This window comes from Nelumbo nucifera, chromosome 3, assembly GCF_055504915.1.
Source record: "Nelumbo nucifera cultivar China Antique chromosome 3, China Antique-T2T, whole genome shotgun sequence".
Classification (NCBI taxonomy): Eukaryota; Viridiplantae; Streptophyta; class Magnoliopsida; order Proteales; family Nelumbonaceae; genus Nelumbo; species Nelumbo nucifera.
The window spans coordinates 28,780,583-28,835,833 of NC_142651.1; the positions used below are offsets into that span (position 1 = coordinate 28,780,583).

At 35.2% G+C, this 55,251-nt stretch overlaps 3 protein-coding genes, 1 non-coding gene and 1 pseudogene across 5 annotated transcripts; 1 reads left to right on the forward strand and 4 right to left on the reverse strand.

Moving 5' to 3' along the window:
• Positions 1 to 6,804: 6,804 nt before the first annotated feature.
• On the forward strand, positions 6,805 to 6,911 carry LOC148801071 (small nucleolar RNA R71). The gene has a single exon (XR_016084864.1). It is a non-coding gene; the product is annotated as a small nucleolar RNA R71 (small nucleolar RNA).
• Positions 6,912 to 8,515: 1,604 nt separating this feature from the next.
• LOC148801072 (exopolygalacturonase-like) lies at positions 8,516 to 10,237 on the reverse strand. The gene is made up of 4 exons (XM_088901824.1): positions 10,041 to 10,237; positions 9,631 to 9,942; positions 9,000 to 9,512; positions 8,516 to 8,890 (listed from the first exon to the last, which is right to left on the reverse strand). The coding sequence occupies exons 1-4, from the start codon at positions 10,158 to 10,160 to the stop codon at positions 8,651 to 8,653; spliced, it is 1,185 nt and encodes a 394-aa protein (XP_088757950.1). The 5' UTR covers positions 10,161 to 10,237; the 3' UTR covers positions 8,516 to 8,650.
• A 4,385-nt stretch (positions 10,238 to 14,622) lies between these two features.
• LOC148801073 (exopolygalacturonase-like) lies at positions 14,623 to 16,279 on the reverse strand. Its single transcript, XM_088902321.1, has 4 exons — positions 16,095 to 16,279; positions 15,685 to 15,996; positions 15,054 to 15,566; positions 14,623 to 14,945 (listed from the first exon to the last, which is right to left on the reverse strand). Exons 1-4 carry the CDS (start codon positions 16,212 to 16,214, stop codon positions 14,706 to 14,708), a joined length of 1,185 nt encoding a protein of 394 aa, XP_088758447.1. The 5' UTR covers positions 16,215 to 16,279; the 3' UTR covers positions 14,623 to 14,705.
• Positions 16,280 to 20,634: 4,355 nt separating this feature from the next.
• Positions 20,635 to 22,307, reverse strand: LOC148801074 (exopolygalacturonase-like). The gene is made up of 4 exons (XM_088902250.1): positions 22,120 to 22,307; positions 21,710 to 22,021; positions 21,079 to 21,591; positions 20,635 to 20,969 (listed from the first exon to the last, which is right to left on the reverse strand). Exons 1-4 carry the CDS (start codon positions 22,237 to 22,239, stop codon positions 20,730 to 20,732), a joined length of 1,185 nt encoding a protein of 394 aa, XP_088758376.1. The 5' UTR covers positions 22,240 to 22,307; the 3' UTR covers positions 20,635 to 20,729.
• A 7,177-nt stretch (positions 22,308 to 29,484) lies between these two features.
• LOC148801075 (exopolygalacturonase-like) lies at positions 29,485 to 31,159 on the reverse strand (annotated as a pseudogene). Its single transcript, XR_016084605.1, has 4 exons — positions 30,973 to 31,159; positions 30,563 to 30,874; positions 29,932 to 30,444; positions 29,485 to 29,822 (listed from the first exon to the last, which is right to left on the reverse strand). The product of XR_016084605.1 is annotated as an exopolygalacturonase-like (transcript).
• Between the last annotated feature and the right edge of the window lie 24,092 nt (positions 31,160 to 55,251).

Genomic DNA, 55,251 nt, shown 5'->3' on the forward strand with positions numbered 1-55,251 from the left:
ATAACAGAAATAAACAAATAAAAGGAATGAAATAAAAAGTCTGTAATCCGATCATAGGTGGCAGTCTCCGAATTCCAGATCTGTAGAAAAGAAAACAAAAATCAAACTGAATGAAAGTAAATTGCAAAAAGAAAAAAAAAATGGAACTAGAAATGAAAGAACAAAAATTAACTCTAAGACTAATTGTTGGGATTCGAATCTAGAGGTGGCAGTAGTGGCTTAGGCGATCTGCAAATAGGAACCCCTCCTCTTGCCTGGGCATCCTCCTCTTCCTTTACCCTTGAACTTCTCAAGATCAACCTTTCGTCTTACTTGGGGGCAGAATCCAACCCCTTTTCAAGAGCCCTTGGGTCCTTTTTATAGAGAATGATGGACACAACTTGGATTAGAGAGAAAGAGGGGAGCATATGGATTGTGCTTGACTTAATCTCATACTGTAAGGCTTGAGTGTCTGGCAACTGTATGCAAGATGAAGGGTTATATTGGGTTGGAGTGAAGTATTCCTTCAACTTTGTGGGTTGGGCATCTTTTGGTTGCAATGTTGGTGATGGAGGTATCTCTCTATTTTGGGTATGGGTTCTACAGTTTCTCTCCTTAGAGATCTCCTTCCCAACATACAACTCAGAAGTTCCTTTTTCTTCTTGTTGAAATTTGAATTTTAATTTCAAATTTGGATTTTGAAATTTAAACTCAAATTGGAAAAATTTTATATATATATATATATATTTATTTTCTCTTTTTTTGAAATTTAAATTCAAATTCAGATTTTGAAATTTAAATTTCTGAAATTTAAATTCAAATTTGAATTTTTATATTTAAAAAAATGCAAGCAACTCACACATATAACCTATGGGCTGACCTAGGGTTTCCTAAACTAGTGGTTCAACTAATGTGAATCCTCTTAGGTTCACTTGGAATTACACCACTTCCTTTGGTTAGCTAGGTAAGAGGTGGGGGTGTGGGAGGCTCCCCTTGCTCTCGCAAAGAACTAATTAAATAACCACAAAACCCACATAGGTGTAGCCGTTTAACCTCTTTCCTTAGACACCAACCACCGGTTATGGAAAGTAATTACAAGCTTCCCTAAGATTCAGCACACGTTTGAACCAAAAGTGAGGCTTCCTAAAGGGTCTTGCTATCCAAATTTTAAATTAGGGTTTAGGGTGAGCCGCACGTGAAGGGTGGTGATTTTTGGGCCAAGGAAGGGTGATGAAATCCCTACCTTATCTTATTTAAGTTGGAATGCCCTTAAATGGATTAACAAAAAAGAAACAAAATAAACAAAGAAAACGCCACTAATTACAATGCATGAACAATTATTTCTAATATGCATTTCAGCATTTACACATAAAATAATAAAGCAAACTAATTAAGCAAAAGGAACAATTAAAATAATAAAAAGAAAACCTAACACATTCACAACTAACAATGATAATTTCAGCAATTAAATAAAACTATATGATGCATGCTCTAGAATATCACACCCTAAATGCTGGAATGCAAATGCAAAACTTTTAAAATATTAATTAATTAATTAATTAATTTATTTTTTATTATTTTTAATTTTTTTGACATTCGTGATTTGAAATTTAAATTCAAATTAAAATTTAAATTTAAATTCGAATTTGTAATTTAAACTCAAATTCAAAAATTTGAACAATTTCCTATTTAACAATTAATTATTTAATTAAATAACTAAAAAAGGAAATTAAATAAAGCAACAAATAATTATTGCAAAAAAAATAAAAAAATTAATTATGCTAAAAAAGAATTAACAACTACCAAAAATAAATTCTAAAAAGAGAAAAAATAGCTACTCAAAAGGTGAAACCGAAAATAAAATAAAAAAAATGATTATGCGGCAATAAAAAAATAAAATAAAATAAACAATATTTTTTATCTAAAAATAAAAAAAAAACAAACCTACTAAAACAGAAATTCGAACAAGAAATTAAAATAAAGAAGAAATTCGATCTAGAAAGAAAACGAAAGAAAAATAATACTAAAAAATAAATAAACCGGATCTAGAAACAAATTAATTAAAAATTAAAAATCACTATTCTACCAAAAAAGAGTTTAAAAATAAAAATAAAAAAAACCAAAAATAAAATGGGACGACTACACTTGAAATGCAATCCAATTAACATTCTCTTCTCTTCTCTCCCGCAGTCCCGCAATGCTCTAGTACCCCACCTTTTGCTATTTCGTCCTGCAAAATCAAAGAGAAGTAAGAATTAAATGAGATAACGGATCAAGTAATAAAATGAAAATAAAAAAATAATGAAATAGATCCAAATAAAGCAAATAAATTTTTTTCTCCATTGCTTCCCCGACAACAACGCTAAAAACTTGGTGTGTCCGGAAGCGTGTCGTTAACCACTTCAGAACAGCAGTTTTAATATTTATAATTTTTTTTTCTGATTCTCAAACAATTACAAATGCAGTAAATGGTGAGAACGGGTCGTATCCACAAGGAAGCGAGGGAAAATTATTATTTACTTAAATCCGGGAAAGAGAACACAATTAAGAGTTGCAGAAACACGAAATTTAATTAATTAAGCTGAAATTCATTAAAATAAAATTCAAATAGTGATGGAAGTGAAAAGTGCAAAAAAATAAATAAATAACAGAAATAAATAAATAAAAGAACGGAATAAACAGTTTGTAATCCGATCAGAGGTAGTAGTCTCCGAATCTCTCCTTTGACCCTTGAACTTCTCGAGCTAGGCCTTCCGTCTTACCTGGCCGAATTCCAGATCTGCAGAAAAGAAAACAAAAATCAAACTGAATGAAAGTAAATTGCAGAAAGAAAGAAAAAACGGAACTAGAAATGAAAGAACAAATTTTAAATCTAAGACTAATGGTTGGGATCCGAATCTAGAGGTGGCAGTAGTGGCTTAGGCGAACTGCAAGCAGGAACCCCTCCTCTTGCCTGGGCGTTCTCCTCTTCCTCTACCCTTAAACTTCTCAAGATTAGCCTTCCATCTTACCTAGAGGTAGAATCCAACCCCTTCTTAGGAGCCCTTGGGTCCTTTTTATAGAGAAGGATAGACACAATTGGGATTAGAGAGAAAGAGGGGGGCGGTAGCTAGGTTTTAGCAAAGATATAGGCACCCTAGGGTTTCTAATGAAGGGTTAGGATGGTTCTGGGTTGATCCTAAGGCTGAGAAGAGAAGGAGAGGGTGCCCAATATTATGTAGGACTGAGATTTGGGCGCCCAAAAATGAAGGGTGGAGATTAAGGCGCCTAGGGTTGAAAGGTGGAGATTAAAAGGAGTGGGTGGCGCCCTAGAGTGGATGACTGAGATAGAAAATGGAATGGAGGGATGTCTAATGGCAAGGGGCTGAATGGTGAGGATTAGAAGTTAGGTGGTGCCCTAGGGTTAAAAAGCTAAAAAGAGAGTGCCCTAAAATGAATGGTGGAGATTAGAAGAGATGAAGGTGGAGATTGAGCAGCTAGGGGCGGCTAGGGTTTGCTAAGGATGAAAAGAATGAGTTAGAAGGCGCCCTAGGGTTTGCTAATGAAAGGGAGCATGCTAATATAGTAGGAGGGGCGCCATTCTGGGTTTAGCAGATAGGAGACGTCCTCCTATTCTTAGTTTTTCACAAAAATACCCCATCTTTCGGTTGGACTTCACATCAGCTTTCCAAAAACTACATTTTATCCATGTAACTTCCCCAGTTTTCCATAGAAGTTGCACAGAGACCCTCAAAGGTCACAACATTGAATTTAACTAGGAAAAGGGCACACTTTGACTATTCTAAGGCCGAAAATACCCCTAAAATGATGCCCTTAAGGCATTAAAATACAAAGTTGTCACACCCCCAACTTAACCATTGCTAGTCCCTTAGCAATGCAGCCTTAAAGTTACACAGAGTAAAGAGATCATTCCCATTGCAAGATCATCCCTCACAAAATTAGTCAAGTATCCTGATTCCAGAATTCTCAAACTTTGTATAGATCGGTATTGGACTTAGGGGGTAAAACTATCTTGCTTTGAATATTACAGAAACTTGCCTTAAAAATCATATATACCCTTCCATTTGCAGACTGTCTCGATAAGCTGAGATTGATTTTTAAAATTAGGCGGGTATACTTCTTATCATTTTTTATAGTGGATTTCTACCCCTGAACTTGATATGCACACTTATTTTTGTTGCTACCTTCCACTGTTTGATGCGAATCCCGACACTTGCCTTAGGTGAAGAACCCGGTTACTAAGTGTTAGGTAAGTGTCTTTGGCATTCCCTTTTCCGTTTGACGCGAATCTCGACACTTGACTTAGGTGAAGAGACCTGGTTACTAAGTCTAGGGCGTCCATTGACCTTTTATTCTGTTTTTTTTTTTTGCAACATTGTTCAGGGTAGTCCACTATTTCTAACAATTTGAAGAATTTTTGTTTAATTTCTCCATCTTTCTCTTCTTATCTTGGCAGGGGCAAATTTGGGAGTATTTTCTAATTTCTAAACGGTTTCGACAATATTCAAATAAGACCAATTTTTACTCCTATCACTTGCTACCAATTTCTACAAAATTCACTATTATTTTATTAGTTTCCTCAACTTTCTCTGTTTGGGAATCTCTTTTAATGGAAGAAATTTTAATTTTTCTAGTGAAATTTTAATTCTACATATTTAAAGGCTTAGCTTCTCAATTTTTTTTTCAAAATTTCATTTTTTTCTCTTTTCTCACCCCCAACTTATGTACCATTGTCCCTAATGGCATGACTAGGCTGATGCAAAAAGGACTTGGGCCAAAGGGAACAATCAATAGGATTTTCTTGAGGGGTTCAAGGTCTGCCACCTGGTCTCGAATAAAAAAAAAAGAGGAAAAAAACTCAAATCCTAACAACAGAAACACTAAAAACTACGTTGGGTTGCCTCCCAATCAATGCTAAGTTTAACGTCTTCAGCCAGACACATTCATTCACTTTTTTCATCTAGACTCTCAGACTTACTTTCTTCTTCATGCAAATAGGGCTCAGATTGGGCTAACCAAGGGGTAGATAGATCATTTAAAAAGTCATCCACTATATCTACCTTGAACTCATCTTCCCCTAGGTTTGGATACTTAGAGGCACTAAAAACATTTAACTAGACTTTCTGCTCCCCAAATGAGATGTCCATTTCTCCCGATTTACAGTTGATGTTTGCATTGGTCATTGCTAGAAATGGTCATCCTAAGATTATCGGGCTATGGTTCAGTTCCTTGGTTGGGATCATGTCTAGGACAACAAAATCTACTGGGAAATAACAATCTTCTATCCTGCGTCCTCGATAATACCTCGAGGAGTCTTGGCTGACTGATCGACGGGTTGTAGAATTACTAGGGTAGGTTTTAACTCGCTGATCCTGAACCTTTCATAAATGACGGATGGAAGAAGATTTACATTGGCCCCAAGATCCAATAGGGCCCGATCGAAGGTGATTCCAGAGATGACACATCTTATGAAAGGAGCACCCAGTCTTTCATTTTCTGGGGAAGTTGGTTTAGGAGGACCGCACTAACGTCTGCCGAGAGCATCACTTTTTGTGGGGCCGATCGTGGCTCCCTCTTTTGAGTGCACAACTCTTTCAGAAACTTGGCGTAGGTTGAGACATGTTGGATTGCATCGAGGAGAGGGATGTTAATATTGACTTATTTGAATAATTCCCTGATCTCCTCGTTGCGCATCTCTTTCTTCTTTCACAACAGCCCGACTGTGAGTACGGTTGGAAAGGGGACCACAAGTTGATTCGCTAAAGGTTATTCTTCTAAAGTTTCCTTTTCTTTTTCTTCTCCCCCCAACTTAGGATCTTCCTGCTCCTTTTTTTCTTTTCAATTTTCTTTTCCTCATATGGGTCTTCTAAAATTCTCTCATTCCTTAAGGTTGTAACAGCTTTGGCATTTTTGAACTGAGGGTTCTTAGGAGGTGGTTGAATTTGTTGTGGAGGACCCGGTAGCTAATTCCTAGGGTTTGCAACCGGTTGACTCGGTAATTGCCCTACTTCTCTCCTCGCATTAGCTTCGACTAGCTGTCCTATTTGGCTTTCTAATCTGGTAAAGTACAACTGCTGATTTAGGATTAGCTGCTGAAGCTGAATGAATTAGTCATCTACTGTATGGGTCTGAAGCGGTTAAGGGTAAGCCTGATACGGTTGGGTCTCGGTTGGTTCCGAGGGTACATCTGCTGGAATTGGTTCTGTACTTGTGGCCTCTGAAATTGTTGGGCCATGGAGTTAGATGGATGATGATACTGTTGGGACTGTGAATTGGGTTAATGTGTCCTCCAAGAAAAGTTAGGGTGATTTCTCCACCCAGGGTTTTAAGTATTTGAGAATGGATCATTGTTGGACCTTGAGAAACTCTGGGCTGCCTAAACCTATTTTTGGATAAAAGGCGGAAACTGGGCCGCCGTAGGATAATCATCAACCTGGTGGGCTAGGCTAGAACAAATGGAGCAACTTCAGGATAGGGTGTAGATGGGCCCGATTGTTGGTTATAGGTGAAAAACTGATCAAGCTTCTAGGTTAGAAGATCTACACTGTCCAATTTTCGTGAGATGACATTCAAGTCCATTCTTGCCTCAGGCTCTGTATAATTCCTGACTTCATAGAGCCCTGCCGTTTTTGTGGGTTCCACCGATCTTTCATAGGAATACAAGGATGCATTATTGATGGAGTTTTCATTCAAGGTCTTGAAAAGCGTATATGCTTCATTCTCACTTTTGCTCACAAATGCCCCCCCCCACAGGATGCATCTACCATTCGCCTATATTGATCTGTCAAACCTTCATAGAAGGCTTAGACAATTTGCCACTGGGACAGGCCATGGTGTGGGCATTTTCTCATTAATTCCTTCATTCTCTCCCAAGCCTCATGAATTTGTTCACCCGGTGTTTGGGTGAATCCAGTGATGGCTCTTCTCATGGTATTAGTTCATCCGATAGGGTAGAACTATCTAAGGAATTCTTGTTGCATTTCTGCCCAAGTTCTAATAGGTCTCCCTATAGTCCCCAACCAGTGTTTGGCCTTATCTTTCAAGGAGAAGGCGAAAAGAGTCAATCTAAGGGCATCATCATTGAAGTTCTGGATCCTTACAATGAACAAATTTCCAGAAACTCGTCTATGTGTTTGTATGGGTACTCACTTGGTTCCCAAGGCAAAATGGTTCGACCATTCCGTATAGTCCGGTTTTTAATGTAGTGGCGGAAATACACATTTTGGAATTTAGTCTCAATTTAATTGTAAGGTTTAAATTATAAATTGAACTACTACTTTTTGCCACATTCACTCTATTTAAATCTTACTTTTATTTTGATAAATGAAAAAAGTAAAAAAAAAAAGATATAATACTACCAAAGGAAGAGTTTAGCAAAGCAGGTAGGCAAGTCAATGATACTTGAAAGTTCACAAGTCGATCTGACTATCACGTATTTGGACGAGGTGTTTATGTAATCAGATTTGAAATTTGCAATCTACTTCTGATTAATAATAAAAAACAAGAAAAAATATAAAAACAAAAAATACAAAATACATAAAGATTATAGAAAATTTTGGATATATTATTACTATAATTATCATCATCTAGAATCACCACGTGCAAAGCACATGCACACTTACTACTTATACAAAAATGGGAAAAATAAATTCAACACTATAACCTAAAAAAAAATGGGTTAATCATTATCAATTTGTGTCTTCACAAAGTAGCCTTGAATGTTGACTTTTTTAACTTTTTGTGACTTAGAAAAATGAGTATGACTACTCCGGGAACTTGTATAATCTCCTTGCTGATAAGAGGCATTGATCATTCTCTCCACATTCCACACACATCTCCTTAAAGCTAGAAAATGATTTGGTGGATGGTAGCTTTTGTCATGCCAATTGAGATTGTTCGAACTTGCTAGAAATTCTTAACCAACCGGTACAAAAGGTTGTTTGTAAATGAGGTACTTTCTTGTCGGATACGACCGCCATTGTTACTATTGCCAGAAAGCTTGGAGTCATCATGAATAATAAATAAACGCTTTAAATAGTCAATTAGACATTTTTCTTGTGGAGATAAGTATCTCCTAAAAGAGGATGCCCTTTTGAAAATATAGAAGAAGAAAGAGGATGACTTTCAACACTATGCGTTTTGATAATAACAAACTCATTGAGAACTTAACAAGTTTTCTCAATGTGCAAGTATATCCATTAACTTAAGAATGATTAATACAGCAACAATCTTGCTGGCACGCAGGAAGTCTAGCGGTGTGCCAGGGAGAGGAAGTAGGACGACTTTGGCCGAACCTTTATAAAGCTTATTTGTGTTGTGATTCCCTTGTTCTTTGAATTTATTACATACATTATTTCTCTTGTCACACAACTTTTTCAATTACCGATCTCCACAACGTTCGATTAGCACTCAAGCTTTTGAAAAGGAGATTAGTTGGGAAAGAAGTGTGTAGAACCCAATTCACCTTCCCTCTTGGGTTATGCTACCTAGGCAAACAGTAAGACCAATAGTGGGAGTGTTAGAATACACTCTGATATTTCATTGAATGAATTCGATGATCTTAATAAGCTCTAAAATAGAAAAATAGCTTTGCATAAATATCAAAATTTCAGTTGTTTCATTGAAACATGTAGAGAATACATAAGTAATTAATTATCCTTCACATAGTTGTTCATGCTTGGGGTGGGGCACAAACAGGTGGGACTTGATGGCCAGTAAAGGTTGGCTTGACGTTTAAACATGTAGAATTTCCAGGTCCTAGTGGTCCATTATAAACCAAGTTGATTTCTCCAATCTCCACATTCTCACAAGGCACAGCCGGGCTGCATGAAAGTATTACACATTGTTGTGTTGCCGAAGTGCCCTTAATGTTATCAAATTTAACTCCACTCACCTTAACACGTGATGGTTGCTGCAAAGAAGAAAAAAAAGAAAGAAATATATCATTAAACTCCCTAAAGCTTTATGATTTACTAAATTTCCCGGATATATGTATATACTAAGAAAGAAAAATTACGTACCGTGTCACAGATTGCGTGTGGACAGTAGTTTTGATCTAAGATAATTGGATTGGAGACATTGTTCATAGTTATACCAGTAAAAGAGATATCGGAGGCACTTCCAGGCTTAGAGTTGGGCCAAGTTTTAATCCTTACACCATTATCTGTGTTTGTCAAGGTGCAGTCGCTTACATGCACTCCAGCCACAGGTCCTTCGTTGTCATATTTACCCAAACTACCAATGCTAATTCCATGCCCTGGTCCACATGTTACCTTGCTGACGGTTAAATCTTTAGTACCATCTCCAACTGAGACACAATCATCACCTGTTCCAATTGTTGTATCCAAAATTTTCACTCCGGTTGATCTTCCAATGTGAATGCCATCGGTGTTAAGACTGTTCGCCGGTGCCGTGACGGTAATATGTTGGAAAGTCACATTGTTTCCACCCAATAGAAAGAGGTTAAACATCTTGCTATTCAACGAGGTTATGTCATGGATGAAACCATTAGTGATAAAGTTGAATCTTACATTCTGTTAATTGTACCAAAGCAAAAGTTTAATAGATTTTGATGACATGTCAATAATAACATTAATAATAACCAACATACAACTTGGATTAATTGTACTTAATTCATTGGAAAAAACTCACTGTTGGTAGTATCCGGCAGGTGTCAAAATGCATGCTACAGTCGTTCACAGTCCATGCCTTTTGTCCTTGGCCATCAAAGGTTCCACCTCCAAACACTGTGAGGCCGGTGATGGTTTCAAAAACAACCCAGGCATCGGATTTAATGGCAGCTGGATCGGGTGGAGCCTGTACCAAACCTTCAACCCGAAAGATTATTTCTCCTTTGCAGGGTCCTAGAAACTTTACTTCATTCAATGTATATGTCCCTTTTGGAATAATAACTTGAGCTGTCCCTGTTGCTGCACATGCATCTTTCCAAGCATTCAACAGAGCCTGATTGTGTTTGTGTTTATACATACAAAACAAAACTTATAATGAATTTGACATTCTATAGATTGAGTAGATATCATTAAAGTCTGTCAAACTCTAACCTGGGTAATGTCTGCACCGGCTGCTCCACCATACTTTGTCACGTCAAAATCTTGGGCTTGTACCACATACAACGTAAAGAACAATAGAAATATGATATGAAGATTCAATTTCGAACCCATTTTCTATTCTTTCCCTATAATTTCTTCTTCTTCTTCTTCTTCTTCTTCTTCTTCTTCTTCTTAGGATCTATTCCCAATTACTGCCTTAATTCATATGTTAATATATATAATAGAAGGTGTTCATCGTCTTCCACTTTCTTAGAGTTACAAAGGCCAAAAACCTTGCAAACCTAACCACATGTCAACAGCTTACCAAAACCAAAAGGTTTCACTAAATATAGATCCAGATCTGCAAGTCATCTGTTTCCCCTTTCATTGTCATTGTTGTTCCCCTATTAAGGAGAGACCCCAGTTAACGAGCACCTCATTCTGCATGTTAAAATAGGCATTTTCCCATCCTTTCGCCTACCCTCTCTCGTTCTTGGTCCCTTTCCACCCCAGCTAGGTTCTACCTCTCTCTCTCTCTCTCAAACTTTGTCTACAGCTTTCATATATCATGTATATGCTAAAACCAATGTTTTAAAAACTTATCTGAAGCCAGAACAGCTTTGGCCACTAGTTTCCATGTCAGTTGTTCGACCATCCGGTTTGAATGGATGACCCATTCTATTTTGAAGTAAAAAAATTGAACAATAATTAAAATATAAGATGACCAAAACTACTATCCCGACCAAATAGGTTGATGGTTCGACTGCTTGCGTCAGCGGGTAGCTGACCACATCAACGGTTTTTTACCAACGTACCTATTAAAAGTGAAATGGCACCAGTTGGTAAATGATTGCTGGGTCCAACTGTGTCCTAGCATCCAGGTCAACGATGGCTGATAGAAATGGGTAAGATAGCTATAAATTTCCCTATCTATTATTTTTTTCCATTTTCTCCATTTTGTATTTTTGTAAAGATCTATATTCACCTATGTTCTTAATTTCTCCACATAATCACTTCATTTCCTCTTTAATTTATCCTTTTCTTAGAACTCTCCCCTTAAATCTTTCCCACCTCTCCCACATCCCTACAATCTCTCCTCTCTAACTTCCCTTCACTTTTCTAATATAAGGCATCGATTAATGAAAGATCAATCACTAATATATCCTTGGAAAATAATGAAAAAGAGTTGTTCTTTTATTGAACAAAAGGAGAAAAAGAATTGGAGTGACTACACTTATTTATTTAACTTGATAACTTAAACTAAAAATAATTAATTAAAAACATAATAAGTTCATTAATTAATTAAGTCCATAATTTAATACAATTAATATAAAACTATAAAAAAACTAAAAGTTTTATTTATAAAATTATTTTCTACCAATTTTAAAAATAAAAAAGATAATAAGAATATATAAAAATAATACATAATTAATACCACAAATCCTGAAATCAGCCCATACTTAAGTAAAGAGACAATTTATGAAAGCCTTATGTGATTACATTCTAGACACGTAAGAGGGTTAATAGTTAATCTATCGAAGTAAATCGGTCAAAGACTAAGTTTGGTTATTACTCTCTAGCTTGAAAATGTTTGGGCATGGACCTAGGAGCAATATTTCAAGTGTAGACCACAATCTATTATGTATATATATGAATTATATACCAATTTATACATATTTTATATCATATCATATTATGTATATAGATATTATAAAATGATACAAATAATACATATTATATATAATGTTTCATATTATATAAATTCTATTATATATTTTAGGGTAAAATACTCAAAAAGACCCCTAGGTTACTGAAATATTGGACATCATTATTTCATGACGAGAGGGTACAATGTTTGTTTTGCCCTCTTTTTTTCAAGTTTTCAAAGCGTGGAAACCGTGGTTGTCCTGCCAATGCTATGATCTTTTAACGCTAATAGACAACACAAATCTTTGTAGATCCATCCACCTAACAACAAGTAACACTCCCTCTCTGTCTTAACACAAGTTAAAACAAAAGATAAGCACACTTCATTTCTATACTATATATAAAAGTGTGAATGTTATGTAAATCTCCTTTTGGACTAAAATTAGCCTCTATTTTCTTGTTTGGGAAAGAGTAGAAAAGTTATTTATTATAGTTTTAATGCTCCTTTTATGGCTTCTTTAATGGCAATATTTGTTTATTTAATCCATCTCTATTTGTAAGGGTTAAAAATGTAACTTCAATTATTACCTTCCACCCCATTTAATCCCGTCTCGCTAAGTTGTATAGTTAAGGTATTAAATCCCATTTATATTTTAAAACTGACTCAAAAACAAAACCATTCTTTATCCAAGTGGTGGCTAAGCAATTCAACCATCCAAATCAAAATTTTCAACCAATGAATTCATATTTAGGTAACAAATTTTTTTAAAATAGAAACAAAGATTGAAATTTACAAAAATGTAGAAAACATTAGACACATTTATGATATTTTTATTAATCAAATTAGAAAAATTAGTGTTATAAACAATAATCTTTTTATTTATAATGAAAATGCAAAACATAATTTAGAATTTGTCGAAAATGAAATATAAATATTAATAATAAAAAGTTCAATTTTGGGTCAAATGTATTAACCTTTATTGTCATGAATAAATAATAAAAATTAATAAAATTTATAAATACAAAAATGAAAAAAATGCATAAATTTGGATGTTGCCACTCCATTGAAAAAGATTTGCTTCAATGGTGATTTGGTGTATCTTAGATTTTAATATAAGACTAGTATTTAATCAATGATCTCTAACACCAATTTTTTTTTTTATTTATTCATTGTCGGGGTTGCATTTTTTTTTTGTTACAACTTAAAAAGAATCATAGAAACGAGAAAACGCAAAATCAAAATAGAAAAACCAAAAGTCCTAACTAATTTTGAGTAGCATATATAATTGAACAAGATTATGAAATATGATTTTTTTTAATTATTTTATTTTAGAAATTCTATTTTAAAATAAATAAAAAAAATAAGAATTGGTTTGAAATCAACATGGAAGCCATTAATTGTGTCAGACATTTTAACAGTTAAACCATTCCGATTAATAGTTCTCTAACCATTTCAACGGCTCCTGTAAATAACAGTTGAGGGCAAATGACAACCGAGGACTTGATCGGTTACCAGGCCAAAATGGTTTGTCCATTCCATATAGTCCGGTTTTTAATGCAGTGGCTAAAATACACATTTTGGAATTTAGTCTCAATTTAATTGTAAGGTTTAAATTATAAATTGAACTACTACTTTTTGCCACATTCACTCTATTTAAATCTTACATTTTTATTTTGATAAATGAAAAAAGTAAAAAAAAAAAAGATATAATACTACCAAAGGAAGAGTTTAGCAAAGCAGGTAGGCAAGTCAATGATACTTGAAAGTTCACAAGTCGATCTGACTATCACGTATTTGGACGAGGTGTTTATGTAATCAGATTTGAAATTTGCAATCTACTTCTGATTAATAATAAAAAACAAGAAAAAATATAAAAACAAAAAATACAAAATACATAAAGATTATAGAAAATTTTGGATATATTATTACTATAATTATCATCATCTAGAATCACCACGTGCAAAGCACATGCACACTTACTACTTATACAAAAATGGGTAAAATAAATTCAACACAATAACCTAAAAAAAAATGGGTTAATCATTATGAATTTTTATCTTCACAAAGTATTCTTGAATGTTGACTTTTTTAACTTTTTGTGACATACAAAAATGAGTATGACTACTCCGGGAACTTGTATAATCTCCTTGCTGATAAGAGGCATTGATCATTCTCTCCACATTCCACACTCATCTCCTTAAAGCTATAATATGATTTGGTTGATGGTAGTTTTTGTCATGCCAATTGAGATTGTTCGCACTTGCTAGAAATTCTTAACCAACCAGTCCTAAAGGTTGTTTGTAAATGAGGTACTCTCTTGTTGGACACGACCACCATTGTTATTATTGCCAGAAAACTTGGAGTCATCATGAATAATAAATAAACGCTTTAAATAGTCAATTGGACATTTTTCTTGTGGAGATAAGTATCTCCTAAAAGATGATGACTTTTTGAAAATATAGAAGAAGAAAGAGGATGACTTTCAACACTATGCGTTCTGATAATAACAAACTCATTAAGAACATTATGAGTTTTCTAAATGTGCAAGTGCATACATTAACTTAAGAATGATTAACACTACAACAGTCTTGCTGGCACGCAGGAAGTCTAGCGGTGTGCCAAGGAGAGGATGTAGGACAACTTTGGCCGAATCATTATAAAACTTATTTGTGTTGTGATTCCATTGTTCTTTGAATTTATTACATACATTATTTCTCTTGTCACACAACTTTTTCAATTACTGATCTCCACAACGTTCGATTAGCACTCAAGCTTTTGAAAAGGAGATTAGTTGGGAAAGAAGTGTGTAGAACCCAATTCACCTTCCCTCTTGGGTTATGCTTCCTTGGCAAACAGTAAGACCAATAGTGGGTGCGTTACAGTATCCTCTGATATTTCATTGAATGAATTCGATGATCTTAATAAGCTCTAAAATAGAAAAATAGCTTTACATAAATATCAAAATTTCAGTTGTTTCATTGAAACATGTGGAGAATACATAAGTAATTAATTATCCTTCACATAGTTGTTCATGCTTGGGGTGGAGTACAAACAGGTGGGACTTGATGGCCAGTAAAGGTTGGCTTGACGTTTAAACATGTAGAATTTCCAGGTCCTAGTGGTCCATTATAAACCAAGTTGATTTCTCCAATCTCCACATTCTCACAAGGCACAGCCGGGCTGCATGAAAGTATTACACATTGTTGTGTTGCCGAAGTGCCCTTAATGTTATCAAATTTAACTCCACTCACCTTAACACGTGATGGTTGCTGCAAAGAAGAACAAAAGAAAGAAATATATCATTAAACTCCCTAAATCTTTATGATTTACTAAATTTCCCTTATATATGTATATACTAAGAAAGAAAAATTACGTACCGTGTCACAGATTGCGTGTGGACAGTAGTTTTGATCTAAGATAATTGGATTGGAGACATTGTTCATAGTTATACCAGTAAAAGAGATATCGGAGGCACTTCCAGGCTTAGAGTTGGGCCAAGTTTTAATCCTTACACCATTATCTGTGTTTGTCAAGGTGCAGTCGCTTACATGCACTCCAGCCACAGGTCCTTCGTTGTCATATTTACCCAAACTACCAATGCTAATTCCATGCCCTGGTCCACATGTTACCTTGCTGACGGTTAAATCTTTAGTACCATCTCCAACTGAGACACAATCATCACCTGTTCCAATTGTTGTATCCAAAATTTTCACTCCGGTTGATCTTCCAATGTGAATGCCATCGGTGTTAAGACTGTTTGCCGGTGCCGTGATGGTAATATGTTGGAAAGTCACATTGTTTCCACCCAATAGAAAGAGGTTAAACATCTTGCTATTCAACGAGGTTATGTCATGGATGAAACCATTAGTGATAAAGTTGAATCTTACATTCTGTTAATTGTACCAAAGCAAAAGTTTAATAGATTTTGATGACATGTCAATAATAACATTAATAATAACCAACATACAACTTGGATTAATTGTACTTAATTCATCGAAAAAAACTCACTGTTGGTAGTATCCGACAGGTGTCAAAATGCATGCTACAGTCATTCATAGTCCATGCCTTTTGTCCTTGGCCATCAAAGGTTCCACCTCCAAACACTGTGAGGCCGGTGATGGTTTCAAAAACAACCCAGGCATCGGATTTAATGGCAGCTGGATCGGGTGGAGCCTGTACCAAACCTTCAACCCGAAAGATTATTTCTCCTTTGCAGGGTCCTAGAAACTTTACTTCATTCAATGTATATGTCCCTTTTGGAATAATAACTTGAGCTGTCCCTGTTGCTGCGCATGCATCTTTCCAAGCATTCAACAGAGCCTGATTGTGTTTGTGTTTATACATACAAAAAAAAACTTATAATGGATTTGACATTCTATATATTGAGTAGATATCATTAAAGTCTGTCAAACTCTAACCTGGGTGATGTCTGCACCGGCTGCTCCACCATACTTTGTCACGTCAAAATCTTGGGCTTCTACCACATACAACGTAAAGAACAATAGAAATATGATATGAAGATTCAATTTCCAACCCATTTTCTATTCTTGCTGTATAATTTCTTCTTCTATTCTTCTTCTTCTTCTTCTTAGGACCTATTCCCAAATACTGCCTTAATTCATATGTTAATATATATAATAGAAGGTGTTCATCGTCTTCCACTTTCTTAGAGTTACAAAGGCCAAAAACCATGCAAACCTAAACACATGTCAATAGCTTACCAAAACCAAAAGGTTTCACTAAATATAGATCCAGATCTGCAAGTCATCTGTTTCCTCTTTCATTGTCCTTGTTGTTCCCCTATTAAGGAGAGACCCCAGTTAACGAGCACCTCATTCTGCATGTTAAAATAGGCATCTTCCCCTCCTTTCGCCTACCCTCTCTCGTTCTCCGTCCCTTTCCACCCCAGCTAGGTTCTACCTCTCTCTCTCTCAAACATTGTCTATAGCTTTCATATATCATGTATATGCTAAGACCAATATTTTAAAAACTGATCTGAAGCCAAAACTGCTTTGGCCACTAGTTTCCATGTCAGTTGTTCGACCATCCGGTTTGAATGGATGACCCATTCTATTTTGAAGTAAAAAAATTGAACAATAATTAAAATATAAGATGACCAAAACTACTATCCCGACCAAATAGGTTGATGGTTCGACTGCTTGCGTCAGCGGGTAGCTGACCACGTCAACGGTTTTTTACCAACGTACCTATTAAAAGTGAAATGGCACCAGTTGGTAAATGATTGCTGGGTCCAACTGTGTCCTAGCATCCAGGTCAACGATGGCTGATAGAAATGGGTAAGATAGCTATAAATTTCCCTATCTATTATTTTTTTCCATTTTCTCCATTTTGCATTTTTGTAAAGATCTATATTCACCTATGTTCTTAATTTCTCCACATAATCACTTCATTTCCTCTTTACCTTTTCTTAGAATTCTCCCCTTAAATCTTTCCCCCCTCTCCCACATCCCAACAATCTCTCCTCTCTAACTTCTCTTCACTTTTCTAATATAAGGCATCCATTAATGAAAGATCAATCACTAATATATCCTTGGAAAAAAATGAAAAAGAGTTGTTCTTTTATTGAACAAAAGGAGAAAAAAAATTGGAGTGACTACACTTATTTATTTAAATTGATAACTTAAACTAAAAATAATTAATTAAAAACATAATAAGTTCATTAATTAATTAAGTCCATAATTTAATACAATTAATATAAAACTATAAAAAAACTAAAAGTCTTTTATTTATAAAATTATTTTCTACCAATTTTAAAAATAAAAAAGATAATAAGAATATATAAAAATAATACATAATTAATACCACAAATCCTGAAATCAGCCCATACTTAAGTAAAGAGACAATTTATGAAAGCCTTATGTGATTACATTCTAGACACGTAAGAGGGTTAATAGTTAATCTGTCGAAGTAAATCGGTCAAAGACTAAGTTTGGTTATTACTCTCTAGCTTGAAAATGTTTGGGCATGGACCTAGGAGCAATATTTCAAGTGTAGACCACAATCTATTATGTATATATATGAATTATATACCAATTTATACATATTTTATATCATATCATATTATGTATATAGATATTATAAAATGATACAAATAATACATATTATATATAATGTTTCATATTATATAAATTCTATTATATATTTTAGGGTAAAATACTCAAAAAGACCCCAAGGTTACTGAAATATTGGACATCATTATTTCTTGAGAGAGGGTACAATGTTTGTTTTGCCCTCTTTTTTTCAAGTTTTCAAAGCGTGGAAACCGTGGTTGTCCTGCCAATGCTATGATCTTTTAACGCTAATAGACAACACAAATCTATGTAGATCCATCCACCTAACAACAAGTAACACTCCCTCTCTGTCTTAACACAAGTTAAAACAAAAGATAAGCACACTTCATTTCTATACTATATATAAAAGTGTGAATGTTATGTAAAGCTCCTTTTGGACTAAAATTAGCCTTTATTTTCTTGTTTGAGAAAGAGTAGAAAAGTCATTTATTATAGTTTTATTGCCTCCTTTTATCGCTTCTATAATGGCAATATTTGTTTATTTAATCCATCTCTATTTGTACGGGATAAAAATGTAACTTCAATTATTACCTTCCACCCCATTTAATCCCGTCTCGCTAAGTTTTATATTTAAGGTATTAAATCCCATTTATATTTTAAAACCGACTCAAAAACAAAACCATTCTTTATCCAAGTGGTGGCTAAGCAATTCAACCATCTAAATCAAAATTTTCAACCTATGAATTCATATTTAGGTAACAATTTTTTTAAAATAGAAATAAAGATTGAAATTTACAAAAATGTAGAAAACATTAGACACATTTATGATATTTTTATTAATCAAATTAGAAAAATAAGTGTTATAAACAATAATCTTTTTATTTATAATGAAAATGCAAAACATAATTTAGAATTTGTCGAAAATGAAATATAAATATTAATAATAAAAAGTTCATTTTTGGGTCAAATGTATTAACCTTTATTGTCATGAATAAATAATAAAAATTAATAAAATTTATAAATACAAAAATGAAAAAAATGCATAAATTTGGATGTTGCCACTCCATTGAAAAAGATTTGCTTCAATGGTGATTTGGTGTATCTTAGATTTTAATATAAGACTAGTATTTAATCTATCATCTCTAGCACCGATTTTTTTTATTTATTCATTGTTGGGGTTGCATTTTTTTTTGTTACAACTTAAAAAGAATCATAGAAACGAGAAAACTCAAAATCAAAATAGAAAAACCAAACGTCCTAACTAATTTTGAGTAGCATATATAATTGAAAAGATTATGACATATGATTTTTTTAATTATTTTATTTTATAAATTCTATTTTAAAATAAATAAAATAAATAAGAATTGGTTTGAAATCAACATGAAAGCCATTAATTGTGTCAGACATTTTAACAGTTAAACCATTCCGATTAATATTCTCTAACCATTTCAACGGCTCCTGTAAATAACAGTTGAGGGCAAATGACAACCGAGGACTTGATCAGTTACTAGGCCAAAATGGTTTGTCCATTCCATATAGTCCGGTTTTTAATGCAGTGGCTAAAATACACATTTTGGAATTTAGTCTCAATTTAATTGTAAGGTTTAAATTTTAAATTGAACTACTACTTTTTGCCACATTCACTCTATTTAAATCTTACTTTTATTTTGATAAATGAAAAAAGTAAAAAAAAAAAGATATAATACTACCAAAGGAAGAGTTTAGCAAAGCAGGTAGGCAAGTCAATGATACTTGAAAGTTCACAAGTCGATCTGACTATCACGTATTTGGACGAGGTGTTTATGGAATCAGATTTGAAATTTGCAATCTACTTCTGATTAATAATAAAAAACAAGAAAAAATATAAAAACAAAAAATACAAAATACATAAAGATTATAGAAAATTTTGGATATATTATTACTATAATTATCATCATCTAGAATCACCACGTGCAAAGCACATGCACACTTACTACTTATACAAAAATGGGAAAAATAAATTCAACACTATAACCTAAAAAAAATGGGTTAATCATTATCAATTTGTGTCTTCACAAAGTAGCCTTGAATGTTGACTTTTTTAACTTTTTGTGACTTAGAAAAATGAGTATGACTACTCCGGGAACTTGTATAATCTCCTTGCTGATAAGAGGCATTGATCATTCTCTCCACATTCCACACACATCTCCTTAAAGCTAGAAAATGATTTGGTGGATGGTAGCTTTTGTCATGCCAATTGAGATTGTTCGAACTTGCTAGAAATTCTTAACCAACCGGTACAAAAGGTTGTTTGTAAATGAGGTACTTTCTTGTCGGATACGACCGCCATTGTTACTATTGCCAGAAAGCTTGGAGTCATCATGAATAATAAATAAACGCTTTAAATAGTCAATTAGACATTTTTCTTGTGGAGATAAGTATCTCCTAAAAGAGGATGCCCTTTTGAAAATATAGAAGAAGAAAGAGGATGACTTTCAACACTATGCGTTTTGATAATAACAAACTCATTGAGAACTTAACAAGTTTTCTCAATGTGCAAGTATATCCATTAACTTAAGAATGATTAATACAGCAACAATCTTGCTGGCACGCAGGAAGTCTAGCGGTGTGCCAGGGAGAGGAAGTAGGACGACTTTGGCCGAACCTTTATAAAGCTTATTTGTGTTGTGATTCCCTTGTTCTTTGAATTTATTACATACATTATTTCTCTTGTCACACAACTTTTTCAATTACCGATCTCCACAACGTTCGATTAGCACTCAAGCTTTTGAAAAGGAGATTAGTTGGGAAAGAAGTGTGTAGAACCCAATTCACCTTCCCTCTTGGGTTATGCTACCTAGGCAAACAGTAAGACCAATAGTGGGAGTGTTAGAATACACTCTGATATTTCATTGAATGAATTCGATGATCTTAATAAGCTCTAAAATAGAAAAATAGCTTTGCATAAATATCAAAATTTCAGTTGTTTCATTGAAACATGTAGAGAATACATAAGTAATTAATTATCCTTCACATAGTTGTTCATGCTTGGGGTGGGGCACAAACAGGTGGGACTTGATGGCCAGTAAAGGTTGGCTTGACGTTTAAACATGTAGAATTTCCAGGTCCTAGTGGTCCATTATAAACCAAGTTGATTTCTCCAATCTCCACATTCTCACAAGGCACAGCCGGGCTGCATGAAAGTATTACACATTGTTGTGTTGCCGAAGTGCCCTTAATGTTATCAAATTTAACTCCACTCACCTTAACACGTGATGGTTGCTGCAAAGAAGAAAAAAAAGAAAGAAATATATCATTAAACTCCCTAAAGCTTTATGATTTACTAAATTTCCCGGATATATGTATATACTAAGAAAGAAAAATTACGTACCGTGTCACAGATTGCGTGTGGACAGTAGTTTTGATCTAAGATAATTGGATTGGAGACATTGTTCATAGTTATACCAGTAAAAGAGATATCGGAGGCACTTCCAGGCTTAGAGTTGGGCCAAGTTTTAATCCTTACACCATTATCTGTGTTTGTCAAGGTGCAGTCGCTTACATGCACTCCAGCCACAGGTCCTTCGTTGTCATATTTACCCAAACTACCAATGCTAATTCCATGCCCTGGTCCACATGTTACCTTGCTGACGGTTAAATCTTTAGTACCATCTCCAACTGAGACACAATCATCACCTGTTCCAATTGTTGTATCCAAAATTTTCACTCCGGTTGATCTTCCAATGTGAATGCCATCGGTGTTAAGACTGTTCGCCGGTGCCGTGACGGTAATATGTTGGAAAGTCACATTGTTTCCACCCAATAGAAAGAGGTTAAACATCTTGCTATTCAACGAGGTTATGTCATGGATGAAACCATTAGTGATAAAGTTGAATCTTACATTCTGTTAATTGTACCAAAGCAAAAGTTTAATAGATTTTGATGACATGTCAATAATAACATTAATAATAACCAACATACAACTTGGATTAATTGTACTTAATTCATTGGAAAAAACTCACTGTTGGTAGTATCCGGCAGGTGTCAAAATGCATGCTACAGTCGTTCACAGTCCATGCCTTTTGTCCTTGGCCATCAAAGGTTCCACCTCCAAACACTGTGAGGCCGGTGATGGTTTCAAAAACAACCCAGGCATCGGATTTAATGGCAGCTGGATCGGGTGGAGCCTGTACCAAACCTTCAACCCGAAAGATTATTTCTCCTTTGCAGGGTCCTAGAAACTTTACTTCATTCAATGTATATGTCCCTTTTGGAATAATAACTTGAGCTGTCCCTGTTGCTGCACATGCATCTTTCCAAGCATTCAACAGAGCCTGATTGTGTTTGTGTTTATACGTACAAAACAAAACTTATAATGAATTTGACATTCTATATATTGAGTAGATATCATTAAAGTCTGTCAAACTCTAACCTGGGTAATGTCTGCACCGGCTGCTCCACCATACTTTGTCACGTCAAAATCTTGGGCTTGTACCACATACAACGTAAAGAACAATAGAAATATGATATGAAGATTCAATTTCGAACCCATTTTCTATTCTTTCCCTATAATTTCTTCTTCTTCTTCTTCTTCTTCTTCTTCTTAGGACCTATTCCCAATTACTGCCTTAATTCATATGTTAATATATATAATAGAAGGTGTTCATCGTCTTCCACTTTCTTAGAGTTACAAAGGCCAAAAACCTTGCAAACCTAACCACATGTCAACAGCTTACCAAAACCAAAAGGTTTCACTAAATATAGATCCAGATCTGCAAGTCATCTGTTTCCCCTTTCATTGTCATTGTTGTTCCCCTATTAAGGAGAGACCCCAATTAACGAGCACCTCATTCTGCATGTTAAAATAGGCATTTTCCCATCCTTTCGCCTACCCTCTCTCGTTCTCGGTCCCTTTCCACCCCAGCTAGGTTCTACCTCTCTCTCTCTCTCTCAAACTTTGTCTACAGCTTTCATATATCTGTATATGCTAAGACCAATGTTTTAAAAACTTATCTGAAGCCAGAACAGCTTTGGCCACTAGTTTCCATGTCAGTTGTTCGACCATCCGGTTTGAATGGATGACCCATTCTATTTTGAAGTAAAAAAATTGAACAATAATTAAAATATAAGATGACCAAAACTACTATCCCGACCAAATAGGTTGATGGTTCGACTGCTTGCGTCAGCGGGTAGCTGACCACGTCAACGGTTTTTTACCAACGTACCTATTAAAAGTGAAATGGCACCAGTTGGTAAATGATTGCTGGGTCCAACTGTGTCCTAGCATCCAGGTCAACGATGGCTGATAGAAATGGGTAAGATAGCTATAAATTTCCCTATCTATTATTTTTTTCCATTTTCTCCATTTTGTATTTTTGTAAAGATCTATATTCACCTATGTTCTTAATTTCTCCACATAATCACTTCATTTCCTCTTTAATTTATCCTTTTCTTAGAACTGTCCCCTTAAATCTTTCCCACCTCTCCCACATCCCTACAATCTCTCCTCTCTAACTTCCCTTCACTTTTCTAATATAAGGCATCGATTAATGAAAGATCAATCACTAATATATCCTTGGAAAATAATGAAAAAGAGTTGTTCTTTTATTGAACAAAAGGAGAAAAAAAATTGGAGTGACTACACTTATTTATTTAACTTGATAACTTAAACTAAAAATAATTAATTAAAAACATAATAAGTTCATTAATTAATTAAGTCCATAATTTAATACAATTAATATAAAACTATAAAAAAACTAAAAGTCTTTTATTTATAAAATTATTTTCTACCAATTTAAAAAATAAAAAAGATAATAAGAATATATAAAAATAATACATAATTAATACCACAAATCCTGAAATCAGCCCATACTTAAGTAAAGAGACAATTTATGAAAGCCTTATGTGATTACATTCTAGACACGTAAGAGGGTTAATAGTTAATCTATCGAAGTAAATTGGTCAAAGACTAAGTTTGGTTATTACTCTCTAGCTTGAAAATGTTTGGGCATGGACCTAGGAGCAATATTTCAAGTGTAGACCACAATCTATTATGTATATATATGAATTATATACCAATTTATACATATTTTATATCATATCATATTATGTATATAGATATTATAAAATGATACAAATAATACATATTATATATAATGTTTCATATTATATAAATTCTTTTGTTTATATTATATAAATTCTATTATATGTTTTTGGGTAAAATACTCAAAAATACCCCTAGGTTACTGAAATATTGGACATCATTAATACTTGACGAGAGGGTACAATGTTTGTTTTGCCCCTCTTTTTTTCAAGTTTTCAAAGCGTGGAAACCATGGTTGTCCTACCAATGCTATGATCTTTTAACGCTAATAGACAATACAAATCTATGTAGATCCATCCACCTAACAACAACTAACACTCCCTCTCTATCTTAACACAAGTTAAAACAAAAGATAAGCACACTTCATTTCTATACTATATATAAAAGTGTGAATGTTATGTAAATCTCCTTTTGGATTAAAATTAGCCTCTATTTTCTTGTTTGAGAAAGAGTAGAAAAGTCATTTATTATAGTTTTAATTCCTCCTTTTATGGCTTCTATAATGGCAATATTTGTTTATTTTATCAATCTCTAATTATAAGGGTTAAAAATATAACTTCAATTATTACCTTCCACCCCATTTAATCCCCTCTCGCTAAGTTTTATAGTTAAGGTATTAAATCTAATTTATATTTTAAAACTGACTCAAAAACAAAACCATTCTTTATCCAAGTGGTGGCTAAGCAATTCAACCATCCAAATCAAAATTTTCACCTATGAATTGAAATTTAGGTAATAATTTTTTTAAAATAGAAATAAACATTGAAATTTACAAAAATGTAGAAAACATTAGACACATTTATGATATTTTTATTAATCAAATTAGAAAAATAAGTGTTATAAACAATAATACTTTTATTTATAACAAAAATGAAAAACATAATTTAGAATTGTCAAAATTGAATAATAAAAAGTTCATTTTTGGGTCAAATGTATTAACCTTTACTGTCATGAATAAAGAATAAAAATTAATAAAATTTATAAATAAAAAAATGAAAAAAATACATAAATTTGGATGTTGCCACTCCACTGAAAAAGATTTGCTTCAATGGTGACTTGGTGTATCTTAGATTTCAATATAAGAATGGTATTTAATCTATCATCTCTAGCACCAATTTTTATTTTATTTCTTCATTGTTGGGGTTGCATTTTTTTTTGTTACAACTTAAAAAGAATCATAGAAACAAGAAAACTCAAAATCAAAATAGAAAAACCAAAAGTCCTAACTAATTTTGAGTAGCATATATAATTGAACAAGATTATGAGATATGAATTTTTTTTATTTATTTTATTTTATAAATTCTATTGTCAAATAAATAAAAAAATAAGAATTGGTTTGAAATCAACATGAAAGCCATTAATTTTGTCAAACATTAACAGTTAAATCATTCCGATTAATAGTTCTCTAACCATTTCAACGGCTATTTTGTAAAATAGCGGTTCAGGGCAAAAGGGAACTGAAGACTTGATCGGTTCCCAGGCCAAAATGGTTCAACCATTCCATATAGTCTGGTTTTTAATGCAGTGGCTAAAAATTCTTAACCAAAATGGTTCCCAGGCCAAAATGGTGGATGGTAGTTTTTCTCATGCCAATTGAGATTGTTCATACTTGCTAGAAATTCCTAACCAACAGGTTCTAAAGGTTGTTTATAAACGAGGTACTCTCTTGTCGGACACGGCCACCATTGTTATTATTGCCAGAAAACTTTGAGTCATTATGAATAATAAGTAAGCGCTTTAAATAGTCAATTGGACATTTTTCTTGGGGAGATAACTATCTCCTAAAAGAGGATGACTTTTTGAAAATATAGAAGAAGAAAGAGGATGACTTTCAACACTATGCATTTTTATAATAACAAACTCATTCAGAACTTAATGAGTTTTCTAAATGTGAAAGTGTATCCATTAACTTAAGAATGATTAACAAATGCTAAGAGAACCAAAGCATGAATGGAAATCTGGGTAGCGTCAATCATTTTGAATCATTTTAATGAAGATGATAGTTCAAAAGATAAAACAAGAAATAAGTTTGCCACCATGTGGAAGCCTATTAAGAGGCATTGTGTTATTCCTATGTTTATAGTATAATATCATGTTTGCAATTGTATAGCTAGTGGTTAGCATGTTGCCTTCTAAGGTCCAAGGAATTTCTATCCCAGATGGTGGCGAGCAAGCTCAAGTTTTGTTGATATCCAAGTTGTTAGATGATTGCACCAACTACTAAGCAGAACGATCCCTTCATTAAAGGAAGTGGAATTAATTTAAGACTTTGGAGCTATCCTATATTAGATGTTGGGATCGGAACAATGCAGATTTAGGGAGGGTTTTGTAAATTGTAAACTTGCATCCAATTTGAAGCAACATATAAGCTCTAATATAGAAAAATAGCATTGCACAAATATCAAAGTTTCAGTTGATTCATTGAAACATGTAGACAATACATAAGTTATTAATTATCCTTCACATATTTGTTCATGCTTGGGGTGGAGCACAAACAGGTGGGACTTGATGGCTAGTAAAAGTTGGCTTGACGTTTAAACATGTTGAATTTCCAGGCCCTAATGGTCCATTATAAACCAAGTTGATTTCTCCAATCTCCACATTCTCACAAGGCACGGCCGGGCTGCATGAAAGTATTACACATTGTTGTGTTGCCGAAGTGCCCTTAATGTTATCAAATTTAACTCCACTCACCTTAATACGTGATGGTTGCTGCAACGAAGAAAAAAAAAGAAAGAAATATATCATTAAATTCACTAAATCTTTATGGTTTACTAAACTTCCCTTATATATGTATATACTAAGTAGGAAAAATTATGTACCGTGTCACAGATTTAACATAATTAGTTCCTTAATTAATTAAGTTCATAATTTAATACAGTTAATGTAAAACTATAAAAAAACTAAAACTCTATTAGTTATAAAATTATTTACTACGAATTTAAAAAATAAAAGGATAATAAGAATATATAAAAATAATAAATAATAAATACCACAAATCCTAAAATCAGCCCATACTTAAGTAAAGAGACAATTTATGAAAGCCTAATGTGATTACCTTCTACACATGTAAGGGGGTTAATAGTAAATCTATCGAAGTAAATCGGTCAAAGACTAAGGTTGGTTATTTCTCTCTAGCTTGAAAATGTTTGGGCATGGACCTAGGAGCAATATTTCAAGTGTAGACCACAATCTATTATGTATATATATGAAATATATACCAATATATACATATTTTATATCATATCAAATTATGTATATAGATATTATAAAATGATACAAATAATACAAATTATATATAATGTTTCATTTTATATAAATTCATTTTTTTATATTATTTAAATTCTATTATGTATTTTAGGGTAAAATACTCAAAAAGACCCCTAGGTTACTGAAATATTGGACATCATTATTTCTTGACAAAAGGGTACAATGTTTGTTTTGCCCCTCTTTTTTTTCAAGTTTTAAAAGTGTGGAAACCGTGGTTGTCCTGCCAATGCTATGATCTTTTAAAGCTAATAGACAACACAAATCTATGTAGATCCATCCACCTAACAACAACTAAAATGAAAAACATAATTTAGAATTTGTCGAAAATGAAATATAAATATTAATAATAAAAAGTTCATTTTGGGGTCAAATGTGTTAACCTTTACTGCCATGAATAAATAATAAAAATAAATAAAATTTATAAATACAAAAATGAAAAAAAATACATAAATTTGGATGTTTCCACTCCATTGAAAAAGATTTGTTTCAATGGTGATTTGGTGTATCTTAGATTTTAATACAAGAATGGTATTTAATCTATCATCTCTAGCACCAATTTTTTTTTTTATTTCTTCATTGTTGGGGTTGCATTTTTGTTTTTTGTTACACCTTAAAAAGAATTGTAGAAACGAAAAAACTCAAAAACAAAATAGAAAAACCAAAAATCCTAACTAATTTTGAGTAGCATATATAATTGAACAAGATTATGAGATATGAAATTTTTTAATTATTTTATTTTTTAAATTCTATTTTAAAATAAATAAAAAATAGGAATTGGTTTCAAAGCAACATGAAAGCCATTAATTGTGTCGAACATTTTAACAGTTAAACCATTCGGATTAATAGTTCTCTTACTATTTCAACGGCTCTTTTGTAAAATAGCAGTTCAAGGCAAAAGGAAATCGATGACTTGATCGATTCCCAGGCCAAAATGGTTCGACCATTCAAAATAGTCTGGTTTTTAATGCCGTGGCTAAAATACACATTTTGGAATTTAGTCTCAATTTAATTGTAAGGTTTAAATTATAAATTGAACTATTACTTTTTGCCTCGTACAATGTATTTAAATCTTACATTTTTATTTTGATAAATGAAAAAAGAAAAAAAAGATATAATACTACAAAAGGAAGAGTTTAGAAAAGCAGGTAGGCAAGTCAATGATACTTGAAACTTCACAAGTTGATCTGATTATCACGTATTTGGATGAGGTATCTAATCAGATTTGAAATTTCCAATCTACTATTGATTAATAATAAAAAACAAGAAAAAATATAAAAACAAAAAATACAAAATACATAAAGATTATAGAAAATTTTGGATACATTATTACTATAATTATCATCATCTAGAATCACCACGTGCAAAGCACGTGCACACTTACTACTTATACAAAAATGCGTAAAATAAATTCAACACTATAACCTAAGCAAAATGGGTTAATCATTATGAATTTGTGTCTTCACAATGTAGTCTTGAATGTTGACTTTTTTAACTTTTTGTGACATAGAAAAAGGAGTATGACTACTCCGGGAACTTGTATAATCTCCTTGCTGATAAGAGGCATTGATCGTTCTCTCCACATTCCACACACATCTCCTTAAAGCTAGAATATGATTTGGTGGATGGTAGTTTTTGTCATGCCAATTGAGATTGTTCGTACTTGCTGAAAATTCTTAACCAACCGGTCCTAAAGGTTGTTTGTAAACGAGGTACTCTCTTGTCGGACACGGTCACCATTGTTATTATTGCCAGAAAACTTGGAGTCATCATGAATGATAAATAAACGCTTTAAATAGTCAATTGGACATTTTTCTTCTGGAGATAAGTATCTCCTAAAAGAGGATGACATTTTGAAAATATAGAAGAAGAAAGAGGATGACTTTCAACACTATGCATTTTTATAATAACAAACTCATTGAGAACTTAATTAGTTTTCTAAATGTGCAAGTGTATCCATTAACTTAAGAATGATTAACAAATGCTACGAGAACCAAAGCATGAATGGAAATCTGGGTAACATCAATCATTTTGAATCATTTTAATGAAGATGATAGTTCAAAAGATAAACCAAGAAAGAAGTTTGCACCATGTGGAAGCCTATTAAGAGGCATTGTGTTATTCCTATGTTTATAGTATAATATCATGTTTGCAATTGTATAGCTAGTGGTTAGCATGTTGCCTTTTAAGGACCAATGAATTTCTATCCCAGATGGTGGCGAGCAAGCTCAAGTTTTGTTGAGATCCAAGTTGTTAGATGATTGCACCAACTACTAAGCAGAACGATCCCTTCATTAAAGGAAGTGGAATTAATTTAAGACTTTGGAGATATCCTATATTAGATGTAGGGATCAGAACAATGCAGATTTAGGGAGGGTTTTGTAAATTGTAAACTTGCATCTAATTTGAAGCAACATATAATCTCTAATATAGAAAAATAGCATTGCACAAATATCAAAGTTTCAGTTGATTCATTGAAACATGTAGATAATACATAAGTTACTAATTATCCTTCACATAGTTGTTCATGCTTGGGGTGGAGCGCAAACAGGTGGGACTTGATGGCCAGTAAAGGTTGGCTTGACGTTTAAACATGTTGAATTTCCGGGTCCTAGTGGTCCATTATAAACCAAGTTGATTTCTCCAATCTCCACATTCTCACAAGGCACGGCCGGGCTGCATGAAAGTATTACACATTGTTGTGTTGCCGAAGTGCCCTTAATGTTATCAAATTTGACTCCACTCACCTTAACACGTGATGGTTGCTGCAAAGAAGAAAAGAAAGAAAGAAATATATCATTAAATTCACTAAATCTTTATGGTTTACTAAACTTCCCTTATATATGTATATAATAAGTAGGAAAAATTATGTACCGTGTCACAGATTGCATGTGGACAGTAGTTTTGGTCTAACATAATTGGATTGGAGACATTGTTCCTAACAATACCAGTAAAAGAGATATCGGAGGCACTTCCAGGCTTAGAGTTGGGCCATGTTTTAATCCTTACACCATTATCTGTGTTTGTCAAAGTGCAGTCGCTTACATGCACTCCAGCCACAGGTTCTTCGTTGTCATATTTACCCAAACTGCCAATGCTAATGCCATGCCCTGGTCCACATGTTACCTTGCTGACGGTTAAATCTTTAGTACCATCTCCAACTGAGACACAATCATCACCTGTTCCAATTGTTGTATCCAAAATTTTCACTCCGGTTGATCTTCCAATGTGGATGCCATCGGCGTTAAGACTGTTCACTGGTGCGGTGACGTTAATATGTTGGAAAGTCACATTGTTTCCACCCAATAGAAAGAGGTTAAACATCTTGCTATTTAACGAGGTTATGTCATGGATGAGACCATTAGTGATAAAGTTGAATCTTACATTCTGTTAATTGTACCAAAGAAAGAGTTTAATAAATTTTGATGGCATGTCATTAATAACATTAATAATAAGACAAATACAACTTGGATTAATTGTACTTAATTCATCAGAAAAAACTCACTGTTGGCAGTATCCGACAGGTGTCAAAATGCATGCTGCAGTCATTCTCAGTCCAAGCCTTTTGTCCTTGGCCATCAAAGGTATCACCTCCAAACACTGTGAGGCCGGTGATGGTTTCAAAAACAACCCAGGCATCGGATTTAATGGCAGCTGGATCGGGTGGAGCCTATAACACACCTTCAATCCGAAAGTTTATTTCTCCTTTGCAGGGTCCTAGAAACTTCACCTCATTCAATGTATATGTCCCTTTTGGAATAATAACTTGTGCCGTCCCTGTTGCTGCGCATGCATCTTTCCAAGCGTTCAATAGAGCCTGATTGTGTTTGTGTTTATACATACAAAACAAAACTTATAATGAATTTGACATTCTATATATTGAGTAGATATCATTAAAGTCTGTGAAACTCTAACCTGGGTGATGTCTGCACTGGCTGCTCCACCATACTTTGTCACATCAAAATCTTGGGCCTCTACAACATACAATGAAAAGAATAATAGAAATATGATTTGAAGACTCAATTTCGTACCCATTTGCTATTCTTGCCCTATAATTTCTTCTTCTTCTTCTTCTTATGACCAACTCCCAATTACTGCCATAATTTATATGTTAATATATATATATATATATATTAGAAGGTGTTCATCGTCTTCCACTTTCTCAAAGTTATAAAGGCCGGAAACCTTGCAAACCCAACCACATGTCAATAGGTTACCAAAAACAAAAGATTTCACTAAATATAGATCAAGATCTACAAGTCATTTGTTTCCCCTTTCATTGTCCTTGTTCTTCTCCTATTAACGAGCACTTGACTCTACATGTTAGAATAGGCATTTTCCCCTCCTTTCACCTACCCTCTCTCGTTCTCTGTCCCCTTCCTCCCCATCTAGGTTCTACCTCTCTCTCTCTCACACACACACTCACAAATTTTGTCTACAGCTTTCATATATTAAGTATATGCTAAGATCAATGTTTTTAAAAACAATCTAAAACCGAAACCACTTTGGCCACTGGTTTCCATGTCAGTTGTTCGACCATCTAGTTTGAATGGATGATACATTCTATTTTGAAGTAAAAAAATTGAAAAAGACCCCTAGGTTATTGAAATACTGGACATCATTATTTCTTGACAAAAGTGTACAATGTTTCTTTTGCCCCTTCTTTTTTCAAGTTTTCAAAGCGTGAAAACCGTGGTTGTCCTGCCAATGCTTTGATCTTTTAAAGCTAATACACAACACAAATCTATGTAGATCCACCAAACAACAACTAACAATCCCTCTCTATCTTAACACAAGTTAAAACAAAAGATAAGCACACTTCATTTCTATACTATATATAAAAGTGTGAATGTTGTGTGAAACTCTTTTTGGACTAAAATTAGCCTCTATTTCTTTGTTTGAGAAAGAGTAGAAAAGTCATTTATTATAGTTTTAATGCCATCTCTAATTGTAAGGGTTCAAAATGTAACTTCGATTGTTACCTTCCACCTCATTTAATCTCCTCTGATTAAGTTTTATAGTTAAGGTATTAAATCCCATTTTCTCTTATTAAATCTTATATTTAAGTTATTTTTCACTAATTAGATTTATGCCAATATTTTTAACAATATAAGCTCATATATTTTAAAACCGGCCCAAAAACAAAAGCATTCTTTATCCAAGTGGTGGCTATGCTATTCAATCATCCAAATGAAATTGATCAACCTATGAAATCATATTTTGGTAATAATTTTTTTAAAATAGAAATAGATATTAAAATTTACAGAAATGTAGAAAACATTAGACACATTTATGATATTTTTATTAATCAAATTAGAAAAATAAGTGTTATAAACAAAAATCTTTTTATTCATAATGAAAATGAAAAACATAATTTATAATTTGTTGAAAATGAAATATAAAACTTAATAATAAACAGTTCAACTTTTGGGTCAAATGTATTAACCTTTAATGTCATGAATGAATAATAAATTTTATAAATACAAAAATGATAAAATATATAAATTGGGATGTTGCCACTCCATTGAATAAGATTTTCTTCAGTGGTGATTTGGTGTATCTTAGATTTTAATATAAGCTTGGTATTTAATCTCTCATCTCTAGCATCGATTTTTTTTTTATTATTTCTTCATGGTTGAGGTTGCATTTTTGTTGTTGTTACAACTTAAAAAGAATCATAAAAATGAGAAAACTCAAAATTAAAATAGAAAAACTGAAAAGCCCAACTAATTTTGAGTAGCATATATAATTTAACAAGATTATGAGATATGAAAGTTTTTTTCAATTATTTTATTTTTTAAATTCTATTTTAAAATAAATAAATAAATAATTCCAATTGGTTTGAAAGAAACATGAAAGCCATTAATTGTGTCGAACATTTTAATGGTTAAACCATTTGGGTTAACAGTTCTCTAACCATTTCAATGGCTCTTTTGTAAAATAGCGGTTTAGGGCAAAAGCGAACTGATGACTCGATCGGTTCCCAAGCCAAAATGGTTTGACCATTCCATATAGTCTGGTTTTTAATGCAGTGGCTAAAATACACATTTTGGAATTTAGTATCAATTTAATTGTAAGGTTTAAATTATAAATTGAACTACTACTTTTTGCTTCATTCACTCTATTTAAATCTTACATTTTTATTTTGATAAATGAAAAAAGAAAAAAAACCGATACAACAAAAAGATATAATGAGGAGAATGAAAATTATCATATTTTTATCCCTTAATATTTAGTATTTTATACTTATTTAGTGCCTAAATGGACTCATTATTCTTATATTTTGATTTAGGACACGAAAGGAGGCGTTAAGTGAAAAACAAGGCTAATCGGGTAATTCTGGACAATTTCGGCACCGCATCATAATTTGGGCATAACTCTCTCATCCGGACTACGATTGAGATGATTCAAGATGCATTGGAAAGATAAGGAAAAGTTATACAACTTTCATGTTTTGAGTTTTGATAGATACAGAATGTATCGAGAAAATGGATGCTTTTCGGTTTATCGCAAAGGTGGTGGTGTACCACGTTGGTCAACCGCGGGTTTATCGTGGTTTTGCTTAATGTTTTGTGGGTTCATCGCAAAGGTGGTGGTGTACCGCAAGTTCATCGCGACGTGGGGTTGATTGCAAGGTGCTTGTAAGTGCTTTTGTTGTGTTACTCTTGGTGTTTGAGTGTTCCTTGAGGGTCTAAGTGAGTTGTACATACCTACAATAACTTAATAAGTTCATTAATTAATTAAGTTAATAATTTAATAAAATTAATATAAAACTAAAATTCTATTAGTTATAAAATTGTTTTCTATCAATTCAAAAAATAAAAAAATAATAGGAATATATAAAAATAATAAATAATTAATACCACAAATCCTAAAAGCAACCCATACTTAAGTAAAGAGACAATTTATAAAAGCCGAATGTGATAACCTTCTAGACATGTAAGAGGGTTAATAGTTAATCTATCAAAGTAAATCGGTCATAGACTAAGGTTGGTTATTTTATCTCTAGCTTGAAAATGTTTGGGCATGGACCTAGGAGCAATATTTCAAGTGTAGCCCACAATCTATTTATATATATATATATATATATATATATATATATATATATATATACATATTTTATATCATATCATATTATGTATATAGATATTATAAAATGATACATATAATACATATTATATATAATATTTCATATTATATAAATTTTATTCTATATTTTAGGGTAAAATACTCAAAAAGACCACTAGGTTATTGAATTATTGGACATCATTATTTCTTGACAAAAGGGTACAATTTTTATTTTGCCCCTCTTTTTTTTCAAGTTTTCAAAGCGTGGAAACCGTGGTTGTCCTGCCAATTTTATGATCTTTTTATGCTAGGAGGGGTAAGGCTTGGGTGTAGGTGGTCTCTTTGAAAGACAGAGAGGAGCCTATGAGTAGGGGATGAGATCTCCGGATTAAGGATGTAAAAATGAGGGAATTGGAAAGAGAGAGAACTCAGGGGTGCTGGGTGACAAAATGCTAAGGATTGGATGCCTTTCAACACGAGGACCTTTATTTATAGGGGAGATCCCGAGAACCTAAAAGGTAGGGGATAAGGGCGTTTGACAACATATCAGGAAAGGAAATATTTGATTCGCTGTCAATTATTGGGTGTGCTATTGGGGTTTCCCATGTGTCTCATGAGGATCTTCTCGATGATTGGCTTTCCTTATCCTTAAGGTCCCTCATTACTCACGTGTGCTACTCTCTTTTTGCGCATCATAACTAATCTCGTGTGGCATTGGTAAAGTCACCGTTTGATAGGCGGCGCCTAGCTAGCTCCCTGTGAAGGCTCACAACGTATTTACCTGTCATGGGTTCTATATGTCTCTGGGCATACGCGGGCCTGGATTCGTCTTGACCTGGGTCACAGGCGAGTTTGACGGCTGTGAGTTCATCGCACGCCTTAGCGGGCGTAGCTTCATCACATGTTCAGGTAGGCTTGGGGCTCTCGGAAAGGTTCGGCTATGGTTTCTTTGGATTCTAATGCTGACTTGACTCAGTGAATCGTGGGGGTTCTAATGGTTTCTTTGGTTTCTTTGCGATACGTATTGTGATTTCATCGCAAGGATGCTAGTGTGTTATGCATTCATTGCAGCATGGGGGTTGGTTGTGAGCTGCTCACATGCACTTTTGTTGTGTTAATCTTGATGCTTGGTGATTTTTGAGGGTCTGAGTGAGCGCTACATACCTACATTAGCCTCCCTGCTTACCGGTAAGTGGGAACGTATCAGTAAGCACCTTGTTCTTTCGTAACGCAGGTTGTGCAACGTTGGGTCTGGGAATTTTCCTGTTATGTAGCTTTGCATTTGCAATGGTGCCCTGGTAACCTCGGGCACAGATAAGCCCTAACAACCCCAGGAACAAACAAAGCCCTGGTAATCCCAAGCACAGACAAGCCCTGGCAGCCCTAGGCGAACACAAAGCTTTGGTAACCCCAGGCATAGACAAAGCCCTAGTAGCCCCCAACACAAACAAGCCCTGGAAAACCTTGGCACAGACGAAGCCCTAGTAACCTCAGGCACAGACAGGCCCTGGTAACCCCAGGCAAAGACACACATCCATGAAACCATTGGGGGTACCCGCTGAACTCAACAGACTTCTTGACTAACTTCATTAGTGGCAGCGCTGCATGTGCAAGACCGGGGATGAATCTCCTTAGGTATGAGACTTTTCCTAGGAATGTTTTTAGCTGGGACTCATTGACCAGCGGCGGGAGGTCTAGGATGGCTTTGACTTTGCTTTCGTCTGGATGTATCCCTATCTGATCTACCTGGTAGCCTAAAAATTAACCTGACTACACCCTGAATACACATTTTAGTGGATTTAACCTCAACTTAAATTCTCTACACCGAGTGAAGACTTTTCTCAAGATTGTAGAATGATCATCTTTCTTCCGTGCTTTGATGACTATGCCATCCACATAACATTCAATTTATTTATGCATCATATCATGGAAGACGCTAGTCATGGCTCTCTGGTATGTTGCCCCTGCATTCTTTAGTTCAAAGCGTATCATCTTGTAGTAAAAGTTTCCTATCAGTGTCCTGAAGGCTGTGTGGGTTGCGTTTGCGGGATCCATGAAGATCTAGTTGTACCCGCTGTAAGCATCTAGGAAGGAGAAGAGTTCGTGTCCTATGGTGGAGTCTATCAATACTTCCATGTTGGGTAAAGGGAATTCATCCTTCGTGCAAACCTTGTTTAGGTCCCTAAAGTTGACACAACACCTTAGATGTCTGTTCTTTTTCTTTACCGGAACTACGTTGGCTAGCCACTGAGGGTGTGCTATAGGTTTGATAAAACCCACTCTCAAAAGCCTTTATATTTCCTCTTTGATCTTCAGAGTTACCTTTGGCTTGAAAGTCCTCTATGATTGCTTTACTGGCTGGAATTTAGGGTCTATACATAGGGAGTGTCTAACGAGATCCAAATCTAAACCTAGCATCTGGTCGTATAACTAAGCGAATACATCTTGAAGTTCTGCGAGAGAATGCGGGTTAGGTCGGTTTTAGGTTCTAAGTTTTTTTTTTGTTTTTTTTGCGATAAGGTTACTTCCTTACCTACTAGGAGTGCGATGAGTTTTCCTCTGTCTTCAGCCGCTAACTTGGCGGGTATGAATAGAGGCAATTTGTTTGTCCCGTTGGTTGCAAAGTTGATTTCTTCTAGTGGCTCCTCTACTGTGTCAATGGAATACGTCATGCACCTGGGAGGTGCTCTGACTTCATCGCAATATTCCAAGACATCGTCTCTGTTAGATAGTATATGCCCTTAGCTCCAATCAGATTGATGTACTTTTGACATTTATTGTAAATGAATAATAGTACATAATTGATTCGTGTTATTATGGTGTGTTTCTGTGTAATACCCTTAAACTGGACACTTATGAGACTCGTGTTAGTTTAGAATCTTCACAGCCGTTGGATAGACATGGGGAGGTTTATCCTACCAAGGCTGACACAAATGTGCTACCAATTCGGTTGGAGTGGCTTGTCTCAGCTGCCAAGGTGAGACCTGAAGAACATGTAGTGTGGGTTTGTTTGAAACTTTAAATAGGACCATTTTCCAGTTATGCCCTGGACCTTATAGCCGAGGGAGAGGTCATCTCTTGTCGGGCAAGCCTTGTTTAGGTCCCTAAAGTTGACACAACACCTTAGATGTCTGTTCTTTTTCTTTACCGGAACTACGTTGGCTAGCCACTGAGGGAGTGCTATAGGTTTGATAAAACCCACTCTCAAAAGCCTTTATATTTCCTCTTTGATCTTCAGAGTTACCTTTGGCTTGAAAGTCCTCTATGATTGCTTTACTGGCCGGAATTTAGGGTCTATACATAGGGAGTGTCTGACGAGATCCAAATCTAAACCTAGCATCTGGTCGTATAACTAAGCGAATACATCTTGAAGTTCTGTGAAAGAATGCGGGTTAGGTCGGTTTTAGGTTCTAAGGTTTTTTTTTTTTTTTGCGATAAGGTTACTTCCTTACCTACTAGGAGTGCGATGAGTTTTCCTCTGTCTTCAGCCGCTAACTTGGCGGGTATGAATAGAGGCAATTTGTCTGTCCCGTTGGTTGCTAAGTTGATTTCTTCTAGTGGCTCCTCTACTGTGTCAATGGAATATGTCATGCACCTGGGAGGTGCTCTGACTTCATCGCAATATTCCAAGACATCGTCTCTGTTAGATAGTATATGCCCTTAGCTCCAATCAGATTGATGTACTTTTGACATTTATTGTAAATGAATAATAGTACATAATTGATTCGTGTTATTATGGTGTGTTTCTGTGTAATACCCTTAAACTGGACACTTATGAGACTCGTGTTAGTTTAGAATCTTCACAGCCGTTGGATAGACATGGGGAGGTTTATCCTACCAAGGATGACACAAATGTGCTACCAATTCGGTTGGAGTGGCTTGTCTCAGCTGCCAAGGTGAGACCTGAAGAACATGTAGTGTGGGTTTGTTTGAAACTTTAAATAGGACCATTTTCCAGTTATGCCCTGGACCTTATAGCCGAGGGAGAGGTCATCTCTTGTTGGGCATTGTTTGATCATTATGGGTTAAGAGGTAAGTGTAAGACCGTTTAGGGCTTTTACCTAATGTGATAATCTCACTTAAGTCCATAGTCCTTGGGCCTTCATAAGGTGGATGGACCTTGGAGATAGATGGGAAAAACTGGAAAGTTACACCTAACCCCTAGACTCGATTATGTTAATGCACTAGGTGTTGGATTGGCCTGTCTTTGATATGCCAATCAGTGAGATCCTTAGCGGGGGTCAAAACCTGGGCATGTTGGGGCAATCTGAGAATTCACCTAAGTGGGTGATCATAGTGACAGAATCAGCCCCTTTGTCGGACAAAGTGAATGATCGGGGAATGCACTCTCTCTGATGAAAACCTATACTTATATATTATGGTTTCACAAAATATTTACAAAAGGTTTTAATTCCCAGGATCCATGTGAGTAGAGAGTGCAACATTGCACCTTATAACCGAGAGAGAGGTCCTCTCTTGTCGGGCAGTGTTTGATCATTATGGGTTAAGAGGTTAAGTGTAAGACCATTTAGGGATTTTACCTAGTGGGCTAATCTCACTTAAGTCCATAGTCCTTGGGCCTTCATAAGGTGGCTGGACCCAAGGACCATTTAGTGTAAATGTTAGGCCTACTAAGAGCCCATACTGATGGGCTCAAGGGTTCATTGTCTTCAGCAGTGAATTCAGCTAGGCCTTGTAATAGAGGCTAGGCTGAACCCAAATGGCTTTTGTTGATATCAATGTTAGGGTTCCATTTCATACAAAGAGAGCCAAGCTAACCAACAAATTAAAGGGGAAGTAAGCCTGATAACTTAATGGGCCTAAAGCCCAATTCGAATTAGGTTAATTAGATTAATTAAATTAGGGTGAATTTGAGTTTAGATCTGCTTTTGGATCAGCAAGAGGATAAGATAAGTTTTATCCCAAAATATTCTATCTTTCATATTTAATTAGTACTTAATTGGACTCATATTTGTTGTATTTCGGTTCAGGGCATGGAAGAAGGCATCATAAGCAAAGAAAGGCAAATCGGATGATTTTTCACAGTTTCGGCATCATTTAGTAATTTGGGCCTAACTCGCGTACCCGAACTCTGATTGGGCTGATTCAAGACCCACTGGAAAGATAAAAGAAAAGGCCACAACTTTTGTGTTTTGGGATTTCACACATTCGGCCTGAATAGAAGTCAAATCTGGGCCCGAAGTTAGGGAAAATTTGTAGGAAGGCCCAATCCGCAGCTGAAGCCCAACTTGCAGAAAAGCCTGGCAGCAGCCCAATTCGCAGAGGAGGTCTAATACGAATCCAAGAACAAGAAACTGAGAAGAGTCCTTCTAGATCTAAATTCTTGATGTAATCTTAGAAAGATAAAGGGATTGAGTTCACTAGATAAAGAGATAAGAGTAGAATTAGACTAGGACTTTCTATTCTTGCAAGATAAACTTCAAGAGGAAGTAGGAGACCACCCCCTCCCCCTTAAGTTATATAAAAGGGGGGGGGGACCAGCTTTAGGCATCACTCAATCTCTGGATTGAATCAAGAAGCAAAGGAGCAATCAATCAAGAAAGGAGAAAACAAATCAAGAAACTTGGGGAAGGGGATCAAGAATTCAAGAAACCTCAAGAAGAAGGTGGCGGAAAGAAGAGGAGATCTCAGCACCATGGCGAATTCATGAGTTCATTCTTTCCCTTTGTTTGCTTTAATTCTTTTATCATGAACCGATTTGTTTTTAGCTAGGGTTGTGGAAAGTCTAATCCTGTTAATGAATATATTTTTATCTTTATGATTTATCCAAGATTGTGATTTCCATATAGTCTATGAATTATTGTGCTTAATGCAATTAAGAGCTTTGCCACCTCTTAATTGATTTGGGTTATGTGAATGAATCGAGAGAGGAATTCACATAATCGACTGAATAGTTCATAGTGTGAATTGAATGGTATATATATATACATGATTCATCTGAATTTAATGGTTTTCCTTGGATTTAATGCACTTCCATCTTGAGAGCTCTACTCGAGAAATCGAAGGGTTACTTGATGGGCGTAGTTTTAGTATATCTCGAGAGAGAATATTAAATAAAATTAGAAAGACCTCAGCTTATGGGAATGACAAGTAATATTGGTTAATCGAATCCATTAATATTCATTACATTGGTTAGGTGGACCAAAAGCCCTAGCGATTTCATCCATTGCATATTCGGTTAGTGATCACCCTTGCTTCTATTTTCTTTTTCCAGTTTTTATTTTCAGTAGTTCTTGCTCAAATCTGAATTTCGATTGTCCACATAATTAGGTAAAACTATGGTTCTAATACTTATTTTGTTAAATCCCTATGGGAACGATATTTTTATACTACTTGATAACTAGTACACTTGCTAGGGTTATATTTATAACTATCAAGTTTTTGGCGTCGTTGTCAAGGATTTAATTCTAAAATAATATTAGAACTTGTTAACCTTGATTAATTTGGACTTTTTATTTCTATTTTTATTACTTTGTTATTATTTTATTTTACTTGTTCGAATTCTTGCTGGTTCAGATTTACTAGTGCATGACACGCACTAGAAGAGAGGGACTAGCTGAATTCGATCTAAAAATTGAGAGGACACTTCGCTTGTTGCAAAGGGCCAACAAAGGTAAAGTGAGAGAAGAGGTTGTTATTGACGAACCAGCAATAGAGATTGAAGGAGAGAGGGCAGAAGGAAATCGCACCCTCTTGGACTATGCTTGTCCAAACATTGATGGGGCGACTTCCAACATTTGCAAGCCCACCATTCATGCCAACAATTTCGAAATCAATCCTGCAATAATTCAGATGATCCAGACAAGTATTCAGTTTAGTGGGTTACCAAGTGATGACCCTAATGCACACATTGTTAACTTCTTAGAAATATGTGATGCATTTAAACATAATGGAGTTAGTGATGATGCTATTGTCTTAGATTATTTCCTTTTTCATTGTGTGATAGAGCTAAAGATTGGCTTAACTCACTCCCTGCAGGAAGTACCACCACTTGGAATGATTGTCAATTAAATAGTCCTTTTATTTCCCATGAGAATGTTAATTTTATCTCTCATGCTGACAGGCCGAATTTCAATCCCTACTCAAATACATACAACCCATGGTGGAGGAATCATCCAAACTTTTCATTGAGCAACAATCAGCAAAAGGCACCCATGGGATTCCAACCACAGCCGCCCCCACAAGAAAAAAAGAATAATCTGGAGGAGATGATTTCTAAGTTCATCAATACTGCTGAAGCAAAATTCCAAAGCCATGAAGCATCGATTAGAAACTTAGAAGTTCAAGTGGGGCAGATTGTAAATCTGTTGTCGGAAAAAAAAAAAGGAACGGCTACCCAGCAACACGGAGAAGAATCCCAGAGAGCAAGTAAACACCATAACCTTAAGAAGTGGGAAGACAGTTGGCGAAATCCAGAAAGATGATAAGAAAGTTGATGTGGCCGATTTGCAAAAGGAGGATGAGGGAAATACACCTAAACTGAATTTAGATGCAATTAAACTCCCTATCCCCTAACCTAGAAGAATTTTGAAGGCTAACTTAGATAGACAATTTGAGAAATTTTTAGAAGTTTTCAAAAAAATACATATTAACCTCCCCCTTCTTGATGTATTGTCACAGATGCCGAAATATGCCAAATTCCTGAAGGAGGTGATGTCGAAAAAAAGGAAATGGGAGGACGGTGAGATGGTGAAGTTAAACAAAGAGTGCTTAGCCATTCTTCAAAAGAAATTGCCCCAAAAGCTTAAGAATCCAGAGAGTTTTTCTATACCTTGCACCATAGGGAATACTGAATTTGAAAAAACTTTATGTGATTTAGGTGCCAGTATAAATTTAATGCCTTATTTTATTTTTGAAAAACTTGGACTGCATGAACTAACATCTACAACTATTATCCTGCAATTAGCTGATCGAAGCATTAAATATCCTAGGGGAATAGTAGAAGATGTTTTAGTCAAAGTGGGTAATTTCATCATTCTTGTTGATTTCATTGTGTTGGATATGGAGGAAGATAAGACAATGCCGTTGATTCTAAGGAGACCCTTTCTTGCTACAGGTAATGCTTTAATTGATGTGAAATAAGGTCTAATTACTCTTAGAATCAATGGTGAAGAAGTGGTGTTTAATGTATTTAAAACCATGAAATGTCCCAACACAATTGAGCATGAAATATATGCAATTGATTGCATTGATGTTTGGGCAGCTGAAGTAGATAAATCCAAATCAGAAGACACGCTGAAAGTTGCACTTAACAATAGTCCTAATCAATTGCAACAAGCAGAGTAGAAGTTTGCACTGAAATCAGAACTACGAAATTTGACTTCTGAGCTAGACTCTTTTGAAATTGCAACTCATAATGCATCTTTTATTAGTTTACCTCCATCTCACACAAAACTCCACCCATCTATTGTGCAGTCCCCTATTCTAGGTTTAAACCCACCCATGAAGGTTGAGAGGGGTAAACATCGGAAATTAAAAACCAGGTGGAGCAGACCCTTTAAAGTGGCTAGGGTATTCCCACATGGAGCAATTGAACTGCATAATGATGATGGGAGTACATTCAAGGTAAATGGACAACGGTTGAAGCATTATATTGAAGGAGAGCAACCCATCCACCATGGGTCCATTCTCTCCTTGAAACCGCCATGAAAGAAAGTTGAAAGTCAAGCTCATGACTTAAAAAGAGCGCTTGTGGGAGGCAACCCATTAAGTTTAGTTATTTGTTTTGTTCAGTTTTTTTTCTCTCTCTTATGAGTGTGTTTTTTTTCGTATCTCACATCTGCAGGATCTCAACGAGGCATTCAGGAAAGTCCTCTTAAATCTTTCTCTCCTTGTTCTTGTTATGCATATTTCATACATTAAGGACAATGTATATCTTAAGTGTGGGGGAGGATTAAGGGGTTGATAATTTTTTTTTCGGACTCTAGCATGCTTTGATTGTCACTCGCAAACCTTTCCTTTTGAAATTTCTGCTCCTTAGAGATTTGTTTTTGAATGATTGCAAATCACCTTGAATCATGTGCTTAGGTGGGATAGACAAGAAAGGATTCAAGAAAATCTAGCTGAAATTTTTGGCTACGAAAGGTACCTCAGTAGTGGGAATGATCAATGGGCAAGATGCAATACAGATTTGACCCTTGTGAGCATTTGGTTTTTGACAGACAAACATTGTTTGATTATTCTAGAACTTGTCTTATTAGACATGTTGAGATCATGATAATGAATTCATGGATTGGAACATGATTTATTCAAAAAAAAATTCTTCTATTTCCTGAATAAGTGTGAGATGGAGCACAAAATGCACTCACACTAAAAGCAATAAAAAAAAAGAAAAGGGGGTGAGAGGGAGCATAAGATGCACTCATTCCTAGATCTCAAACCCTAATTCACCTTTTGATGCATTGAACTCATGATAAGTGGCGGAGATGTGATACATAAGCAAGCTTATGGTAATAACATTCCTGATTTTGTCTTGAAAAATCATGAGAGGGTATTTTTGAATCTTGCTACATGTGATTGTGAAAACAAAGAGGGCTTACTCTAGTCCTAAATTATTCATGCGAAGAGATGCTTGTTTCCCTTGATTGTCAATTTCACTTAGGGACATGAGGATTGGCAATTTAAGATTATTCTTTGACAAGTTAAAGAGGAAAAGAAGTGGATGAATGGAAGGACCATTAATACTGGATCAAGGCATGCGGGAGAACAAATACCCTGTTGAGAAAACTCCAAAACAATCTTTTAGTTAGTTGGTTCCTGGTTTAGTTTTGTTTTGAGTTTTGTCTTGCTCGAGGACGGGCACTCCCTTCCCTTCAGTGGTACCAGAGCTAGGTTCAAGTCTTGAACCAAATTTAGACTAGATCTAAACCTGCGCAAATGGGCAAAAACTATTCTACCTGATTTGCGCAAGTTTGCAGTTTTTCTAAGAAATCGGTTCTCATTTTTGGGCGTGTGATTTGAAATTTAATTCTTTATTTATCTGGAATAATTTTAGAATTGTTCTATTATTGTTTCTTGGATTCTTGGGCTATTTGTGTGATGGAAATTGAAATCTTGATTAGCGCCAAGATCTGTGCACCCTACTGATTTTATGGAGTTTGATGTGTGCGCATGCTATACATTATTTTTATTGTTTTATACATGGTTTTGATGATGATTTTCATGATTTTTACCCTAATTAAGAAAGATTTCAGGAAACCAAGAGCTTGGGACAGCTTAGGGTGAAGATAGTGTGAAGACATGCTGATAGGGCGAATAGGGAAGCATTTTGGCCCATCTAGAAAAAAGACCCAGCTAAGAATCAAAAGGAGAGCACTTTGGCCCATAAAGAAGCAAAGCCCAATTCGAAACCCTATGGGAGACACCAAGGAGAGAGCCCATCCGAAACCCTCCAAGGGAAGCATTTCGGCCCACCAAAGAGGGAGGCCCAACTGCATCCCAATTCGCAGCCCTAGGGAGACCCCAAAAAGGCAGCTACCTTTAGAGAAGAAAAAGAAGGTTGAAGGGGAGAGTATAAAAGAAAAGAAAAAGAACAAATTAGGGTTTGAACCCCTGAAAGCAAATTGAAGAAGAGAAGTGCTAGAGAAGGAAGGAGGTTGCTAAATGCGAATTGAAGAAGAATCACATCAAGGAGATCGAAGATTGATGCAAGAATCATAGGTTGTCTTCTTCTTTGGTTCTGCGCATTTGGTAACCTAGATTCAGCTATGGTTTAATGGATTTCGTCATTGAATCTTTCTTTCTTGCTAATATTCGAACTATGTTGGGTGTTGATTCAAATCTATAATTAATTCCTTTATGTTATTCGATTGATTAGATTCATTCTTGGGATTTCTTGATTAGGGTTTCCAATTGATAGAACAATCTTGGCTGAATTGTTCTTATTTCTTGGATTGCTTGAATTGCTTGAGAAAGAGTTTAGGTAATCAGATCAACTGATCAAGAAAACGGATCTAATGCATCTTAGAGATAAAATGCATGGTTCATTTGGTATTCATTCATACCTGAATTGATGCCCTTCGAATTCTTTGTTCTTAACGCATCTATGGGGATTAAATTCTTGATAGAGATATAGAAATTGTCACCCATAGATAGGGTGGACTGTGCTCGAGAGAGGCTGCTCGCCAACCCATGACTGAATTCCACTTCAATTGAATAGCTTAATGGTTTAATTGTTGAACCGATTCTGCTAGTGTTCACATACAACTTTTCTTCTCATTGCATGAAGGTGGTTTGATCCGAAATTGTTTATGGTAGCTTGCTAATTAGGAATTAGGGTTTTTATTTGTTTAAAATTTCGGTTTATCAGATAACAAAAGGCTGATTCGGTACTAGTGGTTGTTGGATCAATCCTCGTGGGAATGATACTCTACTCATCATTGTATTACTTGATCGGCTAGTGCACTTGCTAGTCTAATCTATACGCATCACTATTCAATTTGGTTTGTAAATAATTTTTTTATATTTTTTAGACAGAATGTATAGGATTTATTTTGATGTAATTAATAGAAAATTAAGTTTTTCTATTTTTTTACATTGGAAGAAGTGTTGGTTTTCACGGAGGAGAATAAGAAGTTTTGTAGATACAAGACCTGCGATCTGCGATTTGCAGAAATCGTTTTTGCTATCTACAATTAATCCTTTTGCAGGTTTGTAGGTTGTCCAAGATCATCACACTTACAGCCCTTTGATTATGTTTTCTTGTTGATCTTGATTGTCTTTTTCAGTTGTAATTAATTTCAGATCACTTTTTTGAATTGGACACCAAGCCCTAGGCTGAATTTGACCTACTTTGGTCCAAACTGGTTAGACCGAACCCATGGTTTGATGGGGTTAGTTCTCTGACCCAAATTTGGTTATGGGCCAAGGGTTTGATGGCCCATTACAAGATGTAATTCGGCCCACCCTTGTAAAACCCAATTTTGACAAGTTAAAGCAGAATCAACACACTTTCAGCATTACAACTATATGGGCCGAACTACCTTTTGCAGTTTATCCCATATACCTTGATAATATTATGGACCTTAATGGGTTAATGATGTGTTAACTTTAATTAATTAGGGTTTTATAGTTTATGTGATGTGTGATGTGCTACGCACATGGGCTATAAGCACTTGGCCCATGTCCATCATTAGTGGCTCTCTACACACACCATGGCTGAATGCACATCATTGCCATGGTTCCTTAAAGATCATTGGATGATCTCCCTTTTCAATGGGCTCCAGATCAGCTTCCTCCTAAAGAGGAACCATGCGGAACCCTAGCCGTTTTGGGCTCATTTGAATCTGACTTTAAGAAAGTCAGTGGGAGCCACTTTGGTTTGACCTAAATCAGATCTAGGGTCATAACAACTTGTTCCCTCCAGATATATAAGTCCATGTGGTAGGGAGATTCATATGATGAACTCTCTAAAGGCCTTTCATCATTAGCATGAAGATGGGTTTATCAGTAATGAGGAGATGCACCATAAAATTGGGCTATCCATTTGCTGGTAAGTCTGTTTGATTGCTTCATAAGATGATAGGGGTGTCATAGACCGATGTGGGAGGGGCCTATCCTAAAATGGAAGACTCTCTCATAGTACCTTGGTGTTTACGAATATGATGGGTCGGCACTTACTAGGCAGAAAGGTTTAACCTAAAATGGCAATGAACTTTGTTTGACAGAGGCCAAAGGGAAAGCTCATAAGATGAGTGGATATGATACTTCACAGAAAGTAGTGGGGTTATACAGCTGAAACAATTGGCTCTATGCACCATATGTGATTTCCCACATTTCCAGAGGCATAACCATGTCTCCGTCACTGAGATGGGAGGGAAATATCAAAGATGAAGAAATGGAAATGGAACATAGATTAAAAGCCTTTTTTATGTAAATAACATGAATCAATTTAGGTTGTAGACTAATAATTTGCATTGCCTTTTATCGGAAGTGGCAAATGGATAATTTGTCAAATTATTGGACGATAACAAGCTTAAGGGCCCAAATTATGCTGACTGAGAAATTGGACAAGTTTGCTAAAAACCCTACTCTGAAACGTCCGGATGATAGGGCTTCTGAGGCCCATAAGAAGGAATATCAAGAATGGGAGGAGATGAACTCTCTTGCCCGGGGTTATATCATATCCTCCTTAGACAATCCGCTATAGAGACAAATCAATACGATCGAAGTGTCCAAGGATATCATGGATAGTCTAAAGACCATGTATGAAGAGCAGAATCATTCTACTCGATAAAAGGTCCTAAAACTGTTTATGACCACACAAATGACTGAAAACCAATAGGTTCATGACCATTGTCTAAAGATGATGGGCTATATCAATGAACTGGAGGCTCTCAGTTCTAGGATAGATGATAACACCAAAATTGATGTCGTCCTAAACTCTTTGCCTCCCTCCTTTAATCAGTTTATCTTGAACTATAACATGAATAAGTTAAGGTTAGCCTTCAGGAACTCAGTAATATGTTGCAGAGGGCTGAAGAACTAATTAAGAAGGACAAGCCAATTGCCATGCTTGTTAAAGGTGGCAAATCGGGCAAGAAAAAGCAGAAGACAAAGAAAAAGCCTCAGAAAAAGGTTAGCAAACCTAGAAAGCAGAAAAAGGACAAAACATCAGATGTCTATCATTTCTGCAAGCAAACCAGCCACTGGAAGAGAAATTGTCCTCAATATCTAGAAACCAAGAAGCAAGGTAATTTTGAATCCTTTTTCATAGAAACCAATTTGTTGGTTACTTTTGCATCCTGGTGTATTGACTCTGGGCTTCTACTCATGCATGTAATACATTGCAGGGGTTCAAGACAAGCAGAAGGCTGAGTGACGAAGAAATAACACTTTACTTGGGGACTTCTGCAATGGTTGCAACTACAGTTATAGGAACTATAGATTTGTATTTCAGAGAAGGAATCATTACTCTTAAAGATTGTCTTTATGTACCTAATTTGAGAAGAAATTTGATTTTTGAGTTATAAGGTATTGACTATTGGGTTAAGAAAAACTTCTGAGTTATAAGGTATTAACATTTCATTTTCCCATAGTTATGTTCCATGATTGATTCTTTTACATTATGGTAGATCTTTGAAAATCAGCCTGGATTATTAATCCTAGACTCCTAGAATAAAATTAATTTCTAACATTTTAGTACTTCTTTTGTTAGTCCTATCTATTTCTACATTTAATTTTCCATGGCATATTTTTCCAAATCAAATTGAGTTATCGGTAATGTCTTTGTACTGTTGTAAACATGCAGAGCATAAACTTCTATAAAACAAAGAGATTATTCTGGTTGAATTTTATTTATATTTTTCACTTTTCATCTTAGTCTACTACTTCTTAAGCGTGGCCTGCTCTTGGCTTTGCTTTTTCAGATTTGATAATGTCCCACATCCCAAGGCAGGTGTTACTACTAGAAATGTTGCATACTTGGACTTGGCAAATGCCATCCATGAAGTCACAAAATAAATTTATGAGTTCTGAGTTCTGACTAAAATCATTGATGTCACATTGAGGGGTAGGTGTTGTATAACATTGAGGCTGAGGCATAAATTGATGTCATGAGCTACTTTTTTTTCCTTTATTTTTTTACTGAGGATAGGGAATAAAATAAAAACTTTGTTAAGCTTAACATGAGCAGTTTTTGCAATTTTTGGTTTTAATAAAAAAAATGAATTAACCGAAAAAATTATGTTTGGTTTAAACTAAATTCGGTTTTGGTTCGGTTGCCACTTTTCATAGTTCGATTTCCGAAAATTTGGTTTATTCGGTTTGGTTTTAAACTGAATAAACCATTTGCTCACTCCTAGATAGATTCTCACAATTTGTCTAGATCAGATTCGGACCATCACACTATCAACCCTAGTTATTTAATTTTATTATCTTCTTGTTGATTATTTTTGTTATTTTGATTATGAATCATGCTTGAGAATTTTCAGGTCATAATTTTTGAATCGATGCATGTTTTGGACACCAAATCTTAAGGCAATTTGACTTAGTTTTGGTCCACCATACATGGGCTGAACCTAGGGTTCTTTAGGGATTGTTAACAACCCCATAGATCATTGATTAAGTGATAATTTTCAGACCTAGGCCAAGAGTTTGATGGGCCATTATATGGACCATTTCCGCCTAAACTTGTAAAACCTATTTGGGTCTAGATTAAAGTAAGATGAACCCATTTCAACATGGACCCCTATATGGGTTGAACCGCTTTTTGTAATTGGGTTCATATACCAAGTTGAATTTTATTGGACAAATGGGTCCAATAATGGGTTGATAATGTGTTAATCTAAATGGATCTAGGTTTTATTAGCTTTAAGTTAATTTTTCATCAATTATGTATAATGTGCTATGTGAATGTGATTCGTACATGGGCCATAAGTGTTTGGCCCATGTGAAGATGTTATGTGGCTCTCTGCGCCCACCATGGCTGAGTGCACATCATTACCATGATGTCCTTAGATCATTGAATGATCTCCCACTTAATGGGCTCTTCTCTTTTTTCTTCTCCAAAGGGAGAACCCCGCAAGAACCCTAGCCCATTTGGGCCCATTTAATCTGACTTTATGAAAGTCAGTGGGAGCCACTATGGTAAGACCTAAACTGACTTAAGGACTAATAATATTTTTCTGTCATCAATAATATAAGAGCTAGATTAAAGGCCTTCTGCCATTAGCATGAAAACATGTTAAATTGGTGGGCAGAGGTGCACCATAAAATTGGGCTATTTGTTTCACTGAAACAGTTAGTTGAATTGCTTCAATAGACAATAAGGGCATTATACAGTAGTGGGAGAGACCTATCCTAAAATGGAAGACTTTCTCAAAGTACCTTGGGCCTTTAGATATGATGGGTCAATACTTACAGATTATAAAAGTTTAACCTAAAATGGCTATGAACCTTATCTAATGGATGCCAAAGGGGAAGCTCATGAAACATTGGTGGATTCATGGTCTTTCGTAGAAAGTGATTGGAAGTAGCTGAAACAGTTGGCCCCATGCACCTATGTGATTCTCCACATTTCCAAAGACATGAATAATGTCTCCATCCCTGAGATAAAGGAAAATCTCATAAACAAACAAATGAAAATTGATCTAGGTAAAAAGTCATTATACGGTATATAACATGAAACAATAATTAGGTCATAGACTAATTATTTGTGTAATTTATCAAAAATGGCATACGGACCATTCTCCAATCTATTAGATGATAACAAGCTCAAAGAACCCAACTATGCAAATTGGATTCGCAACTTGAACCTAGTGCTCACGTCTGAGAAATTAGACAAGATTGTCAACAAAAAAGCACCAAAATGTTTTGGTGAAAGTCTTTGAAGCTAGAAGAAAGGAATATCAAGAATGGGAAGAGAAGAACTCTCTTGCCCATTATTCCATCATCGCCTCACTAGACAACTCTATCTAAAAACAATTCTATAAAATAATATCTATTAAAGAAATTCTAGATAGTTTAAAGGCCATGTTGAGGGGATGAGATATCCATCGTATGGACGCCCAAAGATTGCGGAATAAGGGGGCAAATTTCAAAAATTTTTCTCTTCCTTCAACTGGGAATCGCATTCCCTATTTAGAAAATCATATTTTCAAGGATCATTCTTGAACCATAAATTGAACCAGATCTGAACCAAAAGGAGTAGAAGAGGATTATACCTGATACGGAGAAACAGTATCCCCCAACGAAGGTGTTCATGCCCAAGGAAAGATCCAAAGACTGCTCCCACTGAAGATGGCGCAGTGCAAGATGGAGCAGAATCAGTAGCGTTCTTCTCCAAGAACTCTGTCCTTCGCAAGAAACAATAGGATGGCACGTGAGCACAGCTTCCTATCAATTCTTCCTCTAAGAACTGATGTCAAGATCGAATCTTGACTTCTCCCACAACTAGAGATCGAACTGGCAAACAGGGCGGCAGGAAAGAATTCTACAGGGTTGCTTAATTCTTTCTTCTATATTTCTCAGCACTAAAGAGGATGTGAATCTGTGTCTAAGGCTGCCGCCCCCTCCTTCTTTCGTTAACCCAAAGGAGCAGCTCCTAATCCAATTAGGAGCTGCTTATCCAAATCATATTTGGATCAGCCCTCTCTTTAGGTGATAAGGATAAACCCTTATCTTATCTACAGATTAGATTAGCTTTCTCCTAATCTCATTAGGAGGTTTCTAGATCTGAATCACATTCAGATCTGGACTCTCTGAGTGGATAGGGTCAAGACCCTATCCTATCTGCTAATCCATCTCAGAATTCGCCCCATAATTAACTAATTAAATAGCCCAGTTCGAAATGGGCTTTAGGCCCATTAAGCTTATGTGCTCACCTAACCTTCCTAACTGCTGCCCAGTTGGGCTTCCTTGTATGGCGTGGGACCCAAGCATTGATCTACACATCAGCCACATGGGTTCGGCCCAACCTTTGTTACAAGGCCTGGCCGAATACACTGTTATGGACAGTGCACCCCCTGAAACCCATCAAATGGGCTCTATGGGCCCAACACTTACCCTAAGTGGTCCCTAGGCCAAGCCACCTTGTAACACCCAGGGACTGTGGGCAGATGCAAGATTAGCCCATCATGTATTATCCTCAATGGTCTTATACTTAACCTCTCAGCCCATAATGATCATACACTGCCCAACAAGAGATGACTTCTCCCTCGGTTGCAAGGAACAGTGTTGCATTCTCTACTTATATGGATCCCGGGAATTAAAACCTTCTTGCAAACATTTTAGAAACCATAATATATATACTTTTATATCTCATATAAAATATACTTTGCAAAACAAATCTCAATGGTTGAAATCGGCTGCCGGCAGTCTTGGTTTCCATCAGTGAGAGTGCATGCCCGATCATTACTTTTGTCCGACAAAGGGGCTGATCATGTCACTATGATCACCCACTCAGATGAATTCTCAGACTGTCCCAACATACCCAGGTTTTGACCCCCGCTAAGGATCTCACTAATTGGTACATCAAAGATAGCCCAATCTGACACCTAGTGCAGTATCATAATCGAGTCTAGGGGTCGGGTGTAACTTTCCAGTTTTGCCCATCAATCTCCAAGGTCCAAGGCAATACTGGAAATCTGATCCAGTTCAAAAATTCAATCAATCCTACACTGTATGTGCCTAGGGTCTCACCCTGGCAGCTGAGACAGGCCACCCTAACCGACTTGGTGGCACCACAATGTCAACCTTATCAGGATAGGTCTCCCTAGACCGACCCACTGGCTGTGAACATTCTAAACTAACACGAGTCTCATTAAGTGTCCAGTTTAAGGGTATTACACAGAAACATACCAAGGGAACATGAATCAAATATGCACTTTTATTCATTTACAATAAACTCATAAAGTACATCATACTGATTGAAGCTAAGGGCATACAAAACTGTCTAACACATGTATGAAGAATAGAATTGTTCTACATGACAAAAAGTCCTATAATTGTTGATAACTACTAGGATGTCCGAGAACTAACTAGTTCATGAATATGAAAATGATAGGGTTAATAAATGAATTGGAGTCTCTTGGCTCCAAGTTAGATGATGATACAAAAATGGATGCCATCCTAAACTCTTTAGCCACATCCTTTAATTAGTTTGTCCTCAACTACAATATGAACAAGTTAAAAACTATTTTGCAGAATGCTGGCAATATATTGCAATGGGCCAAGGAATTGATTAGAAAGGACAAGAGAGTAATCGTGCTTATTGAAGGAGGCAAGTCTAGTAAGAAAAAATGAAAGGTCAAGAAGAAACCTTAGAAGAGGATTGGCAAGTTAAAGAGATAAAAGAGAGACAAGTTATTAGATGAGTGTCACTTCTACAAGCAAACGGGGCACTAGAAGAGGAACTGTCTTCAGTACCTGGAATCTCTCAAGAAGATGAAAGAAGGTGATTTCGAAACTCAAATTATAGAGACCAACATTTTGGTTACTTTTTTCTCCAAGTGTATTGAAAGTGAAGCTTCTACTCATGCATGTAACACTCTATAGGGGTTCAAGGAGAGAAAAAGTTTGAGTGGTGACGATATTATGCTCTACATGGATACATCTTCAACCATTATAGTTGTTGCCATAGGATTAGTAGATTTAGTTTCAAGAGAAGGGATTATTACCCTTAAAGATTGTCTTTATGTTCTACAACTTGGGAGAAATTTGATTTAGTTTTCATGTTATATAAGGATGGTTATTTCATTTTGTTTACTTCTTTCTCCATGTGTATTGACTCTGAAACTTCTACTCATGTATGTAACACTCTACAGGGTTCAAAGAAAGTAGAAGGTTGAGTGATGACGAGATTATGCTCTACATGTATACATCTACAACCATTACAGTTACTACTATAGGATTAGAAGATTTAGTTTCAAGATAAGGAATTATTACCCTTGAAGATTGTCTTTATGTTATATAATTTAGGAGAAATTTGATTTTAGTTTCCAAGTTATGTAAAAGTGGTTATTCCATTTTATTTACTAATACAATTACAATTAAATTGAATAACAATATTCTTATCTATGGAAAGCTTGAGAATGATTTTTATATACTCCACTTTTCTCTAAAAACAAATGTGACTAAAATCCATGGACAGTGAGGAACTATAATGGTTGAAGATAACATAGCTTTCGTATGTCAAGGACTCTTCCTCATCGACATGCCTATGGCATTACCAACTTAGTCACATAAACATAGAACAAATTACAAGATTAGTAAATGATGATCTTTTAATTTTTTTTCACAGTAGAAGATCTACTAACTTATGAACATTGCCTTTAAGGCAAGATAACTAAAGGGCCATTTATAGGTAAACCTACAAGAAGTATAGGCACACTTAACCCCATACATATTGTATGTGATCTCCTGAATGTTAGGACATGTAACCAACATTCATATTTTATAACATTTACCAATGACTATTCTTGGTACGGGTACATGTGCTTAATGAGACATAAGTTTGAATATTTTGAAAATTTCAAAGAATTTAGATATGGAATGAAGAAATAGTTAGAGACATAAATTAAAGCCCTTCGATCAAATCGATGAGGTGAATATTTCCGTAACAAATTCAAGGAATATTTAAAAGACAATATGATTATATAACAATTGTCTCCTCCTGCTATACTACAATTAAATAGTGTATCAGAGAGAAGAAATCAAACTTTATTAGATATGGTCTAATAATTCTTCATCCACTCAAAGTTACTCGTATCCTTTTGGGGGAACACATTAGAGACTACAATCTACGTGTTGAAGTAGGTTCCGACCAATTCAGTTCCTAAGACTCCATATGAGCTTTGGGTTGGCAAGAAACCAAGTGTTAGACACTTTAAAGTGTGGGGTTTTTCAACACACGTCAAAAATACAAGTGTAGACAAATTGGAATCTAAAACCAGACGTTGCCTATTTGTAGGCTTTCATCGGGCATCTCTTCTATGATCTGATAGGATAAAAGGTCTTTGTTAGTCAAAATGCCTACTTCGTAGAAAGAACTACATCCTAAGTAATCATCATCAGGAAGTTATTCTTGACAATGAGGTCTTAGGGGTAATAGGAGATAACCCACAAATTCCAAATATCAATACTCAGTCTAGAAGTTCGACTCAGGTATCTAAGCTTCCTATACATTTTGGCTATGATCAAAAAAGTTACTTAATGGAAGCCATGGACAGTAAGGAAGATCCCTTGACTTATACGAAAGCTATGTTAGGCATAGACTCATTCAAGTGGATAGATACCATGAAAGCTGAGATAGATTCAATGGATACCAACAGAATTTGCACTTTGGTAAACTCGCCCCTTATGGTAAAAGCAATTAATTGTAAGTGGATTTACAAGTAGAAGAAGGGCCCTGATGGAAAGGTTAAAACCTATAAAACTTAACTTATGGAAAAATGTTATACTTAAAAAGGAGTTGATTATGAGGAAACCTTTTAACCCATGGCCATCCTGAAATCTATTAAGATACAATTGGTTATATCTGCACACTTAGAAAGGAGTCAAAACTATGTTCCTGAATGAAAATCTTATTGAAGATATCTACATAAACAACATGAAGGCTTTGCTGCTAAGGGTTAGGAACACATGGTGTGTGAGCTCAACAGATCTATA

Bases quoted from the DNA above. Each gene is read 5' to 3' on its own strand.
- LOC148801072 (XM_088901824.1), bottom strand. From the start codon at position 10,160: ATGGGTTCGAAATTGAATCTTCATATCATATTTCTATTGTTCTTTACG. The intron at 9,943-10,040 runs GTTAGAGTTTGA...AAACACAATCAG, and splicing joins CCGGTGCAGACATTACCCAG to GCTCTGTTGAATGCTTGGAA. The intron at 9,513-9,630 runs GTGAGTTTTTTC...TACAATTAACAG, and splicing joins CCTGCCGGATACTACCAACA to AATGTAAGATTCAACTTTAT.
- LOC148801073 (XM_088902321.1), bottom strand. From the start codon at position 16,214: ATGGGTTGGAAATTGAATCTTCATATCATATTTCTATTGTTCTTTACG. The intron at 15,997-16,094 runs GTTAGAGTTTGA...AAACACAATCAG, and splicing joins CCGGTGCAGACATCACCCAG to GCTCTGTTGAATGCTTGGAA. The intron at 14,946-15,053 runs GTACGTAATTTT...TCTTCTTTGCAG, and splicing joins CACACGCAATCTGTGACACG to CAACCATCACGTGTTAAGGT.
- LOC148801074 (XM_088902250.1), bottom strand. From the start codon at position 22,239: ATGGGTTCGAAATTGAATCTTCATATCATATTTCTATTGTTCTTTACG. The intron at 22,022-22,119 runs GTTAGAGTTTGA...AAACACAATCAG, and splicing joins CCGGTGCAGACATTACCCAG to GCTCTGTTGAATGCTTGGAA. The intron at 20,970-21,078 runs GTACGTAATTTT...TCTTCTTTGCAG, and splicing joins CACACGCAATCTGTGACACG to CAACCATCACGTGTTAAGGT.